This window comes from Rhinatrema bivittatum, chromosome 2, assembly GCF_901001135.1.
Source record: "Rhinatrema bivittatum chromosome 2, aRhiBiv1.1, whole genome shotgun sequence".
NCBI lineage: Eukaryota > Metazoa > Chordata > Amphibia > Gymnophiona > Rhinatrematidae > Rhinatrema > Rhinatrema bivittatum.
Genome location: NC_042616.1, coordinates 89520966 through 89593054, shown reverse-complemented (window position 1 = coordinate 89593054; position 72089 = coordinate 89520966). Strand labels below are relative to the sequence as shown.

Sequence of the window (72089 nt, the reverse complement as noted above, 5' to 3'; positions counted from 1 at the left end):
GCAGCGATTAGTCAAACACTGGCATATTTTATCTATTCACCCAGTTTCTGTGACACCTCCATGCATCTCATATAAGAGGGGCACTAACATTAAAGATCATGTGGTGCGAGCAACCTTACCTATTCTGCATATTGAACATTCTATTCTTGGACACTTTAGATGTGGTAAATGAGATGTATGATAATACAATTCAAGGTCAGCAGTGGAGATATCTCAGCTCCAGCTTTATTATTAATAGAAAATATCACACCAATTGTACATCCAGTAATGTTTACATTATCCAATTAAGTTGGCTGTTGGAAGGACCTGGCCTAAGATTAGAACGCACTTATAAAACACCATAGTTGTTGGCATACAAAGAAAATACAAGCACCCATTGTAAAACATTGTTTACTAGCAAATCATTTATTTGAACAATTACAGTGGACTATTATTGATCAAATATCCCCATCTCCAACCGTGGAGTCTTAACATAAATTTTGAAGAGATTAGAGCATAGATTTTAGACTCAATACTATTTTTTTCCTAAAGGTTTAGCCAATCTGTCTTCAGAATTTGTTTGAGGTATAAAAACCAACTCCTTCCTGTCTAGGACCCATTGTTTTTGTTCCAAGCTGTCCCTCATAGGATAAGAATAAAATACAATTAAGGTTTGTTGCCAACTTTTTTTGTGCCTGTTGGTATTGTTGGTTATTTCTACCCTGTTCATTGTAAAACAAGACTTTGTCTCTGTTATTTTTGCTGGTTGTAATGTAAACCAAAGTGATAATTAATCTTGTTTATTGAACCTCGGTATATAAAAGTTATAAATAAATAAATAAATATTGCTTTGTTAACCCTTTTTTCATTAGTCAGCCTGTAGCTAGTGATTATCTATAGGTGAAGCCTGCCATCCTGCTTGTCCTTGGAGAAAGCAGAGTTACTTACCTGTAAATTGTTCTTTGAGGACAGCAGACTCAGTCCTCATGAAACCCAACTCTTTGTGGCGTTGGTTTCTCCAACTTTATTTTTTTTCTATGCTAAAAAGAAACTGAAAGGACCCAATGTAGACATGTGATATAATGTCTACACCATTGGCATGCTCAGTTAAAGTTCTGGAAACTTTGACATAGTTTTTCATTGCCGGTCTCCATCAGATAATGTCATTAATATGTGAGGACTGACATACTGCTGTCCTCTGAGAGCACCTGTTAAAGGTAAGCAACTCTGTTTTGTCTGCTGTGGGTTGTCCATGAATCATCCTTTGGTGTAGACCACCATAAAGCAGCAGTGCAAACAGTGGAAGATTGGTCGCTGCATAAAGAAACATGCCATTTATTTATTTATTTATTTAAAGTGTCTTCTATACCGATATTCATAGAGACATCCTATCGGTTTACAGCGGAACAATAGAATGGAAATTACAATAAACAGGGAGTGGGGAGGGGATACATTAAACCAAGGAAAGCAAAGAAGGAGTGAGAACAATCGCAATGGGCAACTAGGTTCATGCAAGGCAGAGCAAGTGCAAATGCAATAAAAATAGTAATAATGATAATAATGATAATAATAATATGTGAAGCTGGACCAATGCAGTAGTGAAGGATGTAAACATACCAAAACAATAGTAACGAAGCAGGGGATATCTTAGATCACTTACACTCATCTGCAAACATGAATGTCTTTATAGAGAAGAGAGTCCATTTATTGTAATCAATGAAGCAAAAAGGCAGTCTGTACCTTTCAAAACTAAACAGATTAGTCTGGAGAACCGGTGGCACTGTAAATGGACTCCATTGTATGCAAATATATTTCATGCATATTCATTGTGGATGTCCTGAAAACTAGACTTGATTGTGGCACTCCAGGGTCGGAGTTGCCTACCCCTGATCTAATGACACCAAAGACCACAAGATGGCCAGTTGATGCCAACAGGACAAAACTCCTTAGAAACAAACCTGATCAATACCAATAATGGTGGTGGTAGCCAGATACCATCCAGCAAAGTCATGGGACCTAGGTGGCCAGATGATTGGCCAGCAGCTAAAATAGTTTTGGTAACTGTTTAGATTATTATAAAGCTTGATGGTAAGACATCAGAAGGAAGAAGTGATTGGCTACTGGATGTGGCACTAAATATGCTTGTAGCAAGCTCTTGCAGCAGAGAAACCATCTAGAGTTAAGAGATCATCTTCACTCAGATGTTTTGGAGGTGTTCTTGATAGGCCTCACGGCTCAACAAGTGAAGAGGTAGGCTTCACAGCTTACCATACAAAGAAAATTGAAGCCGGAAGATTTGTGGATTTCTGTGGTTTTAACCAGTATCCTAACAGGAGGGCCAGTTACACTCTCCATGGAAGGGCTGGATTTCACAGTGATTTTAACCTGCAACCTGTTAATGGAGCAGAGACTACTGAATGAGAAGAGCTTTATATTCAGTGATTTATTGACCAGTTTCCCACAGTAAGGCTAATATAGCCTTGCTGGAGAGATTTGATTTTTCAGCCACTTTGTCCCTGCTACCAGTTAATAGTAGGGACAGAGATTGCTGATTTTGAAGGAGTTTTGTATATTTTTTGAAGCAAGGGCAATTTGTTCCATTTCTATCCCTTGCTTATGTTTTGAAAGAGGAGAATTTTGCTGCCCTTCAAGGGGCAAGGCATGTTGGACATTGATTCAGATTAGAGGAGAAGAGTTAAGAGGAGGTGCATTATGGACAGAGAAGTTTCAAGTTCTATTAAAATTTTTCAGTTGCACTTTCAGGGAACCATTTCAAGGCGACTTACAAAAAATATTCATATTCAAATACAAAACAAACAAATACAAAAACATTATACAAAAAAAGCCTGCAAAAATAGTCATGGACTGAAAAGGCCAAAAGCTGAAAATGTAAGCAGCACTCAATCTAAACCTTATGCCTTTTTAAATAAATGGGTTTTTAGGGCCTTTTAAAGATGATTAGTGCAGCCCTTGGGGTTGTGATTTTGCTTTTTATGTTAATCATTTTTTTTCCATCTTGTACTGGATTTTGTTTTTTAAAGTTCAAGTAAACCTAATTTTGTTGAACATCACTACTGGACTGCAGGCTTTGTTCTTTCTTGGTGACCTCAATTCAGTAAGATCCTTCTTTCTGAGAGTGCATATTGAGCCATGAATGAGAGTGTGCTTGAATCTGGGTGACCGTATTCTGAATCTCCACCACTGCACCATGGGCTCCGGAGGCTTAGATCCTCCTACTCACCAGTGGAACCCCGGGACCCAGGGCTAAATTTGTTTTTTGTACGTGGTTCAGAGATCCGGGAAATTGTGGCCCTGGGACTTTGCTGTAGTCACTGTCAGGTCGATACAGTACAGGGCGCTCCGGCGGAGCGCACTGTTAGCCCGCGTTTGGCCGCGCGTTTGACGCACTATTTTTACCTCTTATACAGTAAGGGGTAATAGCGTGTCAAACGCGTGGCCAACCCCCCCCCCCCCACCAAAACTAATAGCACCTGCAACATGCAAATGCATGTTGATGGCCCTATTAGTTATTCCTGCATGATACAGAAAGTAAAATGTGCAGCCAAGCCGGAAGACAGATGCTAAATTTTGCCAGCGTCCATTTTCCAAACCCGTAGCTGTCAGCGAGTTCGAGAACCGACGCCAGCAAAATTGAGCGGAGGCTGTCAAACCCGCTGACAGCCTCCGCTTCTGTCAAAAAGGAGGCGCTAGGGCCGCGCTAGTGCCCCTAGCGCCTCCTTTTACCGCGGGCCCTCATTTGCATGTTGTTCCCTCCTGAATCGCGCGCACAGGAGAGTGGCCTGTGCGCGTGTCGGGAGAGCGGGCGCTCGCTGTCTCTCCCACAACTTTTACTGAATCAGCCTGTGCATTAGGGATCCCATACCAATAGGAAAGACAAATTCATTACAGCTCTTTCTATATAAATAGTCCTCAGATAAACAAAACCAGTGAAATAGTAACATAGTAATGACAGCAGAAAAAACCCCCAAATGGTCCATCCAGTCTGCCCAGCAAGTTCCTTATGGTAGTTACTGCCGCTCCGTGCAGGTTACCCCCATGCACTCTTTTCTTCATTTGCAATCTCTAGCCTTTCGGGATCCACTGTGTTTATCCTATGCCCTTTTGAATTTGTTTAATGTTTTTAATGCTCACCACCTCTTCTGGAAGAGCGTTCCAGGCATCCACCACTCTCTCCATGAAGAAATATTTCCTGATGTTGGTTGTGAGTCCCCCACCCCCTGGAGTTTTGTTTCATGATCCCCTAATTCTACAGTTGCCTTTCCAACAAAAAAAAGGTTTGAAATGTGTGCATCCTTGACATCTTCCAGGTATCTGAAGGTCAGTGTCATATCTCCTCTGTGCTGCTGGCACAGTATAAAGTGCAGGAACATACATTCTGTTTTTATAAACGTGCTTATGCTGGCCTTGCCTATTGATTACTAGAAGCATTCTTCATTATTTTACAGAGCTGGTTTGGCTAGGACAATATTTTTAGAAAGGAGTTGGACTGATAGTTTTGGTTTTTTTTTTAATAAAAAGTATTTAGAAAATGTATAACCTGCCGATCCGCAAATCTCTGCAGAGAGCAGTAGTTTAACGATGGCTTTTCCTCCGGATCTGTCTGCTCTGAGGAGAATGCACTTTTCTGATTATTCATCCAACTTGGTGAGACAAGAATTTCAACCATCCTAATTAGCAGCAAGCTTCCAAGCCTCAGTGGTAGAAAGCCAAATGAGTTTTGCTTGCAATAGTTGCCCTCTACTTCCTTTATTCTTAATTAAGGAGACCACATGGCTCCATGAGGGATAGACTGCTTCAGTCTTTTTTTTTTTTTTTTTCCATTCCCGTCTCCATAGCATTAATGTCTTTGTTTTTCATGAAATACAATCAGAATAACACATTGTTCAATCCTGTTGGGATCAGAATTGGGGAAAAAAAAAATAGGCCAGCATGCTGACCTATCTGACTAAGAAGGAAACAGGTTTGATCCAGTGATAGCTTTATTTTTTTCCATCCCAGGTACTGTCACGATAAGCATGTGGCTCGCATTGTACTCTGTGACCAGTGCTTATGTGTCAGAAGACTTTTCTTTTTTTTGGGGGGCGGGGGGGGGGGGGGGGGGAAGTTAGTAACATGCATCAATAGATTACACCATGAGGGAAATTTTCAAATGCTATTTAGCTAGCTAGAGAAGGCTGTCTGAATATTACCCACTCCCTATGAGTAAAAGCATGTGGAGGGATCAACGATGTGTGTACTTTTGCCTGTGGGAAAAGTAGGTGAGCTCAGAGGCTGGGTTAGATCAGCCTTTCAAAACTGCATGTTTATCGAGGGAAAGTATCAACAGGAGAAGCAGATGCAAATCTCTGTACGTGCTTTCCCCCCCCCATATGTAGTTTTTACAAAGGGAAAGTACTCTTGTACTCTTGTACTTTCCTTTCAGGACTGGTGCAAAGAGTGCAGGTGAAAATACCCATAGATTTTGTACTACCTGCATAGATTTCAAAATTTCCCCCTCTGTCTGAGCTATGATACATACAGGATGTGGCAAAATGCTAAAGAAACTTGAACATGCAGTACGTTCTGTAATCCTACGCCCAGTATAAACTTTATTTTATGAAAAAATGTCTTGTCTGTAGGTCTCCTTTGGAGACCTATTTATATTCTGTTTTACAGGCACTTTCAAAAGCAGACCACATCCAGGTTCTTCCCTGTCCCCCAGAAGTTTTACCATCAAACATGCTGATACAGTAAACTGCACGGGAAGACGGGTGCTCCGTGCTGAGCGTCCACTTTCCTAATGCACACCCAGTCACCTCCTTGGGCGCACAATACCATATTTAAATGAGGGGACAATAGCGCGCGCCCCTAGCGCCTCCTTAGCGGCGGAAACCCAGGAGAGGTGGCTGTCGGTGAGTTTGGAAAACGGACACTCAATTTTACGAGCGTCTGTTTTTCTTACCTGACCCGCCAGCACATTTATTTTTTGTCTCTTAAATTTTTATTAACCTTTTGGTTCCTCCAACAATATCGCCATGATATTAAATCTGATGTACAGAAAAGCAGTATTTTCTGCTTTTCTGTACACTGCGTAAAATGTGCAGATCGGGCGCATATTTTTTTTTTCTGTATCCCAAGCGAATAGCTAATATTCTCATCAGCATGGCATTTGCATTTGATGAGCGCTATTAGTTTTCAGGGGCTTTGGACGCACTAAACTGCTTATTGTACAAGGAGTAATGGGTGTGCGTCCAACCATGGGTAAAACAGTGCATTCAGCTGAGCGCACTTTACTGTATCGGCCTGTAAGTTTGATCCTGAGTCATGGAAGGTAAAATGAGTTGCCCAAGGAGTATCCACAGGATTTTAAACTCTGGTTTCTCTGCTTTTGTAGCCAGCTGCGCTAACCACTAAGCTATTCTTCCACTAATACCCCATGAAGAAGTATGGCCAGGAGCTAGTGCATCCCTTCTAGGACAAAATGCCTTGACTTATCTGTGCCACTGCATGCCCACTAGAAGCTGCTACAGTGGTTTATTTCTATTTCTATAGAAGCAAGTGAACCTAGCATCTGTGTGGATATTTGCTTGCATTTGAATGAGGAAGAACTTTTTTCCCTTCAGTTTCCATAAGTTTATAGAGTACGGGTGCCAGGGTTGGTGCAAGGGTGTTTTATGCCCTAGGCAAGTCTATAAACTTGTGTCCCCAATTCCCCCCTCACACACACATGTGCCCTACTGGCAGTTGCTCCAGCAAAGCACTCCTTTCTGCTGCCAGCACTTCCTCTTTTGGTGGTGGTAGCAGTTCCTCTACAGTATCCTCCTTCTTTCTCCCCAAGTCTCTTCCCACCATCTCTCCTCTTTTCACTTCTTCCCCTTCCCCCAGTATCTGCCTTATCTCCTCTTTGCATTTCCTCCCTTTCCTAGCATTCATCCTGCTCAGGGCTGGCTTTTGGCGGGTGTGACCTGTGCACTTGCACAGGACACCATACATTAGGGGGCTCCATCACCCCCTTCAATGTAGCCATGGAGTTGCTGCTGCTCTCACCCTCTGCCTATAGGACCATGAAGCCAGTGGCAGAACCAAGAGTGAGCTGTGGCCCATCCAAGTTTGGGCTCAGGCCCTCTTAATTAGAACAGGTGGGGAAAATAAAAGAAATCAGTGCAAAAATCTACTTTGCATTGAATGGATAGAAGAGACTAGGAGGATAGGAAATGTTTTGCTGGCTGGAAATCTTAAGCTGCCAGATGTGGATTGGAGTATTCCTTCAACAGAATCTGTAAGAAGTAAAGAGATTGTGGATGCCCTTCAAGGGACTCTGCTCAAAACAAATGGTGATGGAACCCATGAAGATAGGAGCAGTACTAACCTGGAACTCACAAATGGAGACAATATCTCCAGTGTTCAGGTAGGTGTCCACCTGAGCACCAGTGATCATCAAGTGGTATGATTTGACATAACAGCCGAGGCGGAGAGAAGTCATATCAAGGTCAAAGTCCTGGATTTCAAAAATACTGACTCGTAAAATAGGAAAATATGTTGAGGAAGGGCTAGAAGGTTTACAGAAGATGTGTGAAGTGGAACAGTGGCCCACACTATAAGATAAATATATAAGCAAGGTAAATAAAAGTAAGAGGAAAAGGAAACTGTTCTGGTTCTCGAAAGAGGTTGCTGAAACAATAAAGGCAAAAAGAGCAGCTGGTGGGAAACACAGCAGGGGTGCTCCCCCCCCCCCCCCAGGTGCGGGAAGGAAGATGCCGGCACCAGCTGGCCTACACCCGTCCACTGACCGACCCTTTGCCTGCCCACCACCACCACCACTGAAGGAAAGAGATCCCGGTAGCAACGCTGGAGGTGCTTGTGCTGGAAGGCGCATGCACGAAGGAGCACAACAAAGGAGCAAGCCTACAGTTCAGTTACCACAATAACCTTTCCTCTTGACAGAAACCAAACTAACAATGGAGCAAATAAACTTTATTGAAACCTTACTTAAGGCATTTATGGTGAACTAAGAAGGCAAAAACAGAACCGAAAAAGGAATACACAACAGATCTTCCTCACGATGAGTAACAACTCTCCTATAATCTCATCCTTCGCAAAAGAGATTCCTGGGGTAATATTTAATTCTAAATTACTCTTTGAAACCATCAAACACAATCAAGAATTCATCTTCCTCCATCTTGAGTATTATAAAACTTCTCAAAAAATGCCTTCAATGAATATGCCAGCTCCTTGCTAGATAAAATAAATAGGTTAAGAACACAATTCCCCATTTGCTCACCAACAAAGGAATCTGAAAAAAAATCATGGGATGCTTAAATGTAACACATTCGACATAATAACTAAGCTCGAAATACATCAAAACATTACCAATATTAAGCCTGCTAGCCACCCACTAGATCCAATTCCGGCAAGTTCCCTGAAAATAGTACACAGCGTAATCACTCCAGCAATCACAACCATAATCAACCACTTGCTCTCAGAAGGACGGGTCCCATATGGGGCAAAACAAGCTGTGATCAAACCAATCCTAAAAAATAAAATTGGCAGAATTGATGACTGGGACAATTATCGACCAATATCCAACTTGCCTTTTATTGCTAAAGTTCTAGAAAAAGCAATGTTATCGCAATTGGAAAATCAATTGGAAGACAATGATATTCTATACCCAAACCAATTCAGATTCAGAAAATTTTGCTCAACAAAAACTGTACTAATATCTTTAATGGACCCAGTGCTACAAGGGTTTGACAATGATGAAGCTTATATATTAGTACTAATAGATTTTATAGTAGCCTTCAACACTGTGGGCCATACCCTGCTATACCATCAGCTGTAAAAAATTGGAATAGACTGAAATGTTCTCAAATGGTTCTCCTCCTTCCTACCTGACAGGAGGTACATGACAAGGTGGTACCAAGAGAGCTCAGAAAGTTGCTGTAAGGTCTACTGAAGGACCTGTTCAATAGATCCCTGAAGATGGAAATTGTGCCACCAGATTGGAGAAGGTCAAACTGGGCAACTGCTTATCTGACACATTCCCAATCAATGCAGGTGTCCCCTAAGGTTCAGCATTCTTGGCTACATTTTTCAACATTTATATGCTTCCTCTGTGTAAATTACTAGCAGAAATAGGAATCAACTTCTTATACGCAGATGACATACAGTTCTACATTCCTATCACCAAATCAATTGAAAATACAGCGACACTCTCAAAAATCATGAAGGCAATACAGCATGAACTATATCAGCTTAAACTAACACTAAACACAAAAAATCCTGAAATTGTGTGGCTAAGGAGAAACCCCTCCATAGTTAAACTGCCATCTCTAGACTTGGGTAATTTTCACATTACACCCTTTGAACAAGTACGAGACCTAGGAATACAGATCAATGAGAACATCACAATGAAAAAACGCATAAGCAAATTAAAACAAGATGCTCCAAGCTGCAAATATTACATCAGTTGAAACCTTTACTAACATTCCAGGACTTCCGCACTGTTTTATAAACACTAATATTCTCAAACATAGATTACTGCAACTCCCTATTACTTGGCGTACCTTCAGGTCTATTAAAACCATTACGGCTACTACAAAATGCATCAGCAAGACTTCTGTTAGGAACAAGGAAATTTGACCACATCACCCCCTTGCTGATAGCTCTACACTGGCTGCCAATGCAATCAAGAATCCATTATAAAGTAACGACTAATTTTTAACATCAGCAGTGACAGAAACCCCTGCTTATTAGACGTGACTCTTCAACCATACACACCACAACAAACACTAAGATCGCAAAACAAAGGACTATTAACTTTGCCTACAACCCGGAGTACACATCTAATGCAAATACGAGACCGAATGTTTTCCAGTGCAGGCCCCATGTTGTGGAATTCTCTACCAGAGTCGTTTACGTCTGATAACAGAAAGAAAGTACTTCAAATGTGAGCTGAAAATATGGCTCTTCAAAAATGCGTGTGATCAAAACATAAAATAACAATATGCAGAAAACTGCAATATTAAAAACATAGATGAATGAGCAACAATTATTGAGATGTAAACTGTATTAAGACAACTCTCTAATATGTGAAAATTATTGAAAAGAGACTTATGTTTCACAAATTACTAATTTAACAATCTAATTTACGTTTTGATGTTGTGTTGACCCATAATGTGAATGTTGCCTTTGTAAACGGTTGTGATCTTCTTCTGGAGCGACATTATATAAAATACCTAAATAAAAATGAGGACACTGGGAGGAATATTTGATGGAGGTAAAAGATGAAGAAAGGAATCAGAACAGCAAAAGCTCAAGTGAAGAGAGGATTGCTAGAGAGGTAAAGTGAAAGTGACAAAACACTTAAGATACATCAGCGAAAGGCTAGAGATGGTTTGTAAAATTGAAAGGAGACAAGGATCATTGTGTGAATAAAAAATGAGGAAAGCACAGAAATATTAAACAATTCAGTTTTGTGTTCAATAAATGAGACCTTGAAGAAAAACTACTGCTGTTGTCAAGTGTATAGATGAGTGGGGGTAGATACCACCCAAGTTACAGAAGAGAGTGGCTGAAATTAGAAAAACAGAGAATGGAGAAGGCCATGGAGCTTTATGAGATACATTCTAGAGTAAAATGAGAGCTCAGAGAGTTGCTGTAAGGTCTACTGAAGGACCTGTTCAATAGAACCCTGAAGGTGGAAATTGTGCCACCAGATTAGAGAAAGGTGATTGTGCTCTTGCTGCACAAAAGTGGTAGCAGAGAGGAGGTTGGGACTGTAAGCTGTTCACCTTACCTCAGTGGTGGGAAAAATTAATGGAGACTCTGCTGAAGCAAAGGATAGTGAACTATATACAAACCAGCAATATGCAAGATGCAGGGGAACATGGATTTACTAGAGAAAGGTCATGTCAGACAATTCTGATTGATTTTTTTGATTGGGTGACTAAAGAATTAGATCAAGAATGAATACTTGAATGTGATTTACATGAGTTTCAGCAAAGCTTTTGGCAGATTCCCAATAGGGGGTTCATGAATAAAAGGAGTAGCTTTGGAGGTGCGTGACAAGGTGGTGTGAAGGATTAGAAATTGGTTGACTAACAGATGACAGCATGTCGTGGTAAATGGAACTTGCTCTGAGGAGAGAAAAATAAGTGGAGAGCCTCGAATTTGTTTTCAGGCCAGCTCTGTTCAATATAAATTTGTGAGTGATATTGTGGAGAGGGTGGAAGGAAAGGTTTGTCTTTTTGCAGATGACACTAAGATTTGCAAAAGAGTAGATACTCCTGAAGGAGTAGAAAGAATGAGAAGTGATCTAAGGAAGCTTGAGGAAAGGTTGATGTATTGGCAGCTAAGATTCAATGCCAAAAAATGCAGTCATGCATTTGGGGTCCAGTAATCCAAAGGAGCTGTATGTATTGGGGTGGCAAGAGCCTGATATGCACAGATCGGGAGAAAGATCTCAGGTTGTTAGTGTCTGATGATCTGCAGGTACTGAAGCAATGTGACAAGCAGTAACTCAGGCCAGAGGGATGCTGGGCTGCATATAACCAGCAGGGAAAAATGGGGTGATAATTCCCCTGTATAGGATTGGTAACTCCTCTGCTGGAGTACTGTGTTTAGTTCTGGAGACAATATCTCAAAAATGATAGAGATAGGATAGAATGGGTCCAGAGAGAGGCAGTCAAAATGGTATGGGATTTGCACCTTAACCCACACGAGCTGAGACTTGAAGACCTAAATCTGTATATTCTAGAGGAGAGAGACCAGGAGGATATGATACAGACCTTGAAATACCTGAAACTTATCTGATTAAAGCTGTAGAACTAAGGGTCATGCCATGAAACTCTAAGGGGGTAGACTCAGGAACAATGTCAGGAAATATTTTATAATGGAAAGAGTGGTGAATGCATAAAATGCCTTCCCAGAAGAGATGGTGAAGACAAAAATGGTTATGGAATGCAAAAGGGCATGGAATAAGCACAGATGAAACCTAATGACTAGAGGATGAAAATGAAGAAATGGGGTTACCTGTGCTGTATCTTTCTGCTGGGGGCATAACCAGAGCTGTAGCAAGGCAATTCGGCGCCTATGGCCAAGTGAAAATCTGTGCCCTCCCACTTTATACAACACAAGACACCACGAGTTGGGAGATTCTGTTAAATGTTTGTACAGCAATGCCTGTGGCCAGTGCAAGGTTATTGGGCCTAGGAAAACTTTATAGCTTTGTATCCCCCATCCCATCACACCCTCCTCACACACAATTAAAAATTATGCATTTATAATACAAATTTTACATGAAATTCAAAGCACAGTCTTCTGAGGTAAAAATATCACTTACAAATATGTATATTATATTTATTAGAGATGTGATTTGGCCAAACCTTTTGGTCGGGCCTTCATTATTGGCCCTCCACATGAAATTTCGTTTTCCTACGGTTCAGACCAATTTTATTTCGCCTGACCCCGCACCGAAGCATGAAACCCACCCCAACCCTTCCAATGTAATGAATTACAACAGGGGATTGTAAAAAAAAAACAAAACAAAAAAAAACCCCCAACCCATACCCAACCCTTCAAATTTAATTAATTGCAACCCCCACCCCCACCCACCCAAGACTTGCCTGACCCCCCCCCCCCCCCCGCCAAGACTTACCGAAAGTCCATGGTGGTTCAGCGGGGTCCCGGTAGCAATCTCCCCCTCTCGGGCCGTCGGCTGCCACTGATCAAAATGGCGCTGATGGTCCTTTGCCCTTACCGTGTGACAGGCTATCGGTGCCATTGGCTGGCCTCTGTCACATGGTAGGAGCAATGGACGGCCGGCGCCATCTTAAAAAATGGCATAGGCCATCCATTGCTCCTACCAAGTGACACTGTCGATTTCAACGGGGCAGCACTGCTTTTTTTTTTTTTTTTTTTTGCTGAGGACCCACCAGCGGCTGGCCGCACTGCTCTTGTTGGCGCCTCTTGGAAGCGGTGCCTATGGCCGTGAGTTAGTCACAGGCATGCTACGGCTCGAGATTACAACAACATTTTACCTGAGACATAAACATAAATAAGGTTAATAGAGCCACTGCAAGGTGGCTAAGTCGCACACTGAAAATTCAAAAAAAGTCACATAGTGACGCTATGAGGTGATTTAATTTGAGATAGTTACTCATTGGAATGCCTGTTTATTTAAAGTTCTCAGGGCCTTGCTGATGGTTTTTACATTGGAGATATCCCAAATTGAATCTGTAAGAGTGTTCCAAAATTTTGTTACTGTGTTATGGAAAGATTTATATACTTGTACTATATTGAAACCTACATGATATTTGAATTGTAATTAAATTGTAATGTCATGTCCTAATTCTGATCAACCACTCAGCCTTCAGTCCATGATTTATTATATTGCCTGTAACTGAGGGAAATTGCAGCCATTCACACATGCTTTATTAGCTAATCTGAATCTTTAACGGTGGCATTTACCGGAATAAGCCAGATGGCAAACTTATTTTAGCAGCCTGTTGGTGGCAGCAAAACACAATCATTCACACACAAGCTTTTAACTTATTAATATTGCAATATTTATATCACGAATATATAAAGAAAAATATTAACTACAAGAAAAGATGGCAAAACCCCAGCACAAAGAGAAATATTAATTTCAAGTAAATAAATGTTGTGAAGGGCATCTGTAGAGGGGTTGTTGTAGACCCCACATGTACAGGATGGCAAGACTTGGAGGCTAGGCATGGGCGGTTTGATAAGGCTGCAATGAAGCTCTAGAGTAAGGTGCTAGCTGGTATGGAACTCTGAAGCAGAGTGCAGGTAACCACAGGAACAGACTGGAACTGAGTGACTGCAGCTACACGTGGACCTGGAACACTAGGACAGACGGTCTGAATGCAAGTAAGCGTGGACTGGAACAGCAGGAACATATTGGATCTGGGTGTAGGTAAGAGAGGAGTGAATGCAGATATACTTGGAACTGCAATGCTGGAACAGACAGGAACTAAGATCAAGCAAGTTTGGAAGTGGGACTCTGGAAACAGGGACTAGGGCAAATCAGACTAGGACAACCCAGGACAAGGACTGCACAGAACACAGAACAAGAAAGCCCGAAGACTGCATAGGCAAGGCAGAGACCTAGAAGCTAGGAAGAGACTTAGGGCTTGGCCAGGTCAGGGAACCAAGAGGCCTAGTATCATAGAAAAGACCTGGGAGTCTCAGGGCTAAGCCAGGGATCAGGAGAGGCTTAGGGAAGGTCAGAAGGAACCAGAAGGCCCTAAGGCAACACAGAAAGGCTTGGAACAGAAGTCTGATGGCCACAAGGCAAAGGCAAGCTGGGATTAGGAGACAGGGCAAAGCAAGGCTGGAGTCTCAAAGCTAGGAATGGCTTGAGAAAGCAGATGTGGCTAGAGCCAGGAAGCTAAGAAGGACTCAATGTTGAAGCATGGAGGGGAAGGACAGACTGAATTAAGTAGGGCAGGAGTCTGGATGTGGTGCAGTCAGGCAAAGGAGTCTGGGATAGCCTTGGGAGAGAGCTCCTTGGAGGTTCCTTGCTGGCATGGAGGCTGAAGCACAGGCTGAGGACGAGCCAGAGAATGCTGGAGAATAGTTCGGAGCTGAGCTCACTGGGGTCCTCTGGTGGAGGGGAGGCTGCGTAGTGGCTGGAATCTCAACAATAAAAAACAATTACACCAGCATCATTCTAAATCATTTTTTATATGAAACCTCCTTGTAGTCTAGATGTGAATAGGTGGGGATCCTTCTCCAGCCAGTATATTCTACTTCACTGTTTCCAAACCAGTGTGCCTTCAGAGCTGATCAGGTATGCCATGGAAAAGACACCTGTGCCTGATGGTCGGACCCGGACCCAGACCAGCTCTCAGCATCACACAGCAACAAGAGTCAGCAGCGGTAGCTCTTAAACCTGTAGGAGTTTCTTTCTGATAACATGTGTAATCATGCTTCCTCTTCTTTCTAGCTACAGTATGAGTTCTGGAGTGGGGTAATTAATGGGCAGTATGCAGAACATGGATAGCTGGGCTCCACTTTGTTCGGCACACGCATTGCACACTACACTTCCTCATCTGTTCCCTCCTGAGCTTCCCCCATTGAGTTCTTCCAACTTCTGTCTTTTCCCCAGGCTGAATGAGATAAGGAGAGCATACACTGAGCATTGAATGTGAACTGCTGAGACACGACCTGCAGAATACTCATCACAAATATCTTGAGGTGGGGAGTCCCTTTCTGGACCATTGTACTGTTAATTCTGTATAAGATCCATTTTCTGTTGCCATTGCCATTTGAACTCATCTTTGTCTTGTGTATTGTATAGCTTGACGCTTCCGAATCTCCATATATTGCCAATTTTATTTTTGTATGTTTGTTAATGTTAAATAAAGAGTTATAAAAAAGAAAAGTAGCAGATTAGTGAGGCAAATCTTTTCTTGGCTAAACCCATTAAACCTGCTATCCTACAGTATATATTCAGCAATTTTGTTCTTTTTAATAGTTTCAATAATTTTTCCCAGCACTGACAGGCTTACTGGTCTGTAGTTTCCTGAATCACCTCTGTGGCCCTGTTTAAAAACTGGTGTCACATTGGCAACCTTCCAATCTTAAGGTACCGTAGATGAATCTAATGATAGGTTTCAAATTACTAATGTCTGCCATTTCATTTTTCAGTTCTTTCAGTACTCTGGGATGTATACCATCCTGTCCAGATGATTTTCTACTCTTTAGTTTGTCAATTTGTCCAGGTTCACTGAGATTTGTTTCATTTCCTCTGAAACATCACCTTTAAATACCACTTCTGGCATGGGTATCTGCTTACATCCTCCTTAGTAAAAACTGAAGCAAAGAAACCATTTAATCTGTCTGCTATGGCGTTGTCCCCTTTTAGTGCACCTTTTTACCCCTCAATTATCTAATAGTACAATTGACTTCCAAGCAGATGTTTTGTTTCAAATGTACCTGAAGTAAATGTATACTGTAAATAGTCTGTACATGTTGGCTAGAATTTGTATGTAGAAAGTTTTAGATTAGAAGGGGATGTGACTTCCCTTTAAAGATCATTAAATTAGGTACAATTGTAATTAGGGCTTCTTATTTTCAGTTAACCAAAAAACCATAATAAAACATCACCAATGGAGAAACTGGGTTTTTTTTTTAATTCTAGCTGAAAAACAAGAAAATAGCTCTGATGTGGTCATCTGGTCACTGCCCTCAAGTGAGTCAAGAAGAGGCACAAGAGCAGTGGCCTGATGATATAACTGGAATGGGTTGGCAGGAAGTGCAAGCTCTACTGGTGGAAGAAAAGGCACCATGAGAGGAGCAGGCTGGTGGAAGGATCTGACAGAAGGGATGAATGAAGATGGGTAAGGTGAGTGCAAGAGTGAGAGTGAAGGTAGAAGTGCAATGGAGAGACTCAAATCAACCATCTCCCTTCAGTCACATGGTCCCTGTCACTCCTATAGCCGCAAATAGGCATCTTCACCCCACCGGAAGTGCCTCCCAGCCTCACACCATGCCGCCCCATCAGCCACAGACACACACATCTACAGACCCTGCCACTCCCACCAAACCCCCAACTCTTCAGCCATTAATACCCTGCCACCTACTATAGCTATATATACCCACCCTCTAACACAGCATTGTGAAGTTGCTGCTTTTCAGTTTTAATTTAATAAAGGATTAAGATTAATTGATTCTGCCATATTAAATTGAAGCCATCTAAAAAAAAAAAAAAAGCCAAACATTTTAATCTGTGCCTTGAAAACACCGCTAAACACCTATTTTTAGTACTTGCTAAATAAATCTAATCTGAAAAATAAGCACCCAAGGGGTATATTTAATAAGCCATATTAAGCATTTTACCACAAAAAGAACGCTTATGGCAATATCTCAATATTTTACCCAAAATAACATGAGTATATTAATGAGCTACTTTGCAAATGCATGCGAAGCAATTCATTATTAGAGGATTTTATGTTAATAAAATAATGCAGCTTGCCTCAAAAAAAAAATGGATGCCGTGTTATTTTCCTGAAAGTTTGCTACAATTCAGGATTTTGTTGACTTTCCCTCTGATTTTTTTTTTTCCCCGTTGTATTTTTCAATGGAATAAAATATTGCATGATTTCCAAAACTGCAGTACCCAGTTTTGGAAGCCCCCACAGTATTTTCTTCTCCTTGGAAAAATGCTGCAGGGTTATTTAATTATTTGCTGTCTAGCCCCCTACATTTGCAATTTTCGAACACCTAAGCATTTTAGTAACGTAGCTCCCATCATGTGTCCTCACTGAGCAAGGATGCAGGTTGTGGGACTGGCTGAATTCTGACATGACTCACTGGACACTGCTGCAGCTCTGGATGTGTTCAAACCAGAAGGGAAGCTTAACTTCTGAACCCTTAGGTGATGTGACAGGTTTCACTCCAAAAAAATCACTCTCCACACAAGGAATGATCCTGCAACACACTAAAGCTTTACTTAGAAATCAGTTTTTTCAGTGGAAACATTCTGATATATTACACATTTCTCAGGGGATGAATCCAATGTGATACAATATTTGTAATCACAAGTACAATCTCCGAGTCTCTTTAAGTGTTAATGTCTTTGGTTCCTAAAATACTTGATAGGCTTCAGACCACTGTTTCCTTGTTGCAGCAGATTGGTGTCACCGTATGCTGCCAGTATTCTGACCCTTGGGATAAGAATGGGACAGGATACTGGTGAGGATGGCTGAAGCAGGACAGCAATCAGCTATCTTCTCTCTATACTGGCTATCTTCCACTCAGGTTAAGCCCTCAGGTGTTGGTGGCTTGCAGGATTTATGCAGGAAGCAAGAGTGACAATTACCAGGGTCGTGGAAGGCACCCATAGGAGTGGGGCACATCTGCAGCAGGAGCAGAAGGATGCCCACTGAAACAAGACAGACAAAGACAAGACAAAATGGAACAAACCAAAGACAGGATGAACAAGGCTTGAGAGTGGGGGTACACAGCTGTCACAACAAGGTCGCAAGTGCCATTCTAATAAAATAGTTTGCCAGCCATTTGCCACCCCAGTTTTATACATAAGATCAGGCAGGGATAAACCAAACCCCTCCCTCATCCAATACAGCTGTCAGCCACATGATCCTGGGCTTCAATCCACCTCTCCACCATCCACAGCTGGCAGCAGGAGTTGCATTTAAGCAAACGTCATTTCCTGCTGCCAAAGGGCCAATCTCGCAGCTCTTATAACAAGACTGGCCCCGCAGCAATTCCTACTGCTGCTTATGGCTTGCCACCATATCCATCAGTGAGGGGGGTCCTCCCCCCTCCAAAAAAAAAATTAAATAAATAAAAGCACCTGCGACTCAACAGCCACCAGCAGACCCCAACCCACTAGCAGCTAAAGTGTGAGAGCTAGGAGGCTGCTGCTGCAAAGCGCATCCCGAGGCAGCCGAAGAAGCAGAGGACCCGGCAGCCACTAGCAAACTCCATCCCACTGGAGGCTATAGAAGAGGCCGCCTAGAGATGGGGAGGCCTTGAGCCTGTGCATGTGTGGGTCTATATGAGATAGGGGTGTGTATTTGTTTGCAACGTATTGGCAATCCGCAACGTATAGGGCCATATTCGTTGTATTCGTGGGGAAGCAAAACGTATCGCGATTCCCACGAATACAACGAATCTTCACCGAATTATTCGGCCATCTAAAGGAGCAAATTTAAATAAAACCTCCACCCTCCTGACCCCCCAAGACTTACCAAAACTCCCTGGTGGTCCAGCGGGGGTCTGGGAGCTATCTATTGCACTCACGCCGTCGGCTGCCGGTATTCAAAATGGCGCCGATAGCCCCTGTGACATAGTAAGGGCAAAGGCTATTGGTACCATTTTGATTACTGGCAGCCGACAGTCCGAGTGCAGGAGATCACTCCTGGACCCCCGCTGGCCCACCAGGGACTTTTGGCAAGTCTTGTGGGGATCAGGAAGGTGGGGGTTTTGTTTAAATTCGTTGTACTCGCTAGACCATCAGGGACTTTTGGCAAGTCTTGTGGGGATCAGGAGGGTCCCCCAAGACTTGCCAAAAGTCCCTGGTGGTCCAGCAGGGGTCCAGGAGCAATCTCCTGCACTCGGGCCGTCGGCTGCCGGTATTCAAAATGGCGCCAATAGCCTTTGCCCTTACTATGTCACAGGGGCTACCGTTGACATTGGTTGGCCCCTGTCACATGGTAGGAGCACAAGATGATGCCGACTGTCCATTGCTTGGGACTTGGGACATTTTCTTTGTATTTTATAAAAGCCAATTTTTATGGTGGTAAGGGAAGCATGATGGGTGTAAATGTCACTTTGGTTTGCCCCCTCCATACTTGGCTTGCCCCTCCCCCCTGTCACAACCCCAAATACTTCTGTCTAGAAACACCACTGAGTGGAGCCAACACGAGGCCTCCAAGTAGGACCAAAATGCAAAAACAACCAGAGTCTGAGGGTAGAGGTGTCTAGGATCCCAATTCTCTGGCAAAACAGAACAGATAGACAAGCAATAAGAACACAAAGCAAGATGAATGTGAGGCCAAAACTAGAACCAAGAATAAGAGCAACAAGAGGCCAAGGCTAGGACCCAAACAAGAACCTGAATCTGGGACCAAGCTGTGGCAAGTTGCATGATGTGAGGCAGGCACGTTTCTGTGGGAGGCGGCACTAGAAGAACATAGCTGCCAGCAGGACCACCAAACCTTGAGCTTAAAGGACTAAGAAGCAAATACTCAAGAGGAGCCCTGCTGGCAGGAGGAACAAACTGCCCACAGATCCTCACACTTAGCACACTCCTTTATTCCTCTGATGCTGTACCATATGGGCACCCTTCTTTTCTCCAGGGGAGAGACTGAGGTCTCCACCAGATGGCCCTAATCCCCAGCCATCATGTTTTAGTCATCTAGAGTATGTTACAGGCTATGCATTCAATACTGCTCCTCTCGAAGAGGCTTGCAGGAATAGGCAGTCTATTGGACAATAAGATAAGATTAGACCATGCGACTAGGAGGCAGTGTAGCTTTGATTTCAGAGAGGGAAGACATGGGTTCAGTGTGCTCTCCACAGTTAGGCACTTAGCTTAGCAAAGGAAGGGAGAGACACTGCCCTGCTAGTCTTGGTGATAGAATGGAGGGAAGAGGAATTTAGAGAGTGAAGATTATTTCTATTTTTGCTAGTTTTGATCTGCACCTTCTGGAAGGCTGTAAATTCCTCTCCAGAGATGCAGGAAGGAATCTGTATACTCCTTCGACCCTACAAAAGTAGTTTGTAGAGACCTGTAAATTAGATTAAGAATTTTCTTAGACTGAGTTTCCAACCTTGGGAAGGAAGTATTTATTGCCTCCTTCCTTGCTCAAATCTCAATTGTAATATCTGTTCCAAAACCAGCCTCTCCTGCAGGATGGTCACATGCTATTCTTCCGAAGAGAAGATTGGAGAAAATGACCATCTTTAGACCCCCCAATCAGAGTTTCCACCCTGGGACACGGGCAGATACCGATTGGGAGTGCCCCTCTGAAATTAGGTACTATAGGGAAAAGGGTTAGGATACGCCAGCCCCTTGGGACAAACATTCATCCCACGTTCCAAGTTTCAGTACTAAGGGACACTTCCATAGAGGGATGCATCATTTAAACTTGTACCACATCAAAGACAAGGAATCTGGATGTTTATTCACTTTGTTGATTTTCCTACAATCAGGATCAGTAAATTTTATTCTGAACACCCATCCAGTGAGTCCTCCCTGCTTTGACCAGGTACCTATCCCAAAGCACAAGAGGAACACACACACACACACACACACACACACACACACACACACTTTCCATTGCCTGGGCCATGAAGGTTATCCTTCACCCCCACAGAAAAAAATCCCCCCTGAAGACTGGAGGGTGACCAATGTAACCCCAATATTTAAAAAGGGCTCCAGGGGTAATCTGGGTAACTATAGACCAGTGAGCCTAACTTCAGTACCAGGAAAAATAGTGGAAACTATTCTGAAGATCAAAATCGTAGAACATATAGAAAGACATGTTTTAATGGAACACAGTCAACATGGACTTACCCAAGGGAAGTCTTGCCTAACAAATCTACTTCACTTTTTTGAAGGGGTTAATAAACATGTGGATAAAGGTGAACCAGTAGATGTAGTGTATTTGGATTTTCAGAAGGTGTTTGACAAAGTCCCTCATGAGAGGCTTCTAAGAAAACTAAAAAGTCAGGGGATAGGAGGCAATGTCCTTTCGTGGATTACAAACTGGTTAAAAGACAGGAAACAGAGTAGGATTAAATGGTCAATTTTCTCAGTGGAAAAGGGTAAACAGTGGCGTGCCTCAGGGATCTGTACTTGGACTGGTGCTTTTCAATATATATATATATATATATATATATATAAATGATCTGGAACGGAATATGACAAGTAAGGTTATCAAATTTGCGGACAATACAAAATTATTCAGAGTAGTTAAATCACAAGTGGATTGTGATATATTACAGGAAGACCTTGCAAGACTCAAAGATTGGGCATCCAAATGGCAGATGAAATTTAATGTGGACAATTGCAAGGTGTTGCACATAGGGAAAAATAACCCTTGCTGTAGTTACACGATGTTAGGTTCCATATTAGGAACTACTATGCAGGAAAAAGATCTAGGCATTATAGTGGATAATACTTTAAAATCGTCGGCTCAGTGTGCTGCAGCAGTCAAAAAAGGAAACAATGTTAGGAATTATTAGGAAGGGAATGGTTAATAAAACAGAAAATGTCATAATGCCTCTGCATCACTCCATGGTGAGACTGCACCTTGAATACTGTGTACAATTCGGGTCGCCGCATCTCAATTGCCTCTATGGACAACTTCATTTCAAATTCTCTCTTCGCCTGTCTTAACAATGTTTTACACTTAACTTGACAATGCTTATGTTTTATACTATTTTCTTCAGATGGATCATTCTTCCAATTTTTGAAGGATTTTTTTTTACTAAAATAGCCTCTTTCACCTCACATTTTAACCATGACGGTACTTGTTTTGCCTTCCTTCCACCTTTCTTAATACGTGGAATACATCTGGACTGCGCCTCTAGGATTGTTTAAAAATACAATGTCCATGCTTGTTGAACACTTAACCTTTGCAGCTGCACCTTTCAGGTTTTTTTTTTTTTTAACTATTTTCCACATTTTATCAAAATTTCCCTTTTGAAAGTTTAGTGTTAGAGCTGTAGATTTACTTATTGTTCCCCTTCCAGTTATTAGTTTGTTTCAACTATTTTATTGATTTTCACATTAATTAAATGGTACAACCAGTTTGGGATGAGGGGAGGGCATTGTTTCTTCACACCCACACCCTCCACGTACAGAGCTAACATAACACAGCTAAAACCCCAACAGGTCTCCCTCCTTCAAGACCCCCACCCCCTAATTCCCTCCCCTCCAGTCCCCCTGCCCCCCAGCACAGGTATACATGACTGTTGAGTGCAAGGTTTGGACGTGTAAAGGAATCTACTAGCCTCCATGAGCCTGCATCTATAGAAGTACTTTGCATTGGGTCTGAGAATTCACATAAAAACTGCGGGTCCTGTGAGGTAGAGTTTGTAAATATGTGTGCCAGGTAACCAGAAAGACTTTGCGCTTAAGCATGAGGTCCACCTTTCCAACATAAAACTCCATGGTACATAGATCCAGAAGGGCAACTTTCAACTGCGTCAGAGATGGCGCTTCCGAGGACAACCAGTTTTGGAGGATGACTCACTTAGCCAGCAATAGAGTTTTGCGAACCCAGGACCTAAGGTGGGCGTTGGAAAATGGGATACTTTTTAAGTCTTCAAAAAGTAGGTGTTGGACAGCGAAGGGAATTGGGATCATCGTCACCTCTTGGATAAAGAGGTGAGCTTGCTGCCAGAACCCTTGGATAAGAGGACATGCCCAGAACAAGTGGCCTAGGTTTCTCAAGGCGTCCCTGCATCGTAGACACTGGCCATTGGAAGAGATGTGCATTTGGGCCACCCGCATATGAGAGACACAAGTGCGCATGAGAAATTTGTATTGAATCTCACGTAGCCCTACATTTGTAGTTATGGAGCATATGCGGGAGAGGGCTTTGAGGTAGTAATCAGCTGCTCCATCCCGCCGCTACCCTGTCCATATCAAGTGTGGGTGAAGTCTGCATGAGTTTCTGATAAAAACAAGAAATTGAATGTTTGATCGGGTCAGCCCAGTCAAAAATCTCACTCACCTCCAAATGTAGTGCTCACATCAGGTCAGGGCAGGGAGGGAGAGGGTATGATGTCTGATTTGTAGATATGCATAGAAGTGCTTATGTTCTACCTCGTACGCATCCCTCAATTGCTGAAAAGAGAAAAACTGCCCCTCATCCCTCAGAAAGTGTACTAAGAGTCTGATCCCCTTGTTTGCCCAGACTCTATATATAGGATTGTCTGTGCCTGGGGTGAAGTCCTTATTACCCTGTATTGGGAGATAAGGAGTGACCCTCCAGTTGAGTCTGAGCCTATTGCAAAACCATTTCCATGTTCACCATATCAGTTGTACTATCACACTCTCCTTAGCCAGCGGCGGGAGGTGGCCCTTAGGGATATGGAGCAGGTACCTGAGCTCATAAGGGGCTGCCCAGTTATTAGTTTAAATTTGATCATGTTATGATCACTATTGCCAAGTGGCCCCACCACCGTTACCTCTCTCACGAAATCCTGCATTCCACTAAGAAGTCAATCTAAAATAGCTCCCTCTCTTGTTGGTTCCTGAACCAATTGCTCCATGAAGCAGTCATTTATTACATCCAGGAACTTTGTCTCTAGCAAGTCCTGATGTTACATTTACCCAGTCAATATTGGGGTAATTGAAATCTCCCATTATTATTGCACTGCCAAATTGGTTAGCTTCCCTGATTTCTCTTAGCAATTCATCATCTGTCTGACCATTTTGTCCAGGTGGACAGTAGTATACTCCTATCACTATACTCTTACCCAACACACATGGTATTTCTATCCATATAGATGCTACTGAGCATTTAGTCTCTTGTATGATCTTTATCCTGTTGAACTCTGTACCCTCCTGGACATAAAGTGCCACACCCCCACTAAGTTGATCCTCCCTATCATTGCGATATAATTTGTACCCTGATATAGCACTGTCCCATTGGTTATCCTCCTTCCACCAAGTCTCTGTGATGCCAATTATGTCAATCTCATCATTTACTGCTATACACTCTAACTCTCCCATCTTATTTCTTAGACATGGCATTGGCATACAGACATTTCAGAGTGTGTTTTTTGTTTGTATTAATAACCTGCTTTTCAGTTGTTAGGGATAATTTGGAAATCATTAGTTTTGGCGATTTTTTACATATAGGCACATGGGCTACGTTTTCTTTTATTGGAACCTCTCTGATGGTATACCCTAACTCTCCTGTTTCATTAGTATCCTTCAAGGATACATTGCTCTGAACCATGCACTGCTGAGTGACTGTCGGCTTTCTCCCTTGTTCTAGATTAAAAGCTGCTCTATCTCTTTTTTGAAAGTTAGTGCCAGCAGCTTGGTTCCACTCTGGTTAAGGTGGAGCCCATCCTTTTGGAAAAGTCTCCCCTTTCCCAAAGGTTTCCCCAGTTCCTTACAAAACTGAATCCCTCTTCCCTGCACTGTCGTCTCATCCACGCATTGAAACTTTGGAGCTCTGCCTGCCTCTGGGGACCTGCACGTGGAACAGGAAGCATTTCAGAGAATGCCACCCTGGAGGTTCTGGATTTCAGCTTTCTACCTAAAATCCTAAATTTGGTTTCCAGAACCTCTCTCCCACATTTTCCTATGTTGTTGGTGCCCACATGTACCATGAGAGTCGACTCCTCCCCAGCACTGTCTATAATCCTATCTAGGTGATGCGTGAGATCTGCCACCTTTGCACCAGGCAGGCAAGTTACCAGGCGGTCCTCATGACCACCAGCCACCCTGCTATCTACATTTCTAATAATTGAATCACCAAATATGATGGCCAGCCTAATCCTTCCCTCCTGGGCAGTAGCCCTGGGAGACTTGTCCTCAGTGCGAGAGGACAATATATCACCTGGAGAGCAGGTCCTTGATACAGGATCACTTCCTGCTACACCAGGGTGACGTTCTCCTATTGGGAGACCTTTCTGATCCAAGGCAGCACTGGAGCTGCCAGACTGGATTTGGGACTTGGCTACTATGTTCCTGAAGGTCTCATCAATGTACCTTTCTGTCTGCCTCAGCTCCTCCAAGTCTGCTACTCTAGCCTCTAGAGATTGGACTTGTTCCCTGAGAACTAGGAGCTCTTTGCACTGAGTGCACACATTCAATCTCTCAATGCAAAAGACTGGAAAACCCCCCTCTTGCTGCTGGACTGCTGCCTTCATCTTAATTTTATTGAGCTCCTAGTTAAGTTTAGAATACTAAGGGAGTTGGAATTAGAATACTTTAAATTTACAAGTGAATTTACTAATTAATCAGCTAGTGTCCTACAAGGGGATGATTAAACTTTCAATAAGGGCTGGTACAATAGTATGATTTTGATAAGACCCTGATTGATTTTTATGAGAAAGTGTCTCTTGCCTAAAAATCAAGGGTTGAGTGGGTGGGAAAGACAGACAGACACTAGAATTAACTATCTCTGGCTTGCTTATTACCTCACATACACACAAAATCTAAAGAATATATCCCTCTATTTCACCTTTCATCAAACTTTTATAAGTCCAAATATTTCCCAAAGCAATTCTTACCAATCCTCTTTAACCACCATTAACTTGATCTTCACTCAGTTAATTGAAGGGTTTGAGATTCGCGCGCCATTAGGTGCATGCTTCCAGTCCTCTTCTACTGCAAAGAGTGCGGGGCTTCTGGAAGCTGGGGCTGTGGAATTCAATCCCTGGATCGCTTGCGATGACCTCTGGACTCCTCTCCCGGGGGATGCTGGGAGCAGTAGGCAGATGAGCTTTCCAGTTCTCTTCTTCTACAAACTATAGGCTCCCAGTGTCCCCCTGCAGAAATTCCTTTCTGTTGCATTCAAGGACCCTAGTATCATTCTTCCTACTCCGCAGAGCTTTAAATGCATTATATCTGCTATGCACGTGTATTCCACTGGCTTTGTCATCAAGCACTGCATCAGAGTCTCAGGGTTAGCCAGTACTATGTCAGAGTTTTTGAGGTCAGCCACTACTATGTCTAGGGTTGTTGCTGCTTCACCCATCTCAACCCAAATAGGGTCAAGTCTTAGTTTTGGCCCATTGCATAAATGGAAATGTAGTTCTTATTTTTCTTAGGGAAATCAGAACTACAGCTCCATGAGTAGTGGAGTGCTTCAGGGATCTGTTTTGGGACCTCTGCTATAATATATTTATAAATGGTCTGGAAATGGGAAAGTTAGTAAGGTGATCAAAGTTTTTGATGACACAAAATTGTTCAAAGTTGTTAAATTACAAGAGGATTGTAAGAAATTGCAAGAGGACCTTGCAAACTGAGACTGAGCATGCAAATGGCAAATGAAATTAAATGTTGACAAGTGCAATGTGATGCACTTATAGAAGATGAACCCAAATTCTAGCTACACAATGCAAGTTTCCACATTAGGAGTCACTATTCAGGAAAAGGATGTGTAGGTATAGTCATTGATAATATGTTGAAATCTTCTGCTAAGTGCAGCAGCCAAAACTACAATTAGAATGCTAGGAATAAAACAGAGAATATCATAATGCCTCTCTATTGCTCCATGGTGTGACCTCATCTTGAGTTTTATGTGCAGTTCTGATCACCACCTCTCAAAAAAAGATATAGCAGAATTAGAAAAGGTATAGAGAAGGGAGACCAAAATGATAAAGGGGATGGATGATCTGCCTATGAGGAAAGACTAAAGAGGTTAGGTCTTTTCAGCTTGGAGATGAGATGGCTGAGGAGATGTAGGAACAGAATACAAGAATTGCCATACTGGGTCAGACCAAGGGTCCTCCAAGCCCAGTAGCCTGTCTCCAACATGGCAAGTAACCAACCATTAAATAGATCTCATACTACTAATGCCAGCAGCAAGCAGTGCCTATTCCCTATTGATTAATAGCAGTTTATGGACTTCTCCTCCAGGAACATATCCAAACCTTTTTTAAACCCAACTACACTGCCTTAACCACATCTGGCAGCAAATTCCAGAGCTTAATTGTGTGTCGAGTGAAAAAAAAATGTCTTTAATTTGTTTTAAATGTGTGGAGTTTCCCCTAGTCATTGTATTATCCAAAAGAGTAAATAACCATTTCCCATTTACCTGTTCAAGTCCTTTCATGATTTTCATGATAGAGGTCTACAAAATAATGAGTGGAGTGGAAAGAGTAAACATTAATCAGTTTATTCTTTCAAAAAGTACAAAGACTTGAAGCCATACAATGAAGTTACTAGGCCATACATTTAAAACTAATAAGAGACAATTATTTTTTCTATTCAAGGCATAATTAAGCTCTGAAATTCAATGCCAGAGGATGTGGTGAAAGCTATTAGTGTAAATGCATTTAAAAATGGTTTGGACAAGTTCCTGGAGGAAAAGTCCATAAATAATTATTACACTGGAGTTGCAGAAATCCCTGTTTATCTCTAGGATAAGCAGTGTTGAATCTATCTATCCCTTGGGATCCTGCCAGGTACTTGTGACCTGGATTGATCACTGTTGGAAACAGGATATTGGGCTTGATGGACTCTTGGTCTTACCTAGTATGGCAAATCTTATGTTCTTATGCTAAATCGGCCTGCTGGGTTGACCTGGTTGAGGTGGTTAATTCTAGCTACGTCAGAGCCACAGAGCTGGCCAACACTGTATGAGAGCAATGGGGTCCAGCAAGCAGAGTGTGAGCCTTCGTGAATCCTGAAGTGAACTTTCCAAGTCTGTTCCTGACCTGAGAAACAGACCAGCACCCTCTTTGAAGCTCACTATATCCACTTTTCCTGGCAAAAATCACTTGCCCTATATACCCATTGCTAAGATAGTTATCAGTCACATAATATGAGCTTTCTTCCAAAAGTTAACATGGTAGTTTGCTTACTCCCTTCACTCAAAAATGTCTCAATACAACCCCACTCCCAAAAAAAAGCCCACTGGAAAGTAGACCTCCGTGTTTTGTCGTTAACATAGCCAATTTTATACAATGTGCCACAACATAAGAGGAGCATTCTACACATGTACTACTAATCTGTCAAATCCCCGTAAAGCAAATCTTTTGTTAAATTGTTTGCACTAAACTGAAACGCTAGATTCAGCAGTGCTAGATTCAGGAGATTCTGCTTAGCAGGCAAAAGCATGAAACCCTCTGTTGGAGCGCCATTGTCAGTCGGATTGTGGCTTCCCCCACCCTTTCTCCCCCTCCCCCCATTGATATATATTGAGGGCATCCATCTTTTCTGTCTGTCAGAGCTCCTGGCGTGGGGTGTCAGTGAAGCCCGCAGGAAAGATGTCTCAGTATTCTGGAAAAGTAAGTAACACTTCAAGCTCCCTTCAGGCCAGGAATTCTTTGTGTACCTGTTGTGTTCATCCACATAAAGAAACAATTTTAAATACCCTGATGCTTGCAGGCAGCAGTTCTGTGTCCGCCACAAATGTGGATAACCAAGGCTAAGATTGGTGAAAATGAAAAAGAAATGTAATCTGAAAGAGCTTCACTTAGATAGCACTGGGGAGGGGTGGAAGAGGATTATTAATTATTATGTTATGTTACTATTTCCACCTTGCATTATCTTTTGTATTTTACATTGCCTCTGTTTTTGTTTTAATTCTGTTTTTATTATGTTTGGGTTTTTGTAACCCACCCTGAACTATTCAGAGGCGCAGCTATTAATTTTAAATAAAATAAGTAAATAAAATAGTCATGTGATACCGGTAATATCTCTCATAGAATAGTAAGAACATAAGAACATGAGAACATGCCATACTGGGTCAGACCAAGGGTCCATCAAGCCCAGCATCCTGTTTCCAACAGTGGCCAATCCAGGCCATAAGAACCTGGCAAGTACCCAAAAACTAAGTCTATTCTATGTACTGTTGCTAGTAATAGCAGTGGCTATTTTCTAAGTCAGCTTAATTAATATCAGGTAATGGACTTCTCCTCCAAGAACTTATCCAATCCTTTTTTAAACACAGCTATACTAACTGCACTAACCAATCCTATGGCAACAAATTCCAGAGTTTAATTGTGCGTTTAATTTGCATCCCATACACTACTTTGTAAAGTAGAGCTGGGTTATAAAACTTAACTCCAGAGAATCCATTTTGCTGAGCACAGATATTTCAACAAGAAATAGTTCATTTGCAAATCTGAAAATCTAAGGAAAAAAAAAAGTAAGAACTAATTGGTACTCCATTTTAATAACTGCCCTGAATTTTTTCTGCATTTTCTACAACAGAAAAACTTCAGTTTGTACACTGTCTTAATTAATGTGATGGCCGTTCTGAAAACTAGCACTTGCCCTGATAATCTAACCTATGGTGATTATATGGTTTCCCCCCTCCCTCCACCATTAAGGTCCCTTTGTGTCAGTCTACTACAAATACTATTTAACATCTCTATAACACTACTCAATGTATGCAGTGCTGTACACAACACATATAAAACAGTCCCTTCTCAGTTGAGTTTACAAGTTAGTCAAGACAAACATACAGGGCAAGAGACTTCGGGAATTTCATCTATTAAGACAATGGTTAAAAATTAATCAGATTGTAAGTGGACAATCAGGGGTTAAAATTTGGGATTTGAATAAGGCAAGAGAGGGAGCATGACACCAGCTCAGGAGATCCATTCCAAGCAGATAGTGCAGCCAGGTGGAAAGGACAAAGTTGGGAATTGGTGGTAGAAGAGAATGACTTAACTCTCTCTACACCTCTGTTCATCAGACAAGAGAGGAGAGGAAGTGAGGAGCTGCAGAGTGAAGGAGCTTATAGATGGGAACAGAGAGAGAGCTAATGTAACTTGAGAAGAGGGGTTATAAGGATGTAGCAACTTTGGCAAAAGATAAGTTACTCAGCTGGATTTTGGGTAGAATGTAGTGGAGAGAGATGGCTTCCTGGGAGACCTGCGAGGAGCAGGTTCTAATAGTCTAAGCGGGAGGTGATAAGAACGTGGATAAGGGTTCTGGTAATGTGTTCAGAAAGGAAGGTACAGAGAAGGGCTGCCAAAATGATAAGGGGAATGGAACAGCTCCCCTTTGAGGAAAGACTAAAGAGGTTAGGACTTTTCAGCTTGGAGAAGAGACGGCTGAGGGGGGATATGATCGAGGTGTCTAAAATCATGAGCGGTCTAGAATGGGTAGATGTGAATCGGTTATTTACTCTTTTGGATAATAGAAAGACTAGGGGGCACTCCATGAAGTTAGCATGTGGCACATTTCTGGGCTTTGTGAACTTTTATCGACAATATATTCCTCACATCTTCCAACTCGTGGCTCCACTAACCATGCTCACCCAGATGGGGGCTGACACAAGGACTGGATGCGTGAGGCGGTTTCAGCCTTCTCTGAGCTCAAGCAAGCCTTCCTGCGAAAACCCTGCCTTCGACACCCCGATCCTGAGTGCCCCTTTATTTTGGAGGTTGATGCCTCCTCTCTGGGCATAGGGGCCGTACTGAGTCAGATAGCTGACTCTGGAGTTCTTCGTCCCTGAACATTCTTCTCATGCAAATTTACTCCAGCAGAGCACAATTACGGCACTGGGGATAAGGAACTATTCGCCATTAAGCTGGCACTTGAAGAGTGGCGACACTGGCTAGAAGGGGCGCGTCACCAGATCACCATATTCACTGATCACAAAAACCTGGAGCACCTCCATCAGGCCCAATGCCTCAATGCATGCCAGGCCCGTTGGTCACTCTTCTTTGCCCGATTTGATTTTGAGCTATGCTACTGCCCGGCTGGCAAGAACACTCAGGCAGAACCACTGTCCTGCTCTTTTGAGGCAGAAGACACACCGGATCCACCAGCATACATCATTGATCCTGCTAGGGTCCATCTGGCTGCCTTCCAGATGGTTCCTCTTGGGAAAACAGTAGTCCCCACACGACTTCGACAGAAAGTTCTAGAATGGGCTCATGACTCCTACATGGCGGGACATCCAAGTCGGTTCTGCACCTTGGATCTTCTCCGGCGGTTCTACTGGTGGCCTCATATGGCAAATGATGTCAAGGCCTTATTTGGAATCCTGTCCCACCTGTGCTCAGCACATACCGGTAGTGGGACAACCTTGGGGGCTGTTACAGCCATTGCTGGCCCCAAAGAAACCTTAGACCCATCTGTCCACTGACTTTATGATGGACCTCCCGACATCTAACGGCTGCAGTATCATTTGGGGGGTGATTGACCAATTCTCTAAAATGGCCCATTTTGTGGCACTGGAGTTTGCACTTCTCTTCACTTCCCACATCTTCCGGCTGCATGGTTTCCCTCACCACATCGTATCAGACCGAGAGGTCCAGTTTACAGCAAGGTAGTGGCGTTCTCTCTGTCAAAAATTCAACATCCGCTTGGGGTTCACCAGCGCACACCACCCATGCTAATGGACAAGTAGAGAGAACCAAGATCTTTCTAAGAGCCTTCGCCAACGCCTGACAAGATAACTGGGTAGAATTCTCACCTAATTCACACACTAACTCAGCCACTAGTTCCTCTCCATTCTTGTTAGTTTACGGAACACAACCAGCTCCACCACTTCTGCTACTGCTCTCAACTTTATAAGGTCAGATTTATCCAGAAAAGGTCTTGCATGTCAAACATAATGTAAATAATAAAAACATGGTTCAACTAAGACAGCAATTTGTATATTCATATTAAGATTAGAGTCAACTCCAGCATCCAGTGTAGAAATTACATCTTAAAGAGAAATGGAAGAACTTGCCATCACAGGAATAGTAGGGTAAAATTTCTTCTACTCATCCATAAAGCCTCAGATTTCTTAGGATTAACTTTTAACCTATAGTGTAATCTTGGGGCACAAAAGATCCAGTGAGAACAGGGAGCATTTGGTAAGAATATAATTTCCTTGGGATAGCTGGGGAGAAGCAGCTTACTCTAAAATTCTGGAGCTTTATTGGGAGTAGCTTATCTGAAGTTGAAGTAACCTATTCAATGATTTGTTTATTGAATTCTGAAACCCGGGATCTCAAATGCTCCAAGTCAAAGTTAGATTAGAAAAAAAGTCTTTAATGGAAATGAACATAAGAACATAAGAAATACCATACAGAGTCAGAGTAAGGGTCCATCACAGTAAGACCAGTATCCTGTTTCCAACAGTGGCCAATCCAAGTCGCATGTATCTGACAAGTACCCAAACCTTAGATCACAAGCTACTATTGCTTATTAATTACCGTAATAACAATTTATGGTTTTAATTTCTAGGAACTTATCCAAACCTTTTTTAAACCCAGTAACACTAACTGCTTTCCAGAAGTTAACTATGTGCTGAGTGAAAAAGAATTTTCTTCAATTTGTTTTAAATGAGCTACTTGCTAACTTCATGGAGTGCCACCTGGTCCTTCTAATATCTGAGAGATTAAATAACCAATTTACATTAACTTGTTCAAGTCCTTTCATGATTTTGTAGACTTCTATCATATTCCCCCTCAATTATCTCTTCTCCAAACTGAACAGCCCTAACTTCTTTAGCCTTTCCTCATAGGGCAGCCGTTCCATGCCCCTTATAATTTTGATCGCCCTTCTCTGCACTTTCTCTAGTGCAGCTATATCCTTCTTGAGATGCAGTGACCAGAATTGCACACAGTATTCAAAGTGCAGTTTCACAATGGAGCGATACAGAGGCATTATGACATCCTCCGGTTTATTTTCCATTCTCTTCCTAATAATTCCTAACATTCTGTTTGCTTTTTTGATCACCACAGCACACGGGGCCAACAATTTTAATGTATTATCCACTATGATGGCTAGATCTCTTACCTGGGTGGTAACTCCTATCATAGAACCTATTATTGTGTAACTACAGCAAGGGTTATTTTTCCCTATATCATTCACTTTGCATTTGTCCAATCTTCCAGTCTCACAAGGTTCTCCTGCAATTCATCACAATCCGCTTGACATTTAACTACTATGCATAATTTTGTGTCATCCGCAAATTTGATCACCTCACTCGTTGTACCCCTTTCCAGATCATTTATATATATATTAAAAAGCACCGGTCCAAATACAAATCCCTGAGGAACTCCACTGCTTACTTTTTTCCACTGTGAAAACTGACCATTTAATCCTACTCTCTGTTTCCTGTCTTTTAACCAACTTGCAATCCACAAAAGGACATCATCTCCTATCCCATGACTTTTCTTAGAAATCTCTCATGCAGGATTTTGTCGCATGCCTTCTGGAAATCCAAATATACCATATCTACTGGTTCACATTTGTCCACATGTTTATTTGCCTCTTCAAAAAATGTAGGAGATTTGTGAGGCAACACTTCCCTTGGGTAAATCCTTGTTGACTGTGTCCCATCAAACTATATCTATCTAAATGTTTTGTGATTTTATTCTTTAAAACAGTTTCTATGATTTTTCCCAGCACTGAAGTCAGACTCGCCAGTCTATAGTTTCCTGGATCACCCCTGAATCCCTTTTAAAATATAGGGGTTACATTGGCCATATTCCAATCTTCAGGTACATCAGATGATTTTAATGACAGGTTACACATTTTTACCAATAATTCTGAAATTTCATTTCTTAGTTCTTTCAGAGCCCTTGGGTGTATACCATCTGGTCCAGGTGATTTACTACTCTTCAGCTTGTCAATCAAGCCTACCACTCAGGGAAAATATCTGTCACCTCTGAAAAGCTAGGAGCAGCAGCATGCTGAATAATCCTTAAATTTGTCCATGAGCTAATTGTTTGGTGGGAAATAATCTGACAATTATTTTATCTGTTGGATATATAAAACTTATGTAAGGGTATCCTAAAATTATCCCGTACTAACTGCATCAGTGTCTTTACAGACAGTGGATGATGATGTAGTAAAGAAAGTATAGTGATTATTAGATACTCCACAATGTCTTGTAGGAACTCCCTGTTGTTCTTTTCCATCTCCTGTCCTAAGAAGGTGTCTGGGACTTGGGGTAAAGTTCCCGGGCCTCTAGGATTTGGGAGTCGTCTTGTGGTCCAAGATGATTCTGAGAATGAAAGGACCAGAGGGGAATAGTGGTAAAGGTGGAATTAGTCCTTGTCTGACAGGCAAGAGTATGCTACTGGCCAAGATGAAGAAACAGATTGAAATGTTGCAGAAATTAGAAATGTAAATCAACTTGGCAATACAATAATAATGAGAGATTTAAATTACCCCAGTATTGATTGGGTTAATATCTCATCTTGACACGCTATAGAGGTGAAGCTTTTAGATGCCATAATGACTGCTTCCTGAAGCAGCTGTTCCTAAAATCAACAAGAGGGGAAGCTACTTTAGATCTAGTTCTCAGTACCTGGTGCAAGGGGTTACTGTGGTGGAGTCACTTAGCAATAGTGATCATACTGCAATCAAATTTGCATAATCACTGGAGTGAGAACATTTAGTAAATAACTACTGCAGTAACATTCAACTTCAAAAAGGGAGATGATAGAATGAGGAAATTAATTAGAAAATAACTAAAAGGAGTAGCTGTCAAGGTTAAAAATTTGCATGTGTTGTGGATGTTGTTTAAAAATACCATCTTGGAATCCCAGATAAAAAATATATTCCATGCATTAAAAAATGTTGAAGGAAGACCATAACCTTTCAGTATGGTTTAATGGTGAGGTGAAAGAGGCAATTCAATCAAAAATGTATCTTTCAAAAAAGGGAAAAACAGACTCAAAGGAGGAACATAAATAAGAATATAAGAACTGGCAGCTAAGATGTAAAACAGTACTAAGATAGTCCAAGAGAGATTTTGAGAAGGAGCTTGCCATAGAGGCAAAAACTAACAACAATAACTTTTTCAAGTATATTCAAAATAAAAAGCCTGTGAGGGAGTCAGTTGGGCCACTGGTAAAGGGGAGGACAAGGAAATAGCAGAAACCAGAATATGATAGCAGAAAAAGACATTACAACCTATCTAATCTGCCAATTATCAAAACTACTCCAGTTCTTTAATCCCTACCAGTCCTTCAAAGATTCCCTGTGCTTATTCCATGTTTGCTTGAGTTCAGATGTTGTCCTTGTATCCACCACCTTCACTGGAAGGCTGTTCCATGCATTCACCTACCTCTCTAAAGATACTTTTTCTAATATTACTCCTGAATCTAGCACTTTTCACCCTCATCCCAGAGCTTCCTTTCTGTTGAAAAAGGCCTGTTTCCTGTGCATTGATACCTTGGGGGTATTTAGATGATTCTATCATATCTCTCCTACCTTGTCTTTCCTCTAGGGTATACATGTTTAGATCTTTGACTCCATATGCTTTAGAACAAAGACTATTAACCAATTTAGTGGCCACTCTCTGGACCGACTCCATCTGGTTTACATCTTTTGAATGTGCAAGCTTCACAACTGTATACATTATTTCAGATTAGGTCTCACTAAGGATTTATACAGGAGCAGTATCACCTCCTTTTTCTACTAACCATTCTTTTCCCTATGTCCCAAGCTTCTTTCTGGAAACAACAAAAAAGTAGATGCCCAAAACAAGTCTTTGCCAAATCTTTAATAGGTGGAGACGTATAATGTTAATTAAAATTGCCCTTTTGGGCCCAAGCTTCTTTCTGATTTTTGCCAATGTCTTATTGCCTGATTAGCCACCATGAGATCCCCAGATAGGATCACCCCCAGATCCTGCTCTTATTTCATTCTTTGATAAATTTCACATCCTATATTGTACCTCTGCCTTGGGAATTTTAGCCCAACTTCAATTTTTTTTAACATTAAGTCTTAGCCTCTAGTTCTAGACCATTCCTCAAGTTTCACAAGATCTCTCCTCATGGCTTCCCCAATTTCCTGGGTATCCATCCTGTTGTAGATTTTATTATCACTCACACAAAGACAAACCTTTTCCAGTAGTCCTCCTGCAATATCATTTACACAAATATAGAAAAGAATCAAATGAATTCCTCTCCATAGAATGAGCTCCATTTATCACTGCCTTTTATCTCCTACCACTCATCCAGGTTCTAACCCAGTAGTCACTTTAGGGCTCATACCAAGGGCACTCAGTTTATTTATAAGTCACCTATGTGAAAACTTGTCAAATGTCTTACTGAAATAAAAGATCACTACATCTAACATGTTCCTCAATCCAACTTTCTGGTCATCTAATCAAAGTAATTGATCAGATTCACATAAGTCCTAAGAGTTTTCCCCTTTTTTTTCATCATCCGCAATGGGAGGTGGGGTTGTCTTTTTGAAATTCTCCCCTAGCTTTAACCTCATCTTTTTATGGGAGGCTTCTGGAATATATATATATACCTTATCTTCCAGTCTCACAAGGTCCTCCTGCAATTTATCACAATCTGCTTGTGATTTAACTACTCTGAAAAATTTAGTGTCATCTGCAAATTTGATCACCTCACTCGTTATGCCTCTTTCTAGATCATTTATAAGTATATTGAAAAGCACCGGTCCAAATACAAATCCCTGAGGCACTCCACTGTTTACCTTTTTACACTGTGAAAATAGACCATTTAATCCTAGCCTCTGTTTCCTGTCTTTTAATCAGTTTGCAATTCCCAAAAGAGCATCACCTCCTATCCCATGACTTTTTAGCTTTCTTAGAAGCCTCTCATGAGATACTTTGTCAAATGCCTTCTGAAAATCCAAATACATCACATCTACTGGTTCAACTTTATCCACATGTTTATTCACCCCTTCAAAAAATGTAGCAGATTTGTGAAGCAAAACTTCCCTTGGGTAAATCCATGCTGGCTGTGTCCAATTAAATCATATCTGTCTACATGTTCTGTGATTTTATTCTTTATAATAGTTTCCACGATTTTTCTCAGTACTGAAGTCAGACACTCCGATCAATAGTTTCCCAGATCACCCCTGGAGCCCTTTTTAAATATCGGGGCTACACTGGCCACCTTCCAGTCTTCAGGTACAATGGATGATTTTAATGATAGGTTATCTATTTGTAATAGGTCCAAGTGATTTACTACTCTTCAGTTTGTCAATCTGCCTACTTCATCTTCCAGGTTCACCATGATTTGGGTCAGTTCATTTGAATCATCACCATTAAAAACCATTTCCAGAATGGGTATCTCCCCATCATTCTCATCAGTAAACAATGAAGCAAAGAATTAATTTAGTCTTTCTACGATGGCTTTATTTTCCCTAAATGCCCCTTTAACATCTTGATGATCTAACAGTTCAACCACAGGTTTCCTACTTTGGATATATTCCCATAACATCCCATAACATCCCATAACATTCCCATAACATTCCCATAACATCAACCTGCGAAATATCCCTGCCAATATCCCCTCAGTGGTAACACGCTAGAGAACTATATAGATCTTCTCTAGAAATCACATGATCTTTGGCAGTCTATTATCAAAACCCAACCTCTAGCCTATATTAGGCTCCGTACATGTTAATTATGTTATTACCCCCATATATCTTAATCCAAGTTAATTCGACCTGTTCATTGTAAGACATTTACTTGTCATTGTTGTTATTGTTTAAAATGTAAACCGAATTGATCAGTAATTCTGTTATTGGAAAGTCGGTATAGAAAAATGCTAAATAAATAAATAAATAAATATTTTTAAGTTTTTATTTTGAGTTTTTGCCTCTATGGCTAATTTCTTTTCAAATTTTCTCTTAGCCTGTCTTATCAATGTTTTACATTTGATTTGCCAATTCTTATGTTTTTTCTTCTTTTCTTCAGATGGATCCTTCTTCCAATTTTTGAAAAATACCCTCTTTCATCTCACCTTTTAACCATAACGGCAATTGTTTGGTCTTTCTTCCACCTTTTCTTAATGCATGGAATACATCTGGACTGCACTTCTAAGATTGTATTTTTAAACAATGTCCATGTCTGTTGTATACTCTTAACTTTTGTAGCTGCAGCTTTCAGTTTTTTTCTAACTATTTTTCTCATTTTATCAAAGTTTCCTTCCACCATGTCTCTGAGATAACAATTAAGTCTGTCTAACTCTCCCATCTTGCTTCTTAGACTTCTGGCATTAGTATACAGACATCTCCAGAATGTGTCCTTTCCTTCCAGGGCCTTTATTCTTGGTTGGGAGGACTAAGGAGAATATCACCTGTATACATTTCTGTTTTACCCTCTTTTCTAGCACCATGTAGTCACTTTTAATATGCTCTGTATGTTACCTAACAGTATCATTCATGCCAACACAGATGAGCAGCATTAGATAGTAATCAGTAGGCTTGAGGATTTTGGCAGTCTTTCTAAAATGTCTTGGATTTTGTCATCCAGCATATATCACTCTTCCCAGGACGACATGTCTGGTCAGCTAATGGATGCCTCAGAACCGATCATCAACCACCATTACCCTCCACCTCCTAGGTGCTGTGGTTGTTGGACCTGCAACTTAGCAGGTACCAATACAGGGGAAGTCCCAGGGTTGGGAGAATCTCTAAAGAGCAACTGTGAGGAAATTTGGAAGGAAGGATTCCCTACTGCCACAGATTTCTGAGATTTATAACAGTAGATTGTGTTTATTTTCTGTTTATGTATAGATAGTACATTTTTGTCTAGTGCAATCTGCCAAATTGTTTGTCAAGTAATTTAGTAAACTGATTTCTTTTGGACAACTTCATCCTTGTAGGGTCATGTGGTAGTGTTTTTTTAATGTGCGCTGGGAAGTACCATAAGAATCCCACAGGGTTTAGGGCCTTGAAAGACTTTTCTTTCCCACCTGACAGGAAAGATCGAAGGAGAAGGGGATGTTTAATTGTTTCACTACTCCCAACAGAGCCTTTGTATACTACTCATGACAGACCAGGGTTTCCACTTAAACATCTAATTTGCTCTGCATATGAACTGAGATTAGTGTCACTCATTGCTCCTGTGAAAAGCAATTTGTAAATATCTTCCAGTGTAAATCTAGAGATCCTGTTAGTCCCCTACTAATACTTGAGTATGGAGAGAGACAGGTTGGTATTTCTTTATTTAAAAATGAACTTATCTCTTAAAACCAATGGTTTCCCTGCCACGGGTGATGTCTATGATAGAGCAATATGGCAGGCTCTCTGGCTTCCGGATTAACCCCGAAAAGTCAGAGATCCTCCCAGTTCATTTTTCAGATGAGTTATTGCGGGCAGCTAAGCGGGATTTCCTATTTTGATGGACCGCAGGCCCTATTTGTTATCTTGGGGTCAATTTAGGTTTGGATCTTACTCAGTTGATGCAACAGAACTATAGACCCCTAATCTGCTCCTTGATGGAGGACCTTGATAAATGGGAATTGCTGCGGTTCTCCTGGTTTGGCAGGATGGCTGCGATCAAAATGAATTTGTTACCTAAAATAGGCTATCTGTTTCAGGTATTGCCCTGCCTACTTCCAGCGGGGGAGCTACGCCCGTTGCAGTGTAAACTGTTTGCATTCGTTTGGCGTAGGCGACCTCCTCCGGATTCACGGCAGGTGCTATACAAGCCGCGCAGGGCAGGGGGACTAGGTCTGCCATCCTTACTCCATTACTATGTGACCTCTCAACTGAAGTTTGTAATAGTCATGACCTGGGATCCCCTAAGGAATGGGTATTATTAGAACAATCATTTGTCAGCGGAACCCCCCTTCATGCCCTGTACTGGCCCATGTCTTATACATTGAGAGAATTGACCTCCCTTCCCCCAAGCCTTCAAACTACTCTTACCATCTGGAAATGCTGGAAGACTAAACCAATCAGTACGAAACAATATTCTGCTTTGTCTTCCATATGGCATCTTCGAGAATTTCCAATGGGCCAGAGGAACCCTGCTTTCCGTGGATGGAAGGCTCGGGGGTTAACTCACTTGGGTCAGCTGTGGCATCGGGATGGTTTCCTTTGTGGATCTGCAATACTCGTTTCACTTATTAAATGAGGATTTTTTAGCTTATGCACAATAAGACATTTCTTGTATACTAAGGGGCCACATGAGGATTTACAACACCCTCGATCAATCTTCGAAGGTTATTGTTTAGTGGCGGGACGACTACAGAAGGGTATCTCTAAGCTCTATCAATTGCTTATCAATAGTGATGAGAGGAGGGCTGCACATTTAGTGGCGGGGGAACGAGATTTGGGAACCCAGTGGTGCCAGGATAAATGGGATGAGTGCTTCCAGATGCTCTGATGGTTCTCAATGTCCGTGTCTTTGATGGAAAATAGATATAAACTATTGTACCGGTGACACTATTCTCCAGCGAGAGTAGCGCACTGGTTGCGGGGGCGATCCCCTCTTTGTTGGAGGCTGTGTTCCCAAATTGGCTCGTTTTGGCCCAGAATACAACAATTCTGGAGCTCCTGCCGACACTTAGCAGTCGGGGCCTTGGGAGTCCAAGTTCCTTTACAAGCGGGTTATTGGCTTTTAGGGCTCCCACACCAAGACTTAGACGATAGGGGGCAGAAAATATTCTTATTCCTTATAACAGCAGCCCGCCTGCTGATTGAGGCTCAGTGGAAATCCCCAGACCCCCCCCCCCCCCCGAATATCTCCCAGTTATGTTCCAAACTGCGACAAACACACTATATGGAGAAACTGACGGCCTTAAGACGAGACACCTTATCCCAGTTTTATAGACTATGGTCTTCATTGCTCTGCTGTGTCAAGTGGTTGGAGGGGTCCATCTAAGCGAAACCCTTGGGACCTGCATGTACCACTCATTTAGTATATTCCCTACATTTCTTATGTCTTGAGGCCCATATGGAGGGGAGGCCACTGGGGGCTGAAGAGAGATTGCTGAGTAACTCCGAGTGAGTTCGTGACTGTGGATTAAAGCTAGGGGAGCATGAGGGGGTCCACGGAGGAATAGTGTTCATGGATTTCCTTTATGGGGGGGGGGGGGAAGGGGAGAGGTGTAGGGGTAGGGGAGGGAAGATCTGTGCCAAAGATGGTGTTATAGCTTGACTTCCTGATTTATTATGTATTGTAACTGGAATTCTGTAATAGCTAATATTCTATATATCTATCATAGTTATAATCTTGTTATCTGTTTTATTATTATTACTGTGCTCAATAAAAATTATAAATAAAAAAAATAAAAATAAAAAGGAACTTATATATCGCTACTCCAAAAAAGTTGCAGCGGTTTACAAATACATACGTTTATGTATTTAGAAATAATAAAGATAACATATAAACTTAACCAAGAAGACAATACAAAGCTGCTGGGATTCGATCAATGACAGAATTCATTATATATCTGTGCTATCAATTGCAAATAACTATTGATACAGTCAGATTTTTAAACCTTTTTTGAATGCCTTTATATCTGCTTGCATTCTCAGATGTTCCAGCAGTTTATTCCATAATACAAGCGTGGCAATAGAGAAAGCCCAATTTCTTATTTCTCCAATGTGGTAGCTTTTGGGTTTATAGCTCCTCCGAGTGGTAGCTAGCAATGGTAGTGTTCAAAGTGTTTTTCTGGAGAGATCACCATTTTGCTCTCATGGATTCTTTTTGCTTTCAATGAAGCAGCATGTCCTGGGCTGTGCTCCCGTTTTCCTAACTCTTAACTTTAAGCTCCATGGAGGCTTTTGTTTTGGATGAGAGGTGGGTGTTTCTTTCTACCCTCTCATGCCACCTTTAACTTATTTTGTTTTGGAGTGGCAAATTCTTTTGAACTCACTTAAGCTGTTTTGAATTTCTCTTCTAACAATGAAAAAGGTCCTCTTTGTTATAGGCCTTGGAGTCTGGGAAACTCAGACAAGGGCCAGTGTTCTGCCTAGCTAGCCCCCTTCCCTACAGGTTGAGCCTTTGGGTTCTGGGGGCCAGTAGGTCTCTGCAGGGGCAGTACATCATAGTGGTGAGTCCACACAGGCAGGAAAATGAATAGGCCAGCAAGGCAAGGCAGGCTGGAAACCAGGCTGGCAGGCAAGGCAAGAAAAAGCTGGAGATAAGGCTTGGACAACACAGGCAGGCTTGGCTGGCAAGACAGGGCTTGGACAAAGGCAGGCAGGACAAGGCAAGCTGGAGACAAGGATTGGACAAGGAAGGCAGGACGCTAAGCAGTACCAGGAACTAGACAAGACACAGGTAATGCAAAGCAAGGACAAGACTCTGGTACAGGCAGGACTGGACAGGATACTGGAACAGACAGGACAAGACCAACAAGGCAGACTAGGGCAGGCATCAGAGAAGGCAGACAAGGGAAACACCAAACAAAGAACACAGAAGTTCGAAGGCAGTAAGGCTTAGAGCAGGCAAAGATACAAGAAAGACTAGGCCAGATGGCCTCAAGGCAGGAAAACAGCAGGATAGGCCTGAGGGCCCCAAGGCAAAGCAAGAGACTAGAAGACCTGTAGGCCGCAAGACAAGGCAGAAGGCCCGTAGGCCACAAGGGAAGGCAGAAGGTATGTAGGCCACAAGACAAAGTAAGAACAAGAATCAGATCACAGAGCTAGAAGTGTCACTATGAGAAGACAAGGTTTGAATGGCAGGATAGATTTACATAGGGCTGGGGCTTGGGTGTGGCAAGGGCAGTGAGGAGGAGCTTGGTAAAACTACCGTGTTTCCCCGAAAGTAAGACAGCGTCTTACTTTCTTTTTACCCCAAAAAGTCCCACTATGTCTTACTTTCAGGGTATGTCTTATATTGGAAAAAACCTGTAAGACATCCCCCGAAAGTAAGACGTAGTGTTCAAAAAAAAATAAAATTTTTTAAATACCTGTCGGAGGGCCGCGTGGGTCCAGGCGGCTGGCGGCGGGAGCCGGGTGGTCGCGTGTTAAATCTAGGCCGCGGGCGGGTGGGCGCTTGTTCCCGGGGGGGGGGGGGGGGCGGGTGGACGCGCGTTAGTTCGAGACGGCCGGCGGGTGGTCGCGTGTTACATCTAGGCCGGGTCGCACAGGCGCGCATTCATTCACTGCCGGTGGGGGCTGCCGGGGGGGGCTGCCGAGGCAGCCCCCACCGGCAGTGAATGAATGCGCGCCTGTGCGACCCGGCCTAGATGTAACACGCGACCACCCGCCGCCCGCCGGCCGTCTCGAACTAACGCGCGTCCCCCCGCCCCCCCCCCCCCCCCCCCGGGAACAAGCGCCCACCCGCCCGCGGCCTAGATTTAACACGCGACCACCCGGCTCCCGCCGCCGGCCGCCTGGACCCACGCGGCCCTCCGCCAGGTATTTAAAAATAATTTTTTTTTGAACACTACGTCTTACTTTCGGGGGATGTCTTACATTAGCCGACCCCCCTAAAATTCCCACTACGTCTTACTATCAGGGGTGTCTTACTATCGGGGAAACACGGTAGTTATGAAGCATTCTAAGGGTCTCTGCTGGTGGGGAGACGTCATGAAGGTAGGATAAGACTGTGTAGCAGATGAAATCTTAACACTCTTCTTGCAAGTGGAACCTGAGATCACCAGAATCCAAGGAGAGGATGACATTTAGGCATCCTGAGAAAAAGAAGAAGGATAAGAGAGTGAAGATGAGTTGGACCACATCAATGGCACATGAATACCTACTGAAGATGAGGAGAAGGAGAAAAAGATATCACCCTTGATACTATAGAAGAAAATAGGAGATAAAAGACTAAACAGTTTAAATATAATTTGATATTTCATCTATATTGGGAGGGAGTACCCCACTTACCCTAAATTCTAATGGGAGGGAAGAATCAAGTAGCTAATAGGAATAATAAAACTGGAGAAACATCTTAACTTAAGAAGGACCGTATGAAGTCACAAACTTACTAGATGCACTTGTATCATCTTGAAACTGAAGTACTCAGCTATAAAAGACTTCAGTTCATCATTGCACCTTATCAGTAAAAGAGTGATGTTGGAAATCACCAAACAACTCTTCTGTGTCTCATTGAATATTGACTTTATTATTCTTTGAGCTGAGATTATCAATGCTGTGTGCAAGAGATTTAACTAGGGCAAAAGTAAAGAGTGATGTGAGGACCTTGAAAGGAAACGTCCCCCTGCGCAGGAAATCCTGGAAAGTAAATCTAATGGAATAATAACAATGTCCATCTAAATGGAAGGGTGAGATATGGTCTCTGGAACTGTTATCTGGGTTCCAGCATCACAGGGGTTACATAAATAAAAACAGAGCTGTTTTGGAACCACAACCTTGGGAATTATATGGACTTATTCCTGGGTCTTAGCATAGGAGAAATCTGCTTTTATAGAGGGGATTATTCACCTTTACTTTGCGTGAGGCTTCCCTTGCAGATCCACTACACCCTCTGATCAACTAGCTTAATAAAGATACCTCACCCTGACTAGATGACTTCCTGATACAAGGGAAAATATGAGACTGAGAGGATGGGGAAGAGAATCAAACAGGTGGAGGAAAAACAGGTGTAACCCTTTTTCTATAGATGTGCTGGATCTCAAAGGGCCATAAAAATATTTGCATCTTGGGGCTACATTTACTGTCACTTTCCCCCCTCTTCTTGTCCCAAAGATTGAGTTCTTTCTATTGGTGGGAAGGATAACCTTCAATGCTGGACTCATTGGATGGGTGTTCAAAATAAAGTTTACTGTGATTAACTGCAAAAGAAGTAAGATGCATAAATAAGGCAGTGTCCAGTTACATCCAGGTTCTTCAGCCATAGGAGAGCACAGATTTAAGGTGTCTCTCCCTCCGTGGAAGTATCCCTTAGTACTGGGGCTTGAAGCCTGTGTTTCATCCATGGAATGGAATGAATATTTATCCCAAAGTGGCTGGGGAATCCTAACCATGACTGATGTCCCCTTCCCCTCATTACCTATGTCTCAACGGTGCTCCTGAACTCCAACCTGGCCATGACCTGCATCTCTAGGGTAAAAACTCTGCTGGGGGGTCTCCAGATATTCTTCTCCTCTTCTCTCCCTTAAATTCCTCTTTAACTCAGTTTCAGACTTTCCAGGAGGAAAGGCCTTGGACTAGAAGCAGTTCTTAAAACTTCCAGCCCTAGTAAAAGGCAGGGCAGCAGAAAAAAAATATCTTTCTTTAGTTGCAGATGGAAAAAACAAGAGAACTTCTGCTTTACACAGATTGTTCTGATTCATTGTCATTTATTTTAACTTTGTATGACTTATTTTCCAAATGTGATTCAAACCACCGAATTGTGATATCTGTTAAACCAATTTCTCTTAATCTGTCAAGTAGGGTGTCATGATTAACCATGTCAAATGCTGCAGATATATCAAGCATTACTAATCGATAAGTTTGACCATTGTCTAAACCTCTCAGGAGCGTGTCCAAGAGGGAGACCAGCAGGGTTTCTGTACTAAAGAATTATCGAATCCAAATTGGGAAGGATTCTAGATGCTCTGTAAATTGTTGATTGACAACCTTTTCCAAAATTTTGGAAAAAAATGGCAAGTTGGAGATGGGCCTAAAATTAGATGGGTCTGATGAATTTGCTTGGGGTTTTTTTTATGATCGGTTTAACTATAGCACATTTTAAATTGGTTGAGAGAAAGATTAATGATGTCTGCTAAAGGTTTAGCAATTAAACTCAGTACCATCTTTAAAGATTTGATGGGAATGGCGTCTGAAGGGTGGATGGCTGGGTTCATTTTTTTAAATGAGGATCTCAATTTCAGTTGAAGAAATATTATCAAAAGTGGTCTATGCAATCTCTGAATTTGATGGTAGTGTTATCTTAGATGTCTTGTGTGTGTGAATATTTTTTACTAGATTTAATGTTTTACCTCTAAAAAAAAAAAATTTGCAATCTCATTGCACTTACTTTTAGTATTTCAGTGCGGCATTGTACTCGGGGAAGGATTAGTTAGTTCCGCTACATAGGAAAATAAAGCTCTCGGATTATATTGGTAGTCATGAATTTTGTTTGAGTAATAATCTTGCTTAGTTTTATTAGTATTAGATTTATATTTAGAAAGCAGGATCCTGTAAATACTCAAGGAAGCATGTGTAGGATTTTTATACCATTGTTTTCTGCAATTCTAAGGGAACATTTCATTGATTTGAGCTCTGAGGTGTACCAGGGGGTTCTATGTTTTTTATTGGACTTTATTTCTTTTTTAATTATAGGACAGCAGGCATCAGCTATATCATTTGTAATTAAATTCCATGAGTTAGTGGCAGATTCAATGTTAGATCTAAATTTTTAAGGGTAACTGGATTAAGATCTATTAAATCGTCTTGTTGACATGGTTTTCTATATTCAATTATAGTTTTCTGAGTCAAAGAATCACATCTAGGGTAGTGTATAATGAGATGTGAAGAGATCAGTCGGTGATCAGACCAAGGAATAGGTAAGCTTGTAGGAGCAACTGCATTTTCTACATGGGAATTGATAAATACAAGATCGAGTGTATGGCCTGCCCTATGTGTTGGAAGATTTATAATTTGCTGAAAACCTATAGCATACATAGCGGATAAAAAGTCTCACAACTAGAGGATAGTGGTACAAGGAAAACAGCAAAATCTTTCTTTTTTTCAATCCCCTTGCCAACCCTGACAATGCAGTGTCTCTCCCCTCCCTGGGGACCTAAACTGTGAGAGCACAGCAAGGCATACCTTACTTTTTCAAATGAAACTATGCACTGTCATAATCTACCCTAAGCTACCCCCTCCTCCCCTTTCTGGATAGGATAGCTGACAACTCAAGGGCAGGGATCTAGGGCCATCTAGTGAAGAGCCAAGAGGTCTCTACAAAATAATAAAGATGGATCATGGTATAGGCAGGCCATTGGAAGGGTGATAGAGGGGAAGGAGGCTACCAGATACATTGGAGGACTTCAAAGCATGAGGAGAACCTCCACCTTTTTCCCACTTCAACCCCTAATGTTAAGGTTCTTCTCAGGGCCTGGGATACTTTCAAAACTAGGTTCGAAATAAGAATACCTCCATTTGTTGTTGCCAATGTTCATATGAACAGCAAGAGATACATATCCAGCCACCAAAGCTGATGTGCACACTAAAGCCCAACTTTCTCAGCTGGAATCTTCCGAAAAAAAAAAAAAGAAAAAGATACAGACAATTGGTCTACAAATACTAGAATATGTTGTATTTCTTTTCTTTCTCTCTTTCAGATCATTTTTTATGAGGGCAAATGCTTCACTGGGAGGAAGCTGGAGGTGTTTGGGGACTGTGATAATTTTCAGGACAGGGGTTTCATGAACAGAACCAATTCAATCTGTGTGGCAAGTGGTGCCTGGCTCTGTTTTGATCATCCTGACTTCCAAGGACAGCAGTATATCCTGGAGCGAGGAGAGTATCCCAACTTCCATCGTTGGAATGCTCACAGTGATCACATGGGCTCCTGCAGACCCATCAAAATGGTTAGTGTGAAATTGGTTTTATGCTGAAAATTCAGTATACACAATGCAAACCTCCAATTATATCACTTTCAGGCCGATACAGTAAGGTGCGGTAGACAGAGCTGCGTTAGGGCCGGGCGTACCCGCGTTTGCCGCACGCACAGTTCGGATCGCATACCGCTCGATACTCTATTTAAATGGCATGCAAATGCAAGCCGCATCCAACGCGCGTCCATGAAGCGCAATCCATTTTACTGTATAGGCGCTATACAGCGCCTATACAGTATCCTGGGTGCGCTGGTACCTGTCATTTCAAATGACATTTGAAATGACAGGTACCAGGAAGTGGATCCCAACTTTAACCAAAAGAAAACCTAAAAACCTAAAATCCCCGCCTCCCGAAGCAAGGCGCAGGGCGAAAAGCGACTCGACATGTAAAGTATTGTGAATAAGTGTAACCAAAGTTAACTTACTTTTTCTTTCTTTCAGCCCTCTCTGCCCTCCTCCGGAGGCGTGCACCGCGGCTCCCCTGCCTCCCGGGGGCAGCCGGCGGCGAAAGCGGCTTCCAGCAGCCCCCGCCGGCGAAGATGGACGAACGCACGCCCGTAGTGCACGGGCGCTCAAGTCAGCGAAAGCACATGAACGGGCGTGCGTGACGTCACGGCGTACGTTCATACGCTTTCGCTGACTTGGGGGCCCGTCAATTTGGGCGCTCAAGCCAGCGAAGCGTATGAATGTACGCCGTGACGTCACGCACGCCCGTTCATGTGCTTTCGCTGGCTTGAGCGCCCGTGCACTACGGGCGTGCGTTCGTCCATCTTCGCCGGCGGGGGCCGCTGGAAGCCGCTTTTGCCGCCGGCTGCCCCCGGGAGGCAGGGGAGCCGCGGCGCGCGCCTCCGGAGGAGGGCAGAGAGGGCTGAAAGAAAGAAAAAATAAGTTAACTTTGGTTACACTTATTCACAATACTTTACACGTCGAGTCGCTTTTCGCCCTGCGCCTTGCTTCGGGAGGCGGGGATTTTAGGTTTTCTTTTGGTTAAAGTTGCTTCGGGAGGAGGGGAGAGAGGACTGGGGCTGCCCCGGAGACCGGCACCCATGGATGCGGCCAGGGCAGGTGAGCGGGGGCTGGGGGAAAGTTTGCCGCCTACCCTTACGCCTGCCTCTAACGCAGGGGTAAGGGTAGGCGGTAAATTAGCAGGTTAAACGCGCGGCAAAATTGCAGGTTTAAAAAGCGATAATTGGGGCGCGCGTTACTGTATGGGAGGGAATAGCTAATCCGATCGTTTACATCTCATATACATGCCGCGGGCGGAAAGGGTTACCCGTTGATTTAAAGAGGCGGTAAGGATGGGTTAAAAGGGATAGTGAATCACAGGTTGGACTAACGCGGCCAAATTGTGAGTAGAAAGCGGGTTAGAAGCAGGGTGGCCGCGCTTTACTGTATTGGCCTGTTTATAATTTCTAACTGCCAATTATGCCAGTGGGCGGTAATTTATTTTAGGAATTACCAGGTCATTTTGATACATGATCATAAAAAACTGAAATTCCATGCTGAAATTTTAATTTTGGAGCATCTGCTGAAAATATTTGCATCCCAGTCTTCCCTATTGTCTTACTTCCTGTTATCAATCATGTTATCTTGAAGCAGTATTTGATTGTGGCTGGATGCATGATGACAGCGCTAAGGTGCAGACAGATGGAGAAGAGTCCAGCAGACAAATTTTTATTAGACAGTCCAGAACAAAATTCCAGTATAGAATTCAGATATTTCAAGGCCAGATGCATCGAAACGATACAATTGGTTAAAATTAAGGAATTTAGTTTTGTAGTGTTTCTAGGAAGACCCTGTTGCTGTGGGGAGGTTGGTGCAGCCTACAGGGAAGACCCTGTAGGTCCTCCACAACAGCTGGCAGGTCTAGGCTGGTTGGAGACTGGTTTGGAGGTTCCCCTATACCAGCTCCTTTCCCCTTAGGTTGAGCCCTCGGGTTCCAGGGGCCAATAGGTCTTAGGCATGGATCTTGTGGAAGTTGGTAATGCCATGAGTCCCTGGTCGTGGCTAGAGTCAAAGGCAGGCAGCAGATGAGGATGGTTGAGGTCCAGGCTGAGATCAGAGGCAGGTGGTAGGTGAGAGCAGTCAGAGTTTAGGTGGAGGTCAATGGCAGGCAGCTGGCAAAGATGGTCAGAGTTCAGGCTGCGGTCAAATCCAGTAGTCCGTCCGAGGGCAGGCGAAGAAGACACTGGGAGGATGAAGATAACAAGGCAAGGGGCAGGCTGGGCTTGGAGAGATGAGTCAGGTGGGTCTTGGAGGGACAAGGCAAGCAGGCTTGAATCCAGAAAGCTGAATCAGGAACTCAGGATCAGGAACACTGGATATAGCAACATACTACTGCAAAGATGGAGACGGCCCATTGCTGAGGCATTGATCAGGTGCAAGGCTGGGCTCTAAATACCCAGCTGTGTGATGCCATCTCCCTGCATTGATGGGAGTGGTTCCCATCGCGGGGGCCTTTAAGACCAGGAACACTGCATGCACATGCCAAGCAGAAATCCTGGGGAGATCACGGTGGCGGCGTCCCCACCACGAAGCGAGGCTGGTTGTCGGCAGGCCAGGTGAGTGTGCTGGCTTGCAGGGACAGCCCACGAGCCGGCAAATGTAATCATAGCTTTTCTATACAATTTTTCTCCCTGTGATCTACAAGAAAAAAAATGCACCTTTCTTGGTGGCAATTTTGAGACAGTCTGCTTTGGGCCAAAGTCCATGAGTACTTTTTACCCATGGTCTTTACATCAAATTTCAAAGGGAAAGTATGTTCATTTATTTGCCTTTGACAACTATTATACGCACTAACTTTTACACCTGCTTTTTTGGAGGGTAGAATTTGTATAGAAAGTGGCATGTATAGTTTTGAAAATATAATCTACATACATTTTCTTATCTTGCTCAGGATATGACCCTGGCAATGCCTCCCGGAAATGAGAATAAAAGTACTCAAGTTGAATGAGGGCTATTTTCAGATAGCGATTTATTTGGGTAAACTATTTATTTATTTATTTAAACACATTTATTACCCTCCCTTCCTATGTTCAGAGCGGGGTACAATATAAACATACACAGTCAAATGAAAAAAGAGAGGACAATACAACATTTTTTAAGAGAAGGAAGAATAACATAATTCTTCAGAAGAGGGAGAAACAAATAAGCACTTAGGGAGTACCTTCTTTTGAAATAGGGGCCAGAGGTGAGGGCAGTAGTCTGCTAAGTGGAACCCTCCGAGTAGGGGCATGTTGGGGGTAGTCAATTATCAGTTAGGTTCGGGAATGCTTTCTTGAAGAGGAAAGTTTTTAGGGCTTTTTTTAAAGACTGCTTTTTCTCGGAGACATCTTACTTCCTTAGGTAGGCTGTTCCATAGGAGTGGTCCTGCAGAGAAGAAGGCACATACTCCGGTTTCCTCAAGGTGGGTGAGCTTTGGAGGTGAGGCATCTAATAGCATTAAGTTAGACGATCTAAGTGGTCAGGAGGGGATATGGATTTTTATTGTTGAGGAAATCCATGGGGAGTATAAATTGTGAATCAAGGAGTGTATGATTATGGCAAGCTTGTATTGTACTCGATAAGAGTTAGGGAGCCATTGTAGAGCTTTGAGTACAGGAGAGATGTGATCATGCATGGGAGTGCTAGTAAGGAGTCTTGCTGACGAGTTTTGTATGAACTGTAGAGGACGGGTTGTGTATAAAGGTAGACCTGTCAGGAGGGAGTTACAGTAGTCTATGCCGGAGAATAGTAGGGATTGAAGGACCGACCTGAAGTCCAAGTGTTCATGAAGGGGCTTAAGGTGGCAGAGCAAGTGTAGTTTGTAGAAGGAGGAGTTGGTAATAGTTTTTATGTGGTTGTGCATGGAGAAAGAGGAATCAATTGTGACTCCCAAATTTCATACACTTTGGGAGATGGAGATGGAATGGGAATCAAAAGAGAAATAGCTGGGAGTATCAACGAAAGGATGGCATGATAGAATAATGATTTCCATTTTAGATATGTTGAGAGCTAGTTTATTGCTGTGGAGCCATTTTTAGATGATGGTAAGACAGTGCGTGCCTCGTTCGTGACTTGGGTCTGCACAACCATCAGGATCATGGAAAACTATGAATACAATATATCATCTACCCCACATCAATTCCCTATCCCTATAATCACAGGCCAGGGATGCTACAGTGGAGGAGCTATCTGATGGCAGTTACATACTCTGCAAGGTAGAAGTCTCACCTAACATTGAATAAATCAGCATGCTCCCTATCATTGCAACTACTACCCTGTTCTTTGTACTCATCAATGCACAATCCATCACTAAACATTGACCTCCTTGCCTCTGGATCTTACAACTGTTTATGTGTTACTGAAACAGGGCTGAAAGATTATGACATTCTGATTCTCAACCACTGCTGCCCACCTAACTTCTCACACTTTCATAAACCAAGACCTGGACGAAGAGAAGGAGGTTTGGTTGTGTTCTTTAAATCCCACCTGAAATTTAATATGTTAGATGCCTCTACCCCTGCTCCCTATGAGATACTATGTCTGAAATCCCAATACATAAACCTTTGACCTACAGCCCTTTTGGGTTACTTGCCAAGAACGCACTTCCCCTGTGCGAGGCACTCCTTAATCTCAATCTAAATCCCTCTATAACCATAATTCTTGGCAACTTCAACCTCCACTCGCCAACCTCATTGTTAGCATCCCCCATTTGAATGGTTGAGAATTGCTCTCCCCCATTCCAGTCAAAGGACCTGCCAATTGGTCCTATAAAAAGGGATCACCCACAGTTTGTTTGCTGACTTTCATTGTTGGGTTGTTTCTGGTACCACTCTGGCCCAATCTACTTGTCAGGAATCAGAATTGGGGGTATACATTAGGGACTCCCCACACCTCCAGGTGAAACACTTATTTTGATGCAGAAATGTCTCAAAACTCTTCTGTGTGCAGCATGCAAGGATTCTTTTCTGGGGAAACTGAGATAATAAAATACTAAACAGTGTGTACATAATTACATTATTCTGTACCAGGTGATTGTGCTGGGGTGACCAGACACAATAGGCAGGAAGGAAGGTAGAGATTCAGCTCCCTAGAACAGGTTATATCCTATCTATGTAACCTTTGAAGTCCCACCCCTTCCCATGCAGGGTCAGGTGACGCAGCTGGGGAATGTGATCTCTGGTTCTCTGATCTAGAGGATGACTTTCTGCTATCAGTTCTCCAGAATTCTCAATGCCCCATTCACAAAGCAGAGCTATCCTGAAGAAATTGGTTATAGCGCAGCAGTTTCTTCTCTTTCTAGAGCTTCCAATTTAATATGAGCCAAGCCCTACTGGGCTATGGCACCACAAGCCTTCATTCTCAACTATGCAGGATTTTATACACACACACACCCCATTTTATTTATAGGCATTTGACATTCCACCATTTCATAAAGTAACAAGGCATTGAGTACATAAGTAATGGATGCATTCAGATATGATATCCAGATATGAGGTAGTTTGCAAGTAAATAGATAAGAAGTGGGGTCTATTAGGTAGGAATAAGAAACTGGGTGCATTGGGTATAAATTGCATATATATATATATATATATATATATATATATATATATATATATATATATATGCTAGATAAGAAGTAAATTATAACATCCCACTCTCCCAATCTACCTCAGCCATTGCAACCACAGGGACCACAGAGAGCACACCCTTCCAGAGCCCAGCACACATGCACCCTGGGTTTGGCCACTAGCTGTTGCTATTAGTGTGATGGCTGAGAATTCATCCCCCCTCTAGGAGTAGAATCCAGACTTGGTATTAAACCCAGGTCTCCTGCAGAACAATGCACAGCACTGCCACGGTGCCACCGAGCTACTGTACCGGCCTAGAAACAATCCTTCCATTCCAAGAGGCAGGCCTGGATTTCTCAATAAGCACACGGCCTGGGCCTAGGGTGGCAGAAATACGAGGGCAGCGGGACGGTTCAAGATTTTCTGCCTTCCAATTGTGCTGAATCTCATTCAGCAGAGAACAGCCCTCTGCTTCCTGAAAGAGCCCTTCCCCTCCCAGGCAGCCTGCGAGGAATAGGATCGGGGTGGGGGTCAGGCTGGAGCAGATAGAGCAAAGTGGGATTATTTTGGGGAGGATAGGAGGGACTGGAGGGGATCAGCTGGGGGACATGCCTGTGTGTGAGAGAGGAGGAGGAGGGGCAGTGCTTTTATGCATGAGAGAGAAGGGATTGCTGCTGGTTGTGTTTTATGTAGGTGTCAGATTGAGGGGGAAGTTAGAGAGGGTACACAGGGGGGAAGCAGGACTAAAGCACGTAAGGACACCCGCCTCCTCCCCCAATTCCAACAATGCGATTAACATCCTGGCTCCCATGCCCTTGGATTCTGTGCTCCCAGATTCTGGAACTCACCCCCGAAACCCTCCTCCTCCTCCTCTTCTCCTGTCTCCGATTCCTATGTTTCCCCCTTTCCCCTAGTCTTCACCATTCCCAGGCCTCTTACCTGCTTCCTCACCCCATTCTTGCTCCTCCTCCCTCCAGTCCTCTCTCTCTTGCTGGTCCTTTCACCCACTCTCTCTCCCCTCTCCCCATTCCTGCAGTCTCCTCCCTTCTACAAATGCTAGAGATCTCTTTTCTTTATCCAATAAAAAATAAACTATACATACAGAAAGAAGATTCGAAAATGACTTCATGTTTATAATGTCAAATAAAGTAATTTTTAAAATCTACCATATAAATGGGCTTGGACCGACGTGCCGCAAATGCGCAGTAGAGAGCAGCTCTATTGCACATGCGCGAGAGCACGTCGGTCAGAGGGGAGCCCAGCAGACGGCTGTCTTGGAAACGGCGAGGAGGAGCAGCGGCGGTGGCAGCAGCACAGGAGGTCTCCGGGGGTCTCTCTCTCTCTCGCATGGGGAGAAGCGGCAGCGGTGGCAGCACAGACACAGAAATGGGAGGTCACCGGGAGTCTCTCTCTCGCGCGCGCCTCATCACCGAGTGTCGGGCGGGCCAGCAACGAGCCCGGTGGAGAGGCGCGCGTGAGAGACAGAGACCTCCGGAGACCTCCCATGGAGCAGCCGCGGCAGTGTCTAAGTGTCAGGCGGGTCAGAGAGAAGAAGACGGAGTGGAGGAGGGCTGAGGGACGGGGTTGTGGAGGAGGAGGGAGGGGAAGGAAGAGGATGTAAGTGGGGAGGGTAAAGTTGTGGAATACAGAAAAAGGGAGTGGAGGAGGGCTGAGGGAGAGGGAAGGGGTTGAGGAGGTGGGAGGGGAAGAAAAGGGAAGATGAGAAGGGATGGAAGGAAGAGGATGTAAGTGGGAAGGGTAAAGTGGAGTAGAGAAAAAGGGAGTGGAGGAGGGCTGAGGGAGAGGGGAGAAGGGGAAGGAAAGGGAAGGTGAGAGGGGAAGGGAAGAGGATATGACTGAACAAGTGGGAAGGGTAAGAAGTTCTGGAGAAGAGAAAAAAGAGTGGAGGAGGGCTGGGAGAGGGAAGGGGTTGTAGATGAGGTGAGAGAGGATGGAAGGAAAAGGGAAGTTGTGGAGAACAGAGCGGCTCTAACCGTGCCAGTCTAACTGATGGAATCTCGCCCGTTTTAACGGGCTTAACAGCTAGTATAAAATAAAAGAATATTTGCCAATCATGTGTTTCAGAAGGTTTCAGTTTTTAGTACAGGAACTACCTGTGACCACTGCAGGAACCTGGGGGCCTGTGCCTTACATCTTCTGCTCCCGGGTGTTTGACCTTATTGGGTGGTCGGGGAGGTGTGAGTGTGCGTGTGACAGCACGACGAGTGCCCAGGGGTGGCACAACCCTAACTCTATCACTGCCAAGAAGATGAGAAAAATCCATAATGTATCTGGTCTCAGGGGCTGCATAATACTTACTGGCCATGGTAAAAATAGATGAGATAGCATTACAGAGGCCAGAGAGGAAATGAAGATCTCGCCGTGGTATTGCAATCGCTGACTTTGTTAGACACGTGTGGTGCAGAATAAAAGCACCTAGTAATGGTGAGAATAAGCATCACGGGGCTATAGTACAATAAATGCCTGTGATGCAAATAAATACTGTGATGCTGAGTAGTTAAGGAATGGCACATAATGGGTGGAAAGGACATTGAAGAACAAGATATCATGATATGAAGCTGGAGGGGTTAAACTCAGAAGTTACTTTGGGGAATATTTCTCTTAATAAAGATTGGTGGATACATAGAACAGAACCACATTTGAGGCGCTGGGGACAAAAATGCCTTTTGGAATCCGTAATGGCACAGGACAAGCACAGATTCATTAGCAGTAATAAAAAAAAAAAAGAAGAAAAGAAAATAAAACAGCCAACACAGAGACCATAGAGGGCCTGCAGTGCTGCAGCAGAAAGGGGAAATGGGATGATTAGATGGGCTCGGCCGTCTTTATTTTAATGTGCCATGAATTTCTATGTATACACGGCCAAATAGAATTCCGTGGTCTTTTCTGATTTTCTTCTTACGTCAAGAAAACCTAATTCATCTTTCTTCTTAAAGCACGGTGAGCATTACAGACTTGAACTATTTGAAGGGTGCAATTTTACCGGCCAGCGCATGGAGCTCTGTGAAGACTGCCCCTTCTTGCAAGGACGAGTTTGGAGCAAGAGCTGCATCAATGCCCTGAAAGTTTACGGAGATGGCGCGTAAGTAGTTAAGCCTGCAAGAGAAAAGAAGGGAAGATTTCCGGGAGGAGAGAAAGATGCGACTGCATCAAAATATTAATGCAAGCACATATGCAGCAAGTGCAACAGTGGGAAGCAGCCATATTGAACCAAAGATTCTCATTTGCCCCCCACATGCCAGGGTTTAACAGGGAAATTTGGGGTTGATGGATTGGAGAAAAAGGGGTTCATTCTGAAAGGGGAAAGTGTTTAGAAAAAAGTTAACAAATAAATGGTGTTTTCCTTCTAAAAAGGAATTAAATGGAGCCTTGCTCCCCCAGTTAACATCCTCATTTAACTGTACAAATTATTTTTCAATAGATTTTAAACCAGTTTATAACAAAAAAAAATCAGCTGTCTCTGATTATCTTGGAATGAATTTAAAAGTAGTTTTTAACTGGTTTCAAGTGCATTTATGGAGAAAGTTGACGGAGGACAATACTCTTTACTGCAAGGGCTGTGTAAATGTTGAGATTTGCAGAACTCCTTCCACCTTGCAGGCGATTTAAGACGACCGCTGACATGATTTCAGTGCTGTTTGCAAAGCAAGACAGATGTTATAGGTTAGAATGCAAACTTGATGATTCTTAATGTAAAAATGAACATTTTCTGGAGAAAGTCAATGATTTAAAATGTATTAAGTGACTAAGTCACATCTGCTGTGAATGATTAAAATCTGCTTCAATAAGTTGTTGATGTTGCGGCTCCCGGCCGCAGCAGGCCCCGGCCGGTCCCTCTACCTGCTCCTCCGCTCACCTCCGCTACAGCCCGGTGCAGCGTGACTCGCTTCGCGGCAGGCCAACCACGCCTACCACATAGCTGCGAACGCCGTCCTCCTCCGTCCGGCAGGGGCTCTCCCTAGGTGCGCGAGCGTGGGAGGCCCCGCCCTTTAAAGGGGCCACGGCAGGAAAACTCATCCCGGCCCAGGAAGATGACATCACATGGGAGGGGTATTTAAACCCCACAGCAGCCTGCTGCAGTCCTTTGCCTTTGCACCAGGTCGCCTCCTTGGAGTGCTAGTTGTGTCCAGACGTCTTCGTTCCTGTTCCTGCTTGATCCTGTTCCTGATTCTGTTCCTTCTTCTCCAGTCTTGTGTTCCTGATTCCGGTCCCGGCATTCCAGTTCCTGCTTTCCTGCCCGTGCCTTCATTCCAGTCTCCGATCTTCTCCTTGGTCCCCAGCTCCTGTGACCCAGTCTTCGGCTTGATCTCCTGGTTTGACTTCGGCTTGTCTTCTTGTCTCTGCCTGTCTGCTGCCCGTCTTGACCCTTGGCCTGGTACTTCGCTCTAGCCTATCTGCTGCCTGCCCCGAATCTTCTGCCTGGACTCCGTTCTGCTCCTTCGCTGCCAGCACAGACCCGGATCTCTGACCCTGCCTTCTTCATCAGCTTTACCATCGTCTTTGAGGCACCCGCACCTAAGTCCTGCCGACCCCGGCACCCAAGGGCTCAACCTGCGGGGAACGAAGGCTGGTATAGGTGAAGGTCCTGTTGGGTTGTCCTCACTATCTCCACCTTCCGGAGACGAGACCCACTGGGGGCAATCCCTCAGTGGTCACCACCACTAGCTCCAGCCCAAGGGTCCACAATCCTAACAGTTGACATAAATTGTAGAGTTAGTATTCTGAAGAACTTGCTGAAACATATAGAAAGCAACCAAACCTATTTGATGATCTTGTTCACAAAGTAGACCTCTAATACGAATTAGCTCTTCCAGTCTAAAAAGAATATTTCTCTATCCATAGTCTGGTTTCTTGTAGCAGGTTCAAGGCCTTATCAGATTTACATAAATTTTAATTTCAACACTTTTAACTTCTCAGTTTTGGCTCTCCAATGGGGGAACTCTTTCACGTTAACTCTTTGAGCACTCAGGGCAATTTACTTTTCAGACAGAGCTGGTACTTCCCAAAAGCTGTGCTTTATTTTGAGATAGAAGTTGTTGCAAAGGGTTACAAAAACTAAGTCTTGCCACAGTCATTTAAAGACAGTAGCAGTAAATGATATTCATACTCCTCTTACTCTGCTCTTCTAATTTAGAAGGCAGACTGTTGTTGAGATGAAACAGCTGGGTCTTTCAGAAGGGGTGGACAAGGTGCCATGGTGCTTCATCAGAGGGCGGGGCATCAATGCTGCAGGCTTCCACAGTAGTGGCAGGAGCTCTCCATAGTTCCTACATGGCCGATAGAGTGCAGTTGCATCATTGTAGGGCAGGGGTGGTCAGTTCTGGTCCCCGAGAGCCACCAACAGGCCTGATTTTCAGGATATCCACAATGAATATGCATGAGATAGATTTGTTAGCACTGCCTCTGTTGTATGCAGATCTATCTCATGCATGTTCAGTGTGGATATCCTGAAAACCTGGCCTATTTGTGGATCTCAAGGACAGGAGTTGACTACCCCTGTTCTAGGGGGACCAAGGTTGGATCGCCATATTAATGAGCGGGGCCCATCCCACCAGAGCATTACTTGACACAGTGACAGGCCTGGAAACAGCAGGTACTAGCTAAACAAGAAGGTTGTTCCCGCTCTTCAAAACTCTTTCCATCCTGTATACTTATTTCTATCAGTTGGGCCTCCTTCTGTCACCATTGAAAAATCCTGAAATTATCCTTTCTATCCCATAGGACTATTAAAATGGGGTCACCTGAAACATATTATTCCACTTTGAGTTTACTCACTGGACCAATACTGAGATAATCTAACAGACTGTGATGCTCCATCCAGAGGTTAGTCACAAGCCCTCAGTCTCTGCAGATATACTCTTCTCTCCATGGAAGTTCTCTTCCCTATTCCTTTCGTGTTGCTAGCCAGGTCAGAAATCTGTATTCTAACACATCAATATTCCAGGGAAAGAATTTCTTTATCCCTCATTCTCTTCTAACTGCTGGACAGAACTCTGTTCCTCTCCTGGGAAAGATCTAGTAACTTCTCCCAAGCATCTCTGCTTATACTCTGCTGACAGAAATCAACCAATATACACCTGGTCAGTACCATCTGAGGTCTAGAACAAATAAGAACATAGTGTCCAATGTTCCCTCTAAGCTGTGCATGTATGCAGCCGCACACTTTTCCTGGGGGCCAGGCACAGCTTTTCCCTCCCAGTGCAGCTGGCAGGCCGTGGTAGAGCTCATCCCATTACAGCCCAAAGTGAAAGGAGTGAAACTGACTGCGGGCCATTGGTGGGGCCCAAGTGAAAAAATAGAGTTGCAAATGCAAGCCTCCACTGAAACTCTGGCCGTGGAGCCGAAGTAAAAAAAAAAAAAAAAGAAAAGAAAGAGAGATCCAAATTTGGGCTGCTAGCTGGGCCCAAGTGAAAAAATAGAGATACACCCATGCACCGCTGCTAAAGCCACATCAAAATAGAGAGATCCAACTGCGGCCACCGCCGGAGCCCAGATTGGTGGGGCCCAAGTGAAAAAAAGGGACTTGGGCACAAGGCTCTTGCCAGAGCCCAAGCCAGCAGGGCAAAGAATGAGCAGAGTCACAACTGCGTGAGAGAGATTGGGAGCTTACTGAAGAGGATGTTGGAAAGATACCCATTCTGGAGAAGGTTTTCTTGGGTGATGATTCTGATCAACTGAACCAAATCTCGGTGAACCTGGAAAATGTGGTAGGCCTGATTGACAAACTGAAGAGTAGTAAATCACCTGGACCGGATGGTATCCATCTCAGGGTTCTGAAAGAACTGAAAAATGAAATTTCAGAACTATTAGTAAAAATTTGTAACCTATCATTAAAATCACCCATTGTACCTGAAGATTGGAAGATGGCCAATGTAACCCGTATATTTAAAAAGGGATCCAGGGGTGATCCGGGAAACTATAGACCGATGAGCCTGACTTCAGTGCCAGGAAAAATCGTGAAAACTGTTATAAAGAATAAAATCACAAAACATTTAGATAAACATTTAGATAAACATGATATAATGGGACACAGCCAACATGGATATACCCAAGGGAAGTCTTGCCTCACAAATCTCCTACATTTTTTGAAGCGGTGAAAAAACATGTGGATAAAGGTGAACCGGTAGATATAGTGTATTTGGATTTCCAGAAGGCATTCGACAAAGTCCCACATGAGAAGTTTCTAAGAAAACTAAAAAGTCATGGGACAGGAGGTGATGTCCTTTTATGAATTGCAAGTTGGTTAAAAGACAGGAAACAGAGAGTAAGATTAAATGGTCAGTTTTCACAGTGCAAAAAAGGTTAACAGTGGAGTGCCTCAAGGATCTGTACTTGGACCGGTGCTTTTTAATATATTTATAATTGATCTGGAAAGGTGTACAATGACTGAGGTGATCAAATTTGCAGATGACACAAAATTATGCAGAGTAGTTTTAATCTAAAGCAGATTGTGATGAATTGTAGGAGGACCTTGTGAGATTGGAAGATTTGACTTCAAAATGGCAGATGAAATTTAATGTGGATAAGTGCAAAGTGATGCATATAGGTAAAATAACCCTTGCTGTAGTTACACAATGTTAGGTTCTATCTTAGGAATTACCACCCGGGAAAGAGCTCTAGGTGTCATAGTGGGACGTCATAGTGGATAATACATTGAATCGTCAGCCCAGTGTGCTGTAGTGAATAAAAAAGCAAACAGAATGTTAGGAATTATTAGGAAGGGAATGGAAAATAAAATGGAGGATGTCATAATGCCTCTGTATCGCGCCATAGTGAGACCGCACCTTGAATATTGTGTACAATTCTGTCGCCGCATCTCAAAAAAGTTATAACTGCACTGGAGAAAGTGCAGAGATGGGCAACCAAAATGATATAGGGCATGGACGGCTGTCCTATGAGAAAAGGCTAAAGAAGTTAGGGCTGTTCAGTTTGGAGGCAGACGACTGAGGCAGCGTGCGCATGTTATAAAATCGGGCGTAGATTTGTTCGCGCCGGGTTGTGCGAACAAATCTACGCCCACGCGTTTGTTTTAAGATCTGCCCCTATGTGTTACTGGGTTTAAAAAAGGTTTGGATAAGTTCCTAGAGGTTAAATCCATAAACTGCTATTACAGTAATTAATAAGCAATGGTAGCTTGTGATCTATCTAGCGTTTGGGCACTTGCCGAGTACTTGTGATTTGGATTGGCCACTGTTGGAGACAGAATGCTGGGCTTGATGGATCCTTGGTCTGACCCTGTATGGCAGTTCTTATGTTCTTGTGTGTGCCTGTGTGTGAGAGAGATTGTGAGTCTGTTTGTGTATTTGTGCCTGTGTGAGAGAGAGATTGAGCACCTGCTTGTGTGTGTTCTTGTATGAGAGAGAGAGATTAGGAGCCTGCTTGTATTTGTGCCTGTGAGAGAGAGAGAGAGAGAGATTGTGAGCCTGTTTATGTGTGTGCCTGTGTGAGAGAGAGATTGTGAGTCTGTTTGTGTATTTGTGCCTGTGTGAGAGAGAGATTGAGCACCTGCTTGTGTGTGTTCTTGTATGAGAGAGAGAGATTAGGAGCCTGCTTGTATTTGTGCCTGTGAGAGAGAGAGAGAGAGAGATTGTGAGCCTGCTTGTGTGTGTGCCTGTGTGTGTACAAGAGAGATTGGGAGCCTGCTTGTATTTGTGCCTGTGAGAGAGAGAGAGATTAGGAGCCTGCTTGTGTGTATGGTTGTGAGAGAGAGCGATTAAGAGCCTGTTTGTGTGTGTGTGCCTATGAGAAAGAAAGATTGGGAACCTGCTTGTGAGTGTGCTTGTGAGAGAGAGAAATTGGGAACCTTACTTATCCAAACCCTGGAGGGTAAGTAATGTAGTTCCCTTGCGCTGGTAGAGAGAAAGAGAGAGAGACCCTTACACAGGTTAGAGGACAGACTGTGAACTGTTTGACTATAACAGTCGTGAACTGTACCATTTTTTCATCAAAGGCCATTTTCAGTAAGGTTTATTTTTAGACATTCCATCAGTCTTCTGCATTGTTTATTGGAACTCATATCCAAAGTGGAGTTGGAGGAGAAATTCCTCTCCCCACCCCCTCAGTATAAGAACCTGGACATGTGAGCGAGAGTTTGGAATTAGAATCGGCCCCAAGATATATAAATCTTTTATGGCCCCATTGGTGTTTAATCATCATCCGGAAATGGGGTTACACCAAGTTTTCTAATAATCTACACAGCTATCAAATATAGCAAAGCCATTGTCCAAGACATATTCCATACCTCTGTGGGGGAAGTAGGTTCTGAGAATGTGGGCTGAATCGGTATTCTATTCTCTTCCTAGTCCTGAATCAATATAACACTTCCTGGTCCAATACATTAGCCTTAGTCACTCTCTGCTAAACTCCGTAAAGTGATGGCTAGCTCATTACAGGGTAAAACTTATCATCATAAAAACAAATCATGTTACTTTCAGATATCAAATCCCCTTCCTATGAGATCTCTTCTACCTTGAACTTCCAAGGATACAGTATTCCAATCAATCACAAAGCAAGAAACAGGCATAATGATTGATTCAAATCTCTCTATGCAATATCACATTTCTACCCTGCTGAAATCTTCTGTTTATAAATTGCACTTGCTAAAGCATTTAAAACTACTCCTTGAAACTCATGATTTCATTTAGTTTTGCAATTATTAATATTAAACGGTCTGGATTATTGTAATTCTTTATATCTTGGATTGCCAGCATGTACAACCCACCCTTTGCAGATAATCCAGAACTCTGCAGCTCGTGTTCTCGCCAACACATATCTAACAGATCACATAATTCTGGTCCTAATTTCTTTACATTGGCTTCCTTTGGTTTACCGTATTCAGTTTAAAACATCAATGCTTAGATTCAATTTAATACAACATGGTTCATGCATCTGGTTAAATGCCTCACTTCGCATTTATAATCCATCAAAGCAATTACTCTCCTCAAACAAGAACCTTCTGGAAGTTGCCACCCCAAAAATGGCAAGGTTTGACATTACAAGAAGCCAAGCTTTTTCAGTTGCAGGTCTGAGACTTTGGAATTTATTTATTTATTTATGTATTTATTTATTTATTTACAATGATTTATATTCTGCATCATTACCAAAATTTTTGTTCCAGAATCACTGCGGAAGATTTCCGATTTTAAAAAAATGTGAAATAACTATGACAACTTTCTTGTTTAAACAAGCATTTCAATGAAAGAGCAAAATTCTGGCACCACATGCAAATGGAAATGTCTACCAATGCTACTGGCATACTAACCTGCAAAAACTGTCACATAGAATCTGCAGATTTGTTATTTGTGAAATTTTGCTTTGTTAGTTTTATGTGCACCTTTGCATATTTTGATTATGTATGTTTTTATTGTGAATTGTCTCAGGTGGAGCTCAGGATAGATGTGCTCTTAAATAAATAAATAAATCCCTGCTCAGTCAGTCTACTGCTGCTGAAGTCAAGAGGTCAAGGGTTGAAGCAGGAGAGAGAAAGAGAGAGAGACTGAATGTCCACAGTAGGAATGGCCTGGGCTCCAGAGCCGGAGCTCAGTCAGCTCTAAGTCTTGGAGCCGGGATGGATCTGGTCAGTTTTTTAGCTATGCTCTGGTGCTGGAGCTGGGATTGCCAGAGCAGAGCTGGAATCAGAATGGAGCAGGGCTCCAAAGATGCTACACTCTTGGCTACCTTAAAATACATTATGCCATAGTTGCTGACTTGATAGATATACAAATAAAACAATTCAGATATGATGAACAGCTTTCAAGTATCATCTTTTTACACTCAAATACATGACAATCTTGGAATATTTATTATCCAGTAACATCAGTTAGAAAATGTTATTAAGCATATTACTTTTTTTTTTTTTTCATTTTTTTCCTCCATGGCTCCTTAGCTGGAGCCTGATATAAGCATCTGAAGCCGGTGCAGTAGTTTGGGGCTACTCCGGAACGGGAGCAGGGGTTCCTGGAGCAAGCTGGAGCTTAAAGGCTCTGTCTTGGCTCCTAAGCCAGCCTGGAGCCGGAGAGCTAGACTGCCGGAGCCACGAAGGAGCAGGCAGACCCGGAGCCTTGCCAACCCTATCCCACACCCAGGGTGGGCTGCAGAGATCAGTGGTGCGCAGGGGGCAAAGGGGAGGGTGAAAAGATCAGAGGTCCCTGCGAGAGAGTGGAAGTGGTGATGAGACTGAGGGTCTGCAGGGGGAGGAGGCAGGAGAAATTGGACAAATGCGTGGGGATGGAAAAGGGCAAGAGATATTGGCCCTCCACGCAGGAGAGTGGGAAGTATGTGATAAAGGGGCCTCCAGGAGGAAGGATTCTGTCACACACACCCCCCCCCCCCCAGCAAATTACCAGCCTAAGCAAAGGATGAGTAGGTCTGTGCGTAAGTCCAGGCCTGCTCCTCCTCCCGTGGAATATTCACTCGCCCCCTCCATGAGCTCCAGGATTCTCCACCTGCAGAAGGGGAGGCAAACACCTCCTGCCAGCAGCAGTGCCACTGCCTGGCAGTGCTTCACACTGAATCAGGTTGCCACACTGCGAACTAACTTTGTATACCGTTGTCTCAGTCAGGACCTTCACAACGGTTTACAGAAATACAATAATTCATTAAAAAGTTTACAAATATCAGTAAAATAGTTAAAGTTAAAAACAAATAGGAAAAATATATAAAACAATAAGATCATAAATCTCATAAAAGCCTAAAATATCTCTAGTTGCTACTGCACGTGTACCAGGTTGTCGCCATTTAATAGTCCAAGTGCATCTTTAAATTGTTGTTGCTGTGTACGACTTAGGTAGAAAGTGGTGACAGATTTAAAACATATTTGGTAAACACATTATAAAGAAGCAAACTTGTTACATCGTAGAGGAAAAGAGATGCTTTATATATTGAAGTTAGATGCCACATCAGCTCTGTAATAAATATAAATTAGTAGATAAATATTTTAAATCACAAGTGTCATTTTAAGATAAGACCACGAAACTAATGTTTTCAAACACAAAAGCGAACCAGAATTGGTTTCTATTGTGTATGGCCGCTGCTCGAAAACGTATCCGAACTGGCACATTCCTCCAATCTCGGGTCCTCAGCTCAGTTAAAGTCAATTTCTCCCCCTCCCCCAGCCCCGCCTGGTGAGTCTGCAGAACGCGCTGACTTAGCAAGTTTCCTCTGCAGTTTGACTGCTGACACTCACGCTTTCTCCAGAGCCTGTCCAGCTCTAACGTGTGTGTGTGTGCAGGGGGGGTGTAGAGTAACATGAGCCACTAGGACTGCACTCTCAGGCTGTTTTTAATTACTGCAAAAGGGAAAAAAAAAAAAAAAGGACACAATAAACTCAGAGGATGCAGAGGCCGACCTTGGCTAGGACCTTGCAGAACATTACAGTATTAATAAGATTCTGAATGAGATGCGGCAGCATTTCAGGGTCATGGAGACAAGACTATAGGGCAGGGTGTCACAAGGGGTGGGCAGAAGGGGCAACTGCCCTGGGTGCCAAGCTGGGATGGGGTGGGGGGTGGCAGAGTGGAGAATCACTCCACCCTGTTCAGTCAATCTAAAGTCTGCGAAAGGCAAGGGGAGAGCTGAAAGCATCCCTTGCTCGGCACCGCTATTTTGACCAGCGACTGCTCCACACGGGGGGGGGGGGGGGGGGGGGGGGGGTGGGGTCAGTGTTTGAATGTGATGCCCCTTACTGGGGTATGAAGCGGAAAGCTTGCGTATTTGGGGGCCTGCTCTGTATTTCAGTTGATCCTTCTGATCTCACCCATAGCACACTACTTTTTTTTCTGGTTTTCTTGACATTTGTATGTTCTCCTCTTTTGTTTTTTTGTTTTTTTTTTTGCAGCTGGGTGCTGTATGAGGAGCCCAACTACCGGGGCCGCATGTACATCGTGGAGAGGGGAGCCTACCGCAGTTTCAGCGAGTGGCAAGGCCAAAGCGCAGGCATTCAGTCTATAAGACGGGTGGTGAACTACTTTTAAACGGACTGGTTTTACCTCTTCTTTCTGAAAATGTAGAATAAACAATCAAACCCAAACTTATAGGCATTGTTTTACTGTTTAATTTGGAACGGCAAGTGAGTGGGTGGTTCGATTGCAGGGAAGGGGGCTGGCTCTCTGGCGCCCATCCCATCCCCTGCCCCACTCTTCTCCTCACCTCCCTTGGCCTGCAACATCTCCCTGCTTTGCAGCCACTTCTTTCTCTCCTCCATACCCCCTGCCCAGCATCCATCCCCCCCACCTTTGTCTCTCCTTCCCTTTTCCTTTCTCCACTCACTTGGCTCAGGCTGATTCAGCACCACAGGGCTGGCGATGCTTTGCTCTTCAGGCTTGCAGCACTGTTTATGTAATAGTTCCTGCAAAGGTAATCAAGGATTGTTCTGCTATATATATTAGTTAATGAGTCCAAATATGATATTAATATATATATATATATGTTACAGTTGCCTATACATTTAAAAAGAAAAAAATGTCACACAGTTAAACAGCCAAAGCTGTATATCTTGTAGATTGCTGGTTAGACGGAGCGCACTGTTAGCCGGCATTTGGACGTGCGTTTTCGACGCGCTAGCTTTACCCCTTATTCAGTAAGGGGTAACCGCGCGTCCAACCCCCCCTCCCCCCCCCCCCCGAACCTAATAGCGCCCGCAACATGCAAATGCATGTTGCGGGCGCTATTAGGTATTCCCGAGCGATTCAGTAAGTAAAATGTGCAGCCAAAGCCGCACATTTTACTTTCAGAAATCAGTGCCTACCCAAAGGTAGGCACTGATTTCTCCTGACACCAGGAAAGTACACAGAAAAGCAGTAAAAAAATGCTTTTCTGTGCACCCTCCGACTTAATATCATGGCGATATTAAGTCGGAGGTCCCGAAACTTTCCAAAAGTAAAAAAAAAAAAAAAAATTTGAAATAGGCCCGCAGCTCGCGGGTTGAAAACCGGGCGTTCAATTTTGCCGGCGTCCGGTTTCCGAACCCGTGGCTGTCAGCAGGCTCGAGAACCGACGCCGGCAAAATTGAGCACCGGCTGTCAAACCCGCTGACAGCCACCGCTCCTGTCTGAAAAGAGGCGCTAGGGACGCGCTAGTGTCCCTAGCGCCTCTTTTTACCACCAGGCCTAATTTAAATACATTTTTTTACTGTATTGCGCGCACAGGAGAGTGACCTGATAAAAATGTCAGTCGGTGGAGCGGGGGTTCAGGAGCGGTCCGGGAGCGATGTATTGGCGTTGGTCCGACGGCTGCGAGCACTGAAACGGTTTCCGATGGCCCTTTGCCCTTACTATGTCAGTGGGGTGGAGCAATGGCAGCGGTAGGTCCTCTGACATAGTAAGGGCAAAGGTCCGCCGGTTGCCAGTCCTGAAAATGGCGCCGAGGGGCCCTCGCCCTTACTATGTCACATGGGCTACTGCCTCCAATGGTGTCCCCGAGTGGCATAGTAAGGGAAAGGGCCGTCGGTGCCATGTTGATTGCTGGCAGCCGACGGCCGTAGTGCAGGAGATGTGTCCCAGACCAGTCCTGGCCCCCCGCTGGAGCCTCCCGGACTTCTGTCAGGTTTTGTGTGTGTTGTGAGGGCCTGGGAAGTAAATAAATTTGGCATGTGTGTGGGGGGTGTGAGGAGGGTGGTGGGTGTATTTTATCTGTAAAGGAAATAGTTATCTTCCGGCAAAAAAAGTGCGCAAATGTGTTAAAATGGAAGTGAAACGTGGACCTGGACTGGCGAAATGATTAGTGTAGCGTGTTAGTGTAAGGTGTAACAGATGGCGCTTACGTCCAGCAGATGTCGCTGTTTTCTCAAAAATTTTTTAAAACCTATTTTACCTGTCACAGGTGTGTCATATCTGTAATGTAAGTACAGAAGAACCTTCCTGTATGCGAAATGAAGGTTGTGTCCAAATTTGAAAGCAATCGGTTCAGTGGTTTCTGAGATTAGCAATTTTGTCCAAACTATTTAACATTTTTATTTATATAGATGTCACACCATCCGTTTCCAGTACAGTTGTGTTTTTGTAGTTCTTTACTGTTCACTTTGCTTTTGTGATCGATATATACATACATGTCTGTGATATTATAAAAATTTACATGTATACTTAATGCAGTACACAAAAACATTTTGGAATTACAAAAAAAAAAAAGAAAAAGAAATACAAGTCCCTGCATGCACTGAGCTAAAACCAGGACTGGATCAGCCTGTCCTGAAAATCTGGAGCCAATTGGCAACCCTAGTTGTAGGAAGTGGAGACAGAGAAGAAGCTGGGCAGGTTGAGAAGTTGTGATGAGAAAGTATTGGATGGGTGGAAAAAGGGCATATGCTGGACAGGTAAGAATGGAAAGCGAGGATTCTGGTCAGGAGGAGGTGGACAGAGAGGATTCGAGACACTAAAAAAAAAAAAAGGATCAAAAAGACAGGGCCGATGCTGCTGTGCTGGGCAGAAAAAGAAGGAGGCTGGGGGAAGGGAAGAGAGGAGAGATGGTGGGTGCTATGGACAGGCAGTGGTATTTATTTTGCCACCTCTAGCTACTCCCTCCCCACCCTCCCCAGAAGGTCAGATAACAGGGAGTAGAAGGTCTAAGGCACAGCACCAAAATTTCCTGTGGCAGCTCAGCCGTAGACTTTATGGTGAAAATGTGAACATTCGCAAGCACACGTATGTATTTATTAAAATGTATAACCCGCACATTCTGTTACAGTACACACGGCGGGTCACATCTGTCAGATACATAATCAGGATTTACATAGAAAATACTCTTTATAGCAATAAGGAAGAACGGGGGAGGACCCAGGTTAATTCTGGAATACCTGCATGAAACAATGAGTTTTCACGGCTGTCTTGAAAGAATTAGTTCTGGGTACTGTGGGTCCATACTTACAAACATTTCCATCTTTTATTTTGGTTTATAAACTATGGTAAATGTCTGACCTTGCTTGTATGATTTATTTTCGGTTTAGTGGGTGAGGAAAAGGAATGTCAAGTGTCACTACAAAGAGGAGAAGGAGAAGGTGAGATTACAGGAACGGGGAGAGGACCAGGAGTGGAGGGAGGAGAAAGTGAGAGGACCTGGGATGGGAGATGGGTAAGATCGAGAAGGTGGGAGGGGGTGGGGGAGGAGAGAGAGAGAATCTGGGATGGAGAAGAGGAAGGAAAGGGAGGGAGGGAGGCTCTGGGATTGAGAAAGGGGAGGAGGAAATAGGAGGGTGTGGAGATGGGGTGCCAGGGTGTGAGGTAAGAAAGATTTAGGAAGGATGTTCCGGAATCTTGGGAATAGAATCAGAAATCAAGGGGGAGAGATTCTGAATTGTAGGTAGGAGGTGGGATGGGGTAGAGGAAGAGGAATGCAGGTATCCCCCTACCATGCTCTGGTCCGTCCCTTCATTGCATCTCCCTTCTCTCTCGCATACACACAAATCATTCCCCCCCCCCCCCCTTCCCCTCTCTTCCACACGCAGCTGATCAGAGTAGCTCTTCTTTGCTCTGCTGTGTCTGCTCCAAACTCGCTTCCTCTCCTCCGGCTCCCTGCATGCTGCCTGGGAGGGGAGGGTTAGGCTGCTTTCTGCTGAATAAGATTCAGCACAGCTGGAAGGCTGCCAGCCTGCTGCCCTTACCCTCTCCTCCCAATTATTGCTTCCCTAGGCCCAGGGCTAGTGTGTGCCTATTGAAATCCAGGTTGATGAACAGGGGCAAAAGGAGAGGGATGCAGGATTTGGCAGACGGTGAGAGGAGACTGAGAGGTGGATGCTGAGTGTGGTGAGAGAAGGGGGGGGGGGATGCTGTGCCAGAGCTGCCCCCCCCCCCCCAGTAGGCATGTGTGTCAGGGGGAGGACATGAGATTGAAGGTTTGCCTAGGGTGCCTAATACCCTTGCACTGGCCCTGGAAGAGAGAGAGAGAGAACATTGTCTCCTGGAAGCACAACCAGCAGTGTCACACATTTTAAAGGGAAATCAGAGCTCTTGCTGAGCGATGACCGTGACTCAACTCTCAGACCAGGAATCAGGAAGAGCCAAGCCCGTCAGACTCTTCTGGCATCGCTCTGTGGTACTCGCTGTGACCCCCGTGCGTCGGTTTATGTGCATTTTTCCTTCATGTGCATACTCTCGGCTCCAACAGCTCAGCCTGTGTTTCCGCTGCTAGAGCCAGACCCCCCAAGGCTTGGCTCCGGGCCCAGCTCTACCCTTGGACTTCCTGTCATGTCCAGGTTTACCGCAGAACCTCTGTGACCCCCAGCTGTACGAGAAATGCTTCTAATCCAGACATGTGACCCTGTCAGGGTTCTGTCATTCTGAAATAAACGTTAACCACTCGGCAAGCATTTACCACGCAAAAAAAAAAAAATAGTGTAAAGCAGACAGTACTACATGTGTTCTTTCAAATGTCGAATTATTTTTACATTTCCTTTGTTAGTCACATTCTTGCTTTCCTTGGGGGTCATCCTTTTTCTACCCAAAACAAAATTCTCTTCTTTTCCACATGGTTGGGGATGAAGTATGCATTCTTTAGTAAAGCCACACTCCCTCTTCCTTTTTTTAATTTCCTCCCATGGGGTCAGACACTTTGTCTGTTCGTGCTGTGCTAACAAATATTGCTAGCTAGGCTTCTAACCACCAGAACAGCAGATGCAAAAGCAGAGGTAAAGAGACAATGCGGGAGTTTTCCCAAGTCTTTAAACGTATGTAGCCCCCCCCTCCCGATCAGCTCTTGGCCACGAGGGCACACGGGGAAGGCCGTGGAACATGCAAGGCCCTCCATGTCCTCTTCTTGGTTCTTGTAGGGAGGAAAAAGTTTCACCTTTTCAAGACCCTTAGGGGTTTTACCGCTCTGGGCCTCTTCTGCACGTCAACTTCACGCACACCTCACACCACGCCTCACTCTAGTGGGTGGTGTTCAAAAATAAAATCTTTACTGTGTAACCCTTCTTTAGAGGGTGTCCTCAATATAGAGGCACATGGTTGCCTGGGGGCCCACAAACTCTGTCTTTCTCTCAGTCCCCAGATCCTGGGTGCTGGAGTCCTCTCCAGGGGTGAGTGAGGATAAACCTCCAAGGCCTTAGGCAAACCATGGGAAAACACAGTCTCCCCGTCTTTTTCTCTCTCAGGTAAACTCACTCACACTTGCGAAGTCCTTATTTTAGGGGCCACTTGCCTCACAAAATACACTGGGCATGCTGGTGGGGTGTTCCAACAAAAATTTTACTGCAGCCAAAAATATCTTCAATCCGATTAACAACAAAAATCCTCCAATTGATCTTCTCAACAAAATTCCAAAAATACTGCTTGGGCTGAGTTTGTGTCCTTTCAGATGGCAAGACTAGGAAACAAACGCAGCCCTCCAGTGTGATAGAAGGTGGCCTCCTAGTGGGGTCTGGGATCTCTTTCTCTGATGTTTCTCTGGACTTCTGGGTTAGAAAGCCCCAAAACTTACAGAATCCAAAATCTTCTCTCCTTCTTCTGGGCAGAAAACTGATGGCAAACATTCCTTATAAACAAAACTGGACCAAGATCTTCTCAAAACTACTTCTCTCTTCTTCTCTAGAAAAACACTGCTGTCCCTCCTGTTACTGCAGAATCTATCTTGTCCTCCTCCAGGCAGGGGAAAAAGATCCTCCTGAGGCAGAACCAGGCTCCACACAAAAACAGACTCTTCACAATAACAGGCTCTGCCAAACCTTTTCTTTCACTCTCAGAAACTGAAGGGATACTGTTCAGAAAAATGCCTCTTCCCTAAAAATGGGAAAATATTGCAAAAATCTCCAAGCCTGCAGAACAAGAAGCCAAAAATGACACACTGCTCTACTTGCTTCAGGGGCGTACCGTCTCTAGAGCACAGTGATGCACAGGCACCACCAACTCACCTAGGGCTCGACCCAAGACCTCCCCTGGCCTGAGCTGAGGCCTCCTCGGGGGTTCCCCGGGCTGACCCTCCTTGTGGCTTCACTGGGCCTGTTGACAAAATGGCATCATTGAAGGCCGATTAGCGCCATTTTGTTGTATGGTCATATCTTTGTACTGCTGTAGAAGATAAGTGCAAGGTGATGCATATAGGGAAAAATAACCCATGCTATAATTACACAATGTTGGGTTCCATATTAGGTGCTACAACCCAAGAAAGAGATCTAGGTGTCATAGTGGATAACACATTGAAATCGTCGGTGCAGTGTGCTGCGGC

The 72089-nt window shown here is 43.5% G+C and overlaps 1 protein-coding gene across 1 annotated transcript; it reads left to right on the top strand.

Annotated features, from left to right (window-relative positions):
- The first annotated feature begins 28417 nt into the window (after window positions 1-28417).
- CRYGN (crystallin gamma N) lies at window positions 28418-65911 on the top strand. Its single transcript, XM_029592609.1, has 4 exons — window positions 28418-28455; window positions 47092-47340; window positions 55877-56022; window positions 65776-65911. Exons 1-4 carry the CDS (start codon window positions 28435-28437, stop codon window positions 65909-65911), a joined length of 552 nt encoding a protein of 183 aa, XP_029448469.1. The 5' UTR covers window positions 28418-28434.
- The last annotated feature ends 6178 nt before the right edge of the window (window positions 65912-72089 follow it).

What these genes read in the sequence shown, in the direction of transcription:
- CRYGN (XM_029592609.1), top strand. Translation starts at nt 28,435, where the DNA reads ATGTCTCAGTATTCTGGAAAA. An exon ending in TGTCTCAGTATTCTGGAAAA is followed by an intron (nt 28,456 to 47,091) that starts GTAAGTAACACT and finishes TCTCTCTTTCAG; the next exon opens with ATCATTTTTTATGAGGGCAA. An exon ending in AAAGTTTACGGAGATGGCGC is followed by an intron (nt 56,023 to 65,775) that starts GTAAGTAGTTAA and finishes TTTTTTTTGCAG; the next exon opens with CTGGGTGCTGTATGAGGAGC.